This window comes from Gordionus sp. m RMFG-2023, chromosome 5 (assembly GCF_954871325.1).
Source record: "Gordionus sp. m RMFG-2023 chromosome 5, tfGorSpeb1-WG-v2, whole genome shotgun sequence".
NCBI classification, from domain to species: Eukaryota; Metazoa; Nematomorpha; class Gordioida; order Chordodea; family Parachordodidae; genus Gordionus; species Gordionus sp. m RMFG-2023.
The window spans coordinates 27,419,548-27,491,636 of NC_088779.1; the positions used below are offsets into that span (position 1 = coordinate 27,419,548).

A 72,089-nucleotide genomic window follows, 5' to 3' on the forward strand; every position below is an offset into this window, starting at 1 on the left:
TGGGCTCGTGAATATGTATGGTGGCCTGATATGGGTAAGGATATTGAAAAAATTACAAGAAAATGTGTTCCATGTAATACATGTGCAAATAAGCCCCGCAAAGAGTTAGGGCAAATATGGCCTAGATCAAAGAAACCGTGGGAACGTATTCATATAGATTTTTTTTGATTTGGATAAAGGATCATATTTTTTTAGTGGTGGATTCATATTCAAAGTGGATAGAATATGCAGAGGTACATGGTTATACAACTAAAATTGTTAATAATAAATTAAGTGAATTATTTGTAAGATTTGGTTTGCCGGACAAAATAGTGTCTGATGGAGGTCCAGCCTTCATAAGTGAAAATTTTAAACAATTCTGTGATGTATTAAAAATACAACACATACTTACTCCACCTTATCATCCTAGCTCGAATGGGCAAGCTGAAAAGATGGTAGCTATTGTAAAAAATTGGATAAAAAAGGCTAAACAAAAAAAAAAGTGATATTTGGTTAGAGCAATTATTTTACTATAATTCAAAAAATAAGGAGGGAGTTACTTCTGTAGAGTTATTATTTTTGAATAGGAGAACAAGATTTCTTTTGGATTTTTTAACACCAAATGGAAGTAATAAAATATTACCTTGTGAAAAGGCCATTATAAAATTTCCGGTGGGAAAATTAATATGGGGTCGTATTTTTGATAATAAAGATCAGAAATAAGAGAAAGGTATTGTACTTGAAAATTTTGGATTAAGAATGAGTAAGGTTAAATTTTGTGACGGAAATAATGGGATACGTCATAACGACCATATGAAAGTAAGGAATTAATAGTGAATATATTGATTGTTAATTTTTATTTATTATGAATACCATATAAATGTATATATTGGTTATAAATCATTAATATTTAAAAAAATACTCTATTAAATTAGATATATTTATTATAAATTATTAATTATTGGGAGAATATTAGTGATTATAGTTCCAATAAATGCTTAATTATTGAGAAAAATTAAGTTTAAATGGGAATTTAATTAGTGATTTATATATATTGTGTATATATGTATATAAATTATGAAAATTTCTTAAATGTTCTCCATTAATTCTAAATTATTAATTATTGGGAAAATATGAGTAGATATAGTTTTAATAAATGCTTAATTATTGAAATTTATATAATGTTTTCCATTAATTATGGAATTATGTTTTTAAATATGTGATTTAAAATTAATTTCGAAAAAAATATGAGTGAATATATAAAAAAATACTTAAAATACAAACTTTTAAATATAATTAAATTCATATTTTTTAAATTAACATGTGCAAAAATGAGTTAAATAAAAGAAAAATTTTCCAGTGGGAATAGTGAATTTAGTGAGATAAAAATTTATTACTATAATCTTTGATAAAACAGTTAATAATAGAAAATAAAAAAAAACTTAAATAAGATAATTGATCTCCAATGGTGTGAAGAGAAATAAATATGAGTGTATATATATTTATTTTTGTTTAAAAAAAAAGTAGTGTTCATAATTGGTTTAAAGGACCAAATGTGAAAGAAAAGAAAATATTAAAATATGTTAACAAAATAAGCAGAGTTGTACATTTACTCAAAATAAAAAGATAAAATTTGAAGATCTTTTATTTTTAAAAATTGCGATCAACGATCTTCAAAGATCTTCATGATATTTATTTTTTTACCCCTTTATCCAATGTTTTTCAATTTTATTAATATAATATTTCTTTTATGTTTTATACCTCTCCTCCTGCCTTGATGAAAGAAAAAAATAAATTTTTTTAAAAAAAAAATATTGACACAGCATGTTTCTAAAATTTTTGATGGCTTTATTATTAGATTGCAAAATATTAAAAAAAGAGTGCCTACAAGAATATTATTTTTGATTGATATAAGAGTTTTTAATATTATCATTGAAAAGTGAAATAATTTTTATTTATTTGAATTGTAAAAAAATATTTAAAAATTTCTTGAAAAGCTTCCTTTTCTTCCGAAATTTTTTTAAAAAAAATATAAATATATGAATAATTATAAAAAATTAATTTTTGCTGGCTTGCTTGTAAAATTTTTTTAATCAGGTTCGAGCCGGGAAACATTTTTTAAAAATTTTGGGTTGGGCTTGAAAAATTAGGCCCTATGCAGATCACTATAATACATTATTATAATATATTTTCCTCTCGCTAATTAATTAGTAATTACTATGTTTAAGATAACACATTTGCATTTTATATATCTAGTAATAAATTTTTATTTCATTTTTTTTTATATTTTTAAATCAAAATATAAATATTTTTTTTTTGTGAGTTTTAAAAATAATTTCCGTTATTGAAAAAAAGGAATCAAAAAAACAGACCGGTCTATGGGTTTAGGAAACTTTCTTAGAAAGTGTGTCAGCATACCCTGGCTTAATAAATTAGTATCGCTGTGCCAATTCCCCTTACTACTAGTTCAGAATGAGGTGCTAACTTTCTTTTAATTTCATCGCTATTTTTTAATATTGATTTTTAAAATAATTTTAGAAATGTATCTATTGGACATATATATTTGATAACATTAGTTCCTAAATTTGATTGAGATAATTAGAATACTTTTGGATATTTGTATTATTTAAGGGGGGGGGGGGGATGTGCCTATTCTAAAGTCAAAATATAGTATAATTTATAATATCAATTTATACTTTTTATCTTTTATTAATTAATAAAGTTTAATAATTATTATTAAGGATAATTTATCTTAATGAGGGTCTGAACCCCAATGATGACTTGGAAAATTTAATAAATGATCTAAGAATATCATTTGGGCTGATTTGTGTGCGTTGTTGTGCCCATACAATTCAATTAGGGGTTAATGATTTTATAAAAAAATTTATTAAGGAGGACCTAGATGAAATAAGATCGATTCTTAAATTATTTAAATCACAAAAATATAAAAATTTATATACACTAGAAAAAGTTAATAAACCAGTGTTGGACACTGTCACTAGGTGGAATAGCTATAGAATGCTAAAAAATCTGAATGATAATATAATTTTTTACATTAAAATGGGGCAAATATATTCTGAAACATTTATTAATTCGCGACTGTGGGATAGAATTCAAACATATCTCACAGTATTATCGCCGGCTAATACATGTACAATAAAATTACAAGAAAAATCTTGTGCCATAGGGGATTTTTTTAAACTCTGGCTGGAATGCAAATTAGATTTAGAGGAAATCAATAACGAATTCTTTAATGATTTGATAAAATGTTTGGATAACCGTCAGAAATATTTATTCGATAATAATGTATTTAGAAGTGGGATCTACATGGATCCCAGATTTAATTATCAAAATGGAATCTATCCATCTGAATACGATAAATTACAGGCTAGGGTAAATTTATAATATTTGACTTTAAATTAAATATAAAAAAATTTATTTTAGGACCATCTGATGTCTACGTGGAGACAAATTCAAATCTTTAATAAGCCAAAAGACAATCAATCTCTGATTGGCTCTCCTGTTATTCCTATCAGTTCTAAAAAAACAAGGCTGGATTTATATTTGGAGCGAGAAAGCGCGAATGCTCCAATATACCAAAATATTGAAAGTATCGATATGAAGACCAAAATAAATGGTTTAATATATGGCCAAAAATTGCCATCTGATCAAAATATTTTGCAGTATTGGCAATCCAAAAAATATAAAGATCCTGAATTATATACCCTCTCTCGAGTAGTTCTAGCTGCTCCTTGTTCTCAAGTGTCGGTTGAAAGATCCTTCAGAGCCCTAGGATTGATCGTAACGCCTTTACGAACCAGATTGGACAAATCTACTTTAAACGATATTTTATTAATCAAGCTTAATAAAAATTTATTAAACAACGTTATATTTTGATTTTTATTTATATAAAATATTTATTTGAATATTTGTAATTAAAAATTTTATATCATGTCTTATTTTTTATTTGAATAAATAAAAAAAATTATTTTAATAAAATTTTATTTTTACAAGGTGAAGGGATACTAATTTTAAAATGACAATTAATTTAAACACAAAATAAAATATTTATATATATAGGATGTAAGGCTTAACCAAAACTTTTGAAATACTAAAAAAATCAAAATTAATTTTACTTTAGACACATACTTGTTTTAAGTAGGCCTACAAAAAAACAAATTGAATCGAATAATACTATTATTCGTATTCGATTCGAAAATACGAATCGAATAATTGCGTTATTAGTATTCGTACGAATAATAAAATCATTATTCGTTTCGATTCGTCGAATATTCGACTCGATTCGAAAATTTTGCTAAAGCTTATAAAAAAAATATATAATTTTTTGCAAAAAAAATTATAAACAGATATAATGTTTCAAGATGACACTTATAAGGAAACTAATTTTCATTAGCATATAACAATTTACAGAAAATAAACGAAATAAAACCTAGTGATTTCATATAACGTTATCCAAACAAATTGACCAAAAACGTCCGATTTTTAGAATTAGAAATGCTTATAAAAAATATTTAAATTATTTCTTCAATCTAATATTCAAATTTTATTAAAATTTTTTAAAAATGTACAATAATCTCATTTTATAAACATCAAAATATAATACACAAAAATATAATTATAGTATATACGAATTTGATAAACACTTTGGCTCGGCATGCTATTAATAATATGACCTAACCTAAACCTCGCCAATTCGCTGATAGATGTCCAAACTTTTGTGCCATCTATATAATTGACTGGATTTGCCGTTTTTAAAATATTTTTAAAAGAAATAGAAAGATTTAAAAATGCTTTGAGTTAGAGTATATAAAGTAAAAAAAATTAATTATCAAATAAGAGGTAAATTATTCATAAATTTTGAAGTATTTCTCTTAGAAGAAAAAATTCGTTGGTAAACTATTTTAAAAAATAACTAATGACAAATATATCATATCATTCTGATTTTATTGGTGGTTTTTATGACATTTCCTAGACATCTTGGGAAAGTGTTAATTTTGTTTTACTTTTATTTTTAAAATCGCAACTTGCTTTTATATCGTTTTAAATAGTAAAAGCATGACTTTTACTTAATATTAAAGTTTTGTTAATTGGTTGGTTGTATAAAACCAGACCCGGGGGTTGGGTCTAAAAAATCGACCAAAATCAGCTCTAAGCACAGACCCGGGGTTCAGACCCTCATTAAGATAAATTATCCTTAATAATAATTATTAAACTTTATTAATTAATAAAAGATAAAAAGTATAAATTGATATTATAAATTATACTATATTTTGACTTAAGAATAGGCACACCCCCCCCCCCCCCTTAAATAATACGAATATCCAAAAGTATTCTAATTATCTCAATCAAATTTAGGAACTAATGTTATCAAATATATATGTCCAATAGATACATTTCTAAAATTATTTAAAAAATCAATATTAAAAAATAGCGATGAAATTAAAAGAAAGTTAGCACCTCATTCTGAACTAGTAGTAAGGGGAATTGGCATAGCGATACTAATTTATTAAGCCAGGGTATGCTGACACACTTTCTAAGAAAGTTTCCTAAACCCATAGACCGGTCTGTTTTTTTGATTCCTTTTTTTCAATAACGGAAATTATTTTTAAAACTCACAAAAAAAAAATATTTATATTTTGATTTAAAAATATAAAAAAAAATGAAATAAAAATTTATTACTGGATATATAAAATGCAAATGTGTTATCTTAAACATAGTAATTACTTATTAATTAGCGAGAGGAAAATATATTATAATAATGTATTATAGTGATCTGCATAGGGCCTAATTTTTCAAGCCCAACCCAAAATTTTTAAAAAATGTTTTCCGGCTCGAACCCGATTAAAAAAATTTTACCAGCACAGCCAGCAAAAATTAATTTTTTATAATTATTCATATATTTATATTTATTTTAAAAAATTTCCAAGGCACTACCCGACCTGGCCGGAATTTTTAAAAATTTTTTTTAGAACCCACAAAGCCCAAACCCAATTTTTTTAAAATATGGGTTTAGCACATCTTTACTATTATATTATATGCAACACTACCTACACTCTCATTGGAAACAGTTATAATTTTATTTTTTTTAAAAAATTTCGAAAGAAAAGGAAGCTTTTCAATAAATTTTTAAATATTTTTTAAAAATTATTTCACTAACTCTTATATCAATCAAAATAAATATTCTTGTAGGCACTCTTTTTTTAATATTTTGCAATCTAATAATAAAGCCATCAAAAATTTTAGAAACATGCTGTGTCAATATTTTTTTTTAAAAAAATTTATTTTTTTCTTTCATCAAGGCAGGAGGAGAGGTATAATAAAATTGAAAAACATCTGGATAAAGGGGTAAAAAAATAAATATCATGAAGATCTTTGAAGATCGTTACACAAAATTTTTAAAAAATAAAAGATCTTCAAATTTTACGATCTTCAAAGATCTATATCTTTTAAGATCGTTGCTCAAATTTTTTTATAAATAAAAGATCTTCAAATTTTACGATCTTCAAAGATCTTGCTCAAATTTTTGAGCTAGATCTCGCTCAAAAATCTTCAAAGAAGATCTTTTGTACAACTCTGAAAATAAGTGTATATATGTCACAAAATTTATTTTACAAATGTTAACAGAATATAGTATATATGTCACTAAATTGTATTTACAAATGTTAACAAAATATTATATACATGTCACAAAATTATATTTACATATTATTATTAAATTTTACAACATTATATTTACATAATTATATTAAATTATAACAAAGTAATAGCGTAGATCACAAATTTATTATAATATGTAGTATAGTATAATTATGTTAACAAAATCATTTTTTTTATAATACAAATGTAAATGAAAATTCAAATTTCATTTGAGACCAAAATATTGAGTAATTATGTTGGGAAAGAAGTTATATTTAGATTCATATATTTTGATTATAATATTTTGAAAATATATTTATCATATATGTTACATATAACCCGGATGTGTTGGAAGATAAGAAAATGATTGAAATATGGGAGAAATGTTGACCAAGAGCTATGACACAAATGAAAGGCTTGAAGATTATGAAGGAAGGATATCAAATAAATGAAGATTTGGAGATTATGAAAATGAAGCGAATATACGAAATTATATTTAGGGATAATGGAACACGTGGCCTATGAAGGGTGGGCGTGTTGTAGTTTTGTATTATTTTGTACATATATATTATAAAATGTCAATCAAAAAGAATATATTTTATTTATTAGTTATTTTATCGAGAATTGATATTCAAACACTTGGTATTTTTTTTGTTTACTTTTTTACTTTTGACTTTTGATAAATATATTATACGAGATGAATTTTTATGTTTTATTGGAAAAAAACAAAAACTTTTATGAGATGGAAATTATTAAATTTGATGTTTTACGTTGAAAATAGACTATTGGAAATTTTGTGATTTGAATAAAAATAAAGAAAATAGAAATAATAAAGAAATATTTTAAGACTAAAGGGATAAAACAAATTAAAAAAGAAAGAAATGAGAATAATGTATTTAAAGTAAATAAATTTTAAAAGTAAAAAAAAATTTATACTAATATATTTATTTATTAAAAGTTAAACTTAAAATAATACAATTCATTAATAAATTAAATTAGTCACACGAAATATTTGATAAAATGCAGAATTTTTTTTTAGCTTTACCCCCAAACCAATGCATTGTATTTACACAGTTTCAACAGTATATCATAATATTTCACTATAAAAAACATAAATATTTTTTTTAAATTAGTAATAATATCAAATATTAATCAATTTAAATTGTTTCAACAAAATAAAACATAATTTCTATTATAGATTAAAGCAATATCCAATGTAAATAAAAAATAATTTATAATAAAACAAAAAAATTGAATCAAAGACATAGCAAAGATTTTTCCAATGAAGAGGGAAAGTACTATTAGAAAGTACTGGAGGCTTTTAGAACCACCTATTGCAGGATATTGAGTCGATATTAAAAAATTTATTGTTTTGCTTATTTTCATCTTTCATTATAACTTGTTTACATATTTATGAGAGAAAGGGATAGGGTCTGTGTATGCGTGGAGGGGGGGGGGGAGTTATTAACTAAAAATAATATTTTCGAGAACAGGCAGGGGTGCCTTTTAGCTGGATATAAAATTGTTTGATTATAATAAAAAAATTACATAAACGTGATTAGTTTATGATTGTGAGATATTGTCACACCTCTCCCACGCGGAAAGTAGGACATATAGTCAAATTAAATAAGTTGTCTTACCATTATAAAATCAAGGATATGCAGTGGTGTCGCTAGGGGGCGCAGGGGCTCGAGCCCCCTGAAAAATTTGAATAGGCCCCTGAAGCAAAATTTTTTTTTAATGGCTCCTTAATATTCACTTGAACTAAAATAAATTTTTTTGATTGCCCACTGAATGATTTCTTTTATAATTCCATAAAGTAATATATAGATTTAATTTTATTATTTAGAAATTAATAAGACTATTTAAATTTTTATTTATTTTAATTATTAGATTAGATTAATACATATATATTATATTTTCACTATGTCAGCTTGCAATCAAATTCTGTATTAAAAATAGAATATTAATATCACTAACTAAATATTAATTTAGCTTTAACAGTTGAAGTTTAATTGACTTTTATTATTTAAATTATTATATAACCCTAATTAAATATATATAATCATATATAATTTGAAAATTAACAAATTTAATATTGTAATTAGCAGAGTTCAAAATGACTAATCAACTGTATATTTATTTTTAAATTTTATTATCATGCCTATTCATAAAAATAATTTCAAAGTCCAAATAAGTATAAGAGATTTCTTTATAAAAAGTAAGTAGACATATATTTTATAATATACTATATACAGGTGTTTATAAAGTATTAGATATAATGCCACTTTTATAGACGTATTTGACAGTTATATAATATATTACAGTTAATATTATAATAAATTTTACTAATAAATGGTTTTGATAATAAATATAGTAACAAATTGCATTTAAGTATTTAACGCCATCTATTTAGTTATAAATAGTTTTAATAATAAAACATTTTATTATTCATCCTGCGTAATAAATTTGATATCTTTTATTCTCTTTTTTTACGTGTTTTTAGCAGGGATGAGAACCCGGCAAAATATCTGCCCTGGTTGTTTAAGGTTAAAAAATAGATGAGTTCGGTTCGGGTTCGGTTCAGAAAAATATTTTTGAATCCGGGTTCAGCTTGGGTTTAAAAACTTTTGAATTGATAAAAAAAATATTCTATATTTAAAAATCATAATTAAAAAACTAGACATAAATTAGATATAAAAAACAAATTTTAATTTTATTTATAAGCAAAATAAAGTTAAAAATACAAAGCATAGTCATGTATAGATTTAAAAAATTTTATTTAGGCGTATTTCTTTAAATTAACAATATCCATTATAATAATTTTTTTAACTTGTTCGCTTTCATTTTCCTCTAATTAATAATCTTAGTTAAAAATTTATAATAAATGGCGTAAATGATTTTAATTGTTTAAACTTTGGAATCTTTGACAATAAATTTTAAAAAATTTAAAAATGGAGTAAATGAATTAAGTTGTTTAAAATTTATTAACACTTCACTTAATTGAAATTTGAAAATATTATAAAATGTCAAGTAAATTATTAATATTTGTATTTACAATTATACAAATATCTTATATTAATTTAAACAATAATACACAAACCCGGTTGAACCCGGGTTCAAAGAAAATTCAAGGGTTCGGTTCGGGGTTTTGAAAATTTAATAAACGTTGTTCAGATTCGGTTCGGATTCAGATTTTTTTCCCAAAAAGTCGGGCTGCAAATTAACCTCTATTACTTGTGTTGCTATGTAATTTAAGATTATTACTACAAAGGCTGAGAGCATATGTTGCATATTTTATGTTAAACATGGATTATTATTTTATTATAATGGTTATTATATAGCGCAAATTTTTGTATGTCGCATTCATCTAATTTACACAATTTATATTAACTTTACGTAATAGTTTCATTGAATTATTTAATAGTTTTTTTTGTAAATAAAGGATAAATTTATTATAGTTTTTCAGTTATATTGTAGTTAAATATTTTTAATATTTAATAAGTTTTAAATCTTTTTGTTTAATCTTACTCTAATCCCATAGATAAACAATAATGGTCAACTGTGTAGTCGTTAATATATAATTTAAAATGCAAGATATTTTGGAAATTTAATATCTCACAATAATTTTAGATTAATTATCTAGCTTCCATAATGTCATCTAAAAGGAAGCTCTACCCACCATATAGTTTTATGATTTGGATTGGTCGTTTATACTCTCTTCTTCAAAAATTGTTGATTTGGTTTAGGCTTATAAATTTTTCCTTATTAGTCCATTCTATAAAACATTGTCTAAAATGGTAACAGAGAGTTATATAAGTTTGATAACCTTTTGTCAATGTAAGTTGCTAAGAATTATATTATTGTATTATGTGGTTTTTAAAAATCATTATCAATTGAGACATATGTATGAATTAAATAATCTTTTTTATCACTTGTAATTCTTTAGACGCATTTTTTCTATATCAGCAATCGAAAATATTTTATACTGTAATAAATAGATTTTGTATTAAAAAATATTATTTTTAAAAATGTTTTATGTTTTAATTATTTATATTCCAGCTTATTTTGTTTGCATAATATAATAAATGACAAAATATGAAATTCAGAATAATTGTTCAGAGTTAACAAATTTCAAAAAAGTATAATATATTAATATAAAACCCAGCCGAAGGCCGGGCAAAAGCGGGCCTAAGGCCAGCAAATAAGGGGAATGGGGGGTGAAGCATCCCATAAATTTGTTTTTAGTTGAGCCCCCTGAGATTGTAAAGGCTAGCGATGCCCCTATATGCTTAAAACTAGATTATAATTTTAAACAAACCTTTGGGGAAAAATCAAATTAATACAATGTAAAAAATATCTAAAAGGGTTTAAAGTAATATCGTTAATTTACAATCATATGATACATAAGTATAATTAATTTCATATATAAATGTTGTAATTAAAAATATATATTGTAAACATGAATCTAAAAATTTGACTTTGATTTTATTATAAATTAAAAATTTTAAATTTGGAAAAGTTTCGTCATTCATTCATACCTTTTACAGCTGAAATCGATATAGTGTTGTTATGAATGAAAAGCTTTACTAATGGAAAAAGGGAAAACTATTGTTCAGCGCACGAAAGAAATTTCAAGTTCTAATATTCGAACAAAGTTGCTATCTGCTCTTGAGCCTAATAAGAATAATCCCTATTGTGTTCCCAGGTTTGAATTATAATAAAATATGTTTATTTATGTTTTAGAATTTTATTTATATCTATTTAAATTATTAAGCAGTTTATCCAATAAAAACTCCTTATTATGTTTTCAGATTTTATTCATGATATATTTTTGTTATAAATTTTATTCAACATCTAAATCATTCTTGAATTATATTTTGTAATAATATTTCTTTTTATTTATTTTGGTATTAATGTTTAGTTTAATAATTAACTTTCTATTTTTACCTGTATTTGATTGTTTTTTTTAAAATTATATAAATAATTTAATTTGATGGTAACATAATTGTTGTTTAAACTGGGTTTTAAGGCAACTTAGAAGGATTAAATACCACCTGTTAATTTAATTTAATCAATACTACTGTTATCTGATACCAAATTAGTTTAAATTACTTTTTCTTATTGCTATTCACTAAATAACTTTCTTATTTTAATGTTTATAGTTCACCCAAAAATTAAGTCCTTGCTCACAATTTTAAAAAATATAAAGAATTTACTTTGTAAATTAATATATATATACATATATTAATTAGCAAAAACCTTTAGAGGTACCATTTGCATGGACAGGGCTGGATTGTTTTTTTTCCAAAAAATTTTCAGCATGGTCCGAGTTTTATATTATTAGGGATATATTTAAAAAAATTAAAATACTGCTCAAGCTGTATACCGTGGCCAGTCTTTGGGTCAGGCATACAGGTCACTATTAATTATAATAAAATATAAATATTATTGGCAGATTAAATAAAAAAATATAATCAAGTGTGCCATTTGGCAACTCTTTTCTCATTTTTCTGAAAATGAAAATGTTTTTTAGCAATAGAATTTAAAACTGAGATGTAAGATGCTATGTAAATCAATATTTATATTACCTTTTTCTTGTGTATGTTTTAAAATTTACATAATTTTTCCTTATAAACATTGGTACCAAGTTTTTCTGCCTTATTATCTGATACCTTAAAACAATGAAGTGGGAGGGGCAATTACCCCCCCCCCCTCCCCATCCCCCACCCAAAATAAATGATTTTCAATCCCCTTATACTTGAAAATGAATATATTTAATTATTTAAACTAAATAATATAAAAAGTATTGTTCAGAAAAACAGTGATTTCTAAATATTAGACCAAATATGGATTTTTTAAATTGAAAATCATACATTAAGACCAAAATATCTACAAGGAGACCTTGACACTCATTTTTGTCTACACTTAAACGTCGATTAATATTAATTAACTTTTTTTAAAATAGTATATTAAAATAAAAATTTTTTTTTAAAAATTAATTTAAAAATATTGTATTACAAATGAAATTTATTAAAATATGATATATAACTGAGAAAAAAATCAATACAAATTAGCTAAAAAACATTTTGACGATTTAAAATACAAAATGGTTATTGTTTATTTGTTTTTTAACCGATGATATTAGGTTCAATAAGGTTGGAGACAGCCTCCCCCACCCCGATATTTATTTTGTCATCATCACAGCTCAGGTTTAAAAACGAGGTATGTAAATTTCCCGGAAAAGCATAATTACCGGAGCGGAAATTTTACGGGAAAGTGTGGGGATAAAACGGAAAACAATGGGAAAATAGGACATATACCAGTATCAAAGATTTGTATTTGCATTTTTTTTTACAAATTTCCTGGCTCGGTGAAATTTTGAAAAATTAGGACCAGACCGGTTAGCTTTTTTTAAAAATGACTCATCCGGTTATCTTTTTCAATGACAATTAAGACTCTTATATCTACTCTAGGGCTATTTATTCCTAAAACAATCGTTAAATCAATTGTGTATCTGTATTGTTAATTTGTAATTGTTTTTGTATATGTATTGCTAATTTATAATTGCAATATATCCGATGACATATAATAATACCTAGACTGACGATGCATTGCATTTGAAAGCGTCGTTGAATGTAACACACATAGTAATTATTCTCATGTTAAAAACTACTATTAAATCGATAACTTCCTTATTATCTCGATGATCAGGCAATTCTTTAATAAAGTTTGCGCCAGACATAGGAATAAATTGGCCTCTTGTTTAAAATTTTTAAAAAAGATATGGGTAATCAAAATGGTAGCTCCAGCTGTTTTCAATGATGTACACTTTTAATGAATGCATCATCAGTCTAGGTATTATTATGTGTCATTGATCATATCATAAATAAATTGTTTAATTTTTATATGTGAATATGCTATATTATTTATAGATTTTATATTTAAGTTAGACAGATATTAAAATGCAAAGAATTATCATATTGTAATTTATTTTCAAATATTATTAGTCAAAATCAAAATATTAGCTTTTGAAATTCCAAAAAAAAATATATATATATCAAAATTTTAATGCTCAAGGAACCTATTAAAATTTTACGATCAGAGATTTGCAAGACCCATCCTGATATTTTTACGTATAAATTTACAGATAATTTTCTATGCACGAATTACCCGGCCCTTTAAATTTTTTTGCCGGTCCCGGAACGTTGATGTTTTAATTTTTTATCGAAGAAATTTTCTAACTCAAACCCGGTGATAGGTTTAGACTTGTATATATATATTAAATAATGGATTTATATCATAAATAAATAGCTTGTTTTTTATTTTCGTGAATTGACTATTTTATTTAAAGATTTAATATTTTTGTTAGACAATCCTCTTAAAAATATAAAGATTTGATGAGCACAATTGTAATTTATTATTATTTTTTAAAAATGATACTTATCAAAATATTGGCTTTGAAATTCCAAAAAAATAATATATCAAAATATTGGCTTTGAAATTCCAAAAATATATATATCAAAATTTAATGCGGGGTTGATCCAAACGTGCCATTTTATTAACCCATGTTAAAAACTACTATTAAATTGATAACTTGCTTCCTTATTATCTCGATGATCAGACAATTCTTTAACAAAGTTTGCGTCAGACATAGGAATAAATTGTTCTCTCGTTTAAAATTTTTAATAATGATATGGGTAATGGCTTCCCCAGCTGTTTTCTTTGATGTACACTTTTAATGAATGCATTTTCTGTCTAGGGTATCATTATATGTCATTGGGTTGGTCTTAACAAATTTTACGAAAAATCAGAGATTTGTGAAGTTTGGCCAGTTTATTTTTTTTAATGTATGAATTGCCTAACCGACTGGTTAAATTTTTGGCCAGATCCTGTCCGACCCGTTATAATTTTTGGAAAAAATCCGGCCCATGGACCGAGTTTAACGGGTCCGATTTTGCAGATTAACCGGTTAAATGAGAATATATGAAGACGGCTCGATTCGAGCTGAATTTTAAAAACTGCTAACTCAATATTTTATCCAGAAAAAATATTATTCAAGCCTAAAGATTTTGCTCATAAGATGGCACAAAGATCTGGACATCTATTAGCGAAATCTGGAAATATTTCTTTGGCTAAAATATTGAGTTAGCTTTTTTTTAAAAATAGCCTCAAAATGAGCCGTTTAACAACACTAATATTTAGATAATTTTTTTGAGGAAAATATTGATTTATTCATGACTTATTTTTTTTATTAATTAAATATTTTTGTGTCTATGACGGCAAAGGCGCGAAATGCCATAAACAATACTGCGAGTGTCAAAAAAATATGGGAAAAAATTTTTTTTTCCCGGTCGAAAAAAAAGAAAAAACAATCGATTGAAATAGATATTAAAATAAAAGTGAATGTAAAGAAGAAAAAGAAAATATAGAAATATTATAAAGTTAGATGATTAATTTATTTTAAAAACCTATTTTTATAAAAAAAAATTCTGCGATATGACAAAATAGAATTTTTAATTTTCCTACTAAAAAAAAATAAATAAATTTAGTCGATTATTTGATTGATTGATTGATTGATTTAAGGGAAATGAGTGGGAAGAAATTTTATTTGGCATGATTTCATAAGACATAGCCAGGATTTTGCCAAAGGGAGGGGTGGGGTACCCATAAATTTTATAATTTGGTTTTATATAGTCGTTATTTTATAAAAATATTAACTTTTTACTTAGATTATACTTAAAAATTCTCGTTTCTCTATATAGATGCATACATTTTTTTGTGGAGAGGAGAGGGGGGGGGGTTGCATTTTTTATTGGGGCTTAAACTCAGGGTTATGGACCCGAGTATGGTATTTTAAACTCAATTTTAACGGAAATTTTGTTAACAATGACTTAATCGAAAACTCAAAATTGAGGTCCGAACCCGTCCCGGATCCCCCGGGGCTTGATGGGTTGCCATAAATCGGTCTATGTTTGGTCTGTAATTTCAAAATACCCAACCAAACAATTTTAAATCTCTTTAAAATGATATTTACGAGAACAGGCAAATTTTCTAAGGGGTAGGGTGAAAGGATTTTCCTTTGCCCCTTCCCTAAAGTTGCGCCTATCGCTGATTTTAAGACAAAAATAAATAAATATTCTATTCTTTTAGCTTTTGAGTTTGCCATCAAAAATATTTATTCCCCCCCCCCCCCCCCTTTTAATCTCTTTATTCTTTTTTCTTCTATGTCTTTATTTTTTTTCCCTCTTCCATTCATATATCGTGAATTTTATTGCTTTATTTGCATATATAAATTAGCTTTTATAAAAAGTCAGAGTGATTTTTTGAACTCTTAAGATTTATTATTTTTTCTTATTACTCATTTTTTTCTTCTTCTAATTTTACTTTTTATATAAACTCCGTCTAGTATGGTGGGGGGTTTTATTTCATTTCGTACTAAAAATTGCATAATAATAATCATGAATTTTTATTTTTTTTAAAAAAGGATATGTACTTTGATAGTGAATCATTTGAAGATCCTCAAAGCGCTGGAAGTAGATGGAGAGGCCCTGACAGGCGTGATAATAGCTATTAAATTACAGGTTAATATTTAAAAAAAAATTTAGAATTTTTTTAAAAAAAATCATCTTCTCGATTATTTTCCGCTGTTTAGAAGCCGAGCCAATATCCAATATTCAGCTGATAATTGACCGAAACCCGACATAAACCGACTCGTACTTTTATATCCGGATTATGGGCGAGCCTATTTTAAAGAAAATCTTTACCATCTTCAATAGTGGTTGTTAAAAGGCCCGATTTTTAAAAGGGGTTAACCCAAGATTTTAGCCGAAAACATAGCGCAAGCCTGGAGATTCCACTCATGGATGGCAGAAAAGTTTTGGACATTTATTAGTGAAATCCCGAGGCTTATACATTATATTCTTTTGGTTAAATCGAGCCATTTAAACAAAATTAATTCTTAAAAAAAAACATTTATATAAACTCAATGACTGGAATGACCGGGTTGATACAAATGAATGTAATAACTGCACTATCAGGAACTTTAAATTGATCGTCGTATTTTGATGACGCGAACAAGATTAAGTTCCCCTTTAAGGGATGGTCGAATTCTCAAGACCCATATTTTATTTTCCTGGGGAATTCCGCTGACTCTATTCCCACGTACGAGGAATAAAAAGCGTTCACGGCCAATTTTTTTTTCGTTTTTAATAATTTTGTGATAAATATACGATTGGGACTTTTTAAAAAATATATTGGCAAGTTTTAATTCATCCATCCATCCCATTATTAATAATAATTTTTTTTTAATAAACGTTTACATATCACTACAATTATATAAATAATAGTATTATTCATTATGAAAATATGTATGAACAAATAATTACCTATTTTCTAGCGATTGTTACTTTTTTTTTAAAATTTTTAAGTGGGAATTTTTTCTTAATATTATTATGCGTGTACCTAACCCGATGCCACTTTTTCGAGGCCCATCCCATTATCGCCGAAATTAAATTGATGCCTGCCGATTACCGATGATCCGTATGACTGATCTCATTTTGTTGGTTATACATTCATAATATATTTTTAAATTTTATAAATTATCATTTTAAGGCTCATTTATTCAGTTATATTTATCATTGTATGATACTTTTTTTTTCTCTGATAGATCGCAACCCCTAAAGACTATAATTTCGAAGGGACCATTCCTTCTCTTCCGGGATGGACGTTAGATCTACTCTTATCCTTATAAAAAAATATAATTGTACCATCAGAATTGTCGTTTAAATTTTTAAAAGAAAGCTTAAAAAAAATTAATTTAAAGAAACCGAACAAAGAAAAAATAATGTAAATTAATTTTAATAAATTTGAAATGTAAAGAGTAAAGAAGAAAAAATCGACTGAAGCCTTTTAGCATGATCTATTACTTTTTAGCGATTTTTTTTTCAATAGTATCTTTTATCCAACTCAATTAGATTAAAAAAGAACATTATGTTTTTGTAAAAAAAAGTCATTATGATAACGATGCTATGTAACTAAAAATGGCTAAATATATCATATAACAATAAAAAAAAATATTTTTTTTGACAAAATATAAAATATCGAATAGATAAATAGCATTTAAAAAAATTAAAATACGGCCGGGACCGAGTTTATGGTCAGGCCTCCAGGTCTCTGATTTGAATTAATGAATAAATTAATATATAAAAAGGTCTAGAAAAAAAATTGCCGATAATATCTATAAGTTAATTTTGTAAAGAGGGGGCGGGAACATTTGATTGAAAAAAAACAATTATAAGAAAATGACGAAAAATAAAGTTTTATTTAATAACCTAACGGCTATCTAAGTGGAATGAGTAAATAATGGCAAAGATTACATCGATAATTTTTTTTTATTGGGATATGCATAAAATTATTGGCTAATGCTAATATAGTTTTAAATCAATTCTTATCTTAACTTTATATAATATATATATATACATATAATTAAAGTTTAAACTTATATATATATATATATATATACATATAATTAAAGTTTAAACTTTATATATATATATATATATACATATAATTAAAGTTTAAACTTTATTCATTTTTCCATAATTTCATTAGCCATTCAATCGATATTCATGTCTGAAACTCTGATTACTTTGCCTGAGAATGCATTATATAAGAATGGGGTAAAAGTGTCACCCAGATAAACATGCCTACAAAATGATTTTTTTAAAATATGTGTTTCCTCTTTCTCAAAAGATGGAAGCAATTTCTAAACCTTAATCCTCAAGAAAAATTGATAATCCCTTAAGGACTGGGATGTCTCATATATTAAAAGCTCTGTCATTTGATGGAAAGTTGATATGCCTTCAGTGCTCTAAACGAAGCGGCCAACTACATGCCTCTGATTTTTTTTAAAACCCTGCACCTATTTTCGGCGCCCTTAACGTTCGCAGAATCCCCCACATATTTTCCAGATATACCTTTTTGGTGACTCTTTCCATTCCTACCTCTTGATCTACTTCCGGAGAAATAGATAATTGGGTGCGTTGAAAACCCAATCAATCAAATACCTGGCAAGATGCACCATACCACTTTAGTTGATATAGAAACGAACGGTTCTTTTTTTGATTTAAATCCAACTTTTTTTTAAAAAAAAATTTAAATCAGATTTTTTTATTTTAAAAAAGTAGAATTTTAGGTGAGCAAATATTTATAATTAGATATTTATCCTTAACTTACAATTAGTGATTGTTAAAAATAAAAAAAATTATACCATTTGACCTAATATACATTTTATGCATTACCGTTGTTACGATTTTCTTTGCTTTATAATTTTTTTATTAAAATATTACCAAAATTATAATATTTTAATTTATGAACCCAATCACTAGTGTTGTTAAACCGCAACTCAATATTTCATCCACAAAAAAAATATTATGCAAGCCTTAAGATTTTACTCATTGAAGGAACAAGGGTTTAGACATATATTATCGAAATATCTAGGCTTAGACAATATTTTTTCTGGCTAAAATATTGAGGTAGCCGTTTAACAACACTACCACTCACCCTTGCAAAAAATTAAAATTTCTGTCGTAATATATAATTCTTGCAAAAATTTTGAGTTTATATACTTGGTTAATTAGTATTTTTTTTATAAGTAAAATCAATTTTTTTTTAGGTATAGATTATTATTTTTTTATTATTATTATATGGCTGGTCATAAAACGAAGATGGTTTCCAAAGTTCATTCCCTACTATTTTTTGTATTCCACTCCCGAATTATTGATGTTTTCGAAAAATCAAATAATACTAAAAAATAGAGTATAGATAGATACGAAATCGGATATTAAACAATTTTTATTTTTAAAAAATATATATACAATATTAAAATAAATAATAAAAATTATTTATTCAAAAAAGAAAAAAATTTAATGATTGAACCAAAAAAATGCAGTTTAAATTAAATAGATTTTTATTTCCGCACCATGAATAAATTATACTTGTATATTCCGCAAAAAATCGAATTACTAGTGTGCCAGTCTTCCTTCCTTCATTCTTTCTTTATTTGTCATCGATAATGATTGATACGATGATTATCGGCTACCGATAATCGGTACATTTATGCCCTCATAAGGCGAAATTAAGCTGATCACCTTCTCAACACAAATTAATTTGTTAAGATCTATAAAAAAGAAAAAAATACATATATTTTTTGGATCATTTTGCTTAGTTATAGGTCACGCCTAAGGGAGGATATATCTTTTTATTTTCAACTATTTTAAGTATATATTCTAGCCAAGCACTTTCGCATATAAAAAAAAATTAATATTATATAATATATCCTTTTTTCACAACTGAATTTATCGATTGTTAAGTTTGCTCTTTATCTCAAATACTAAGAAATAAATATAATATAAATTATAATTTTTCATATAACACGAGAATTGAAATAAAAATAAAATATTATTCATTATAAAATAAAATATGATGAAAATTTGATAAAAAAAAATCATTATTTTATTAATCCATCAAATTATTACATAAATATTTAATTAGATATAGTTACAATAAGTATCCATAAATAATATTAATTAATATTATATAATTCATGTCAAAAAAAATATATAATCTGAAACCATTATTATTATCTCTTTTCTTTTTTTTTAGTCGAACCGAACCAGATTATGGTTTAACTGAAGGAGATTAATTTTAATCACGTGACCTGTCATTTGACAAGCTAGTTAGTAATAAAAATCGGAGACTTCCGTATATTTTTAAAAAATTATGCCCGGGCCGGGTCTGGCTTAAATTTTTTTTCGAAATAAAATATCAGCGTTAGGCCAAATATTTTAAATCTCCATTTTAGTGCTCTTGTTTACATAATAATCATGATTAATTTAAAATAAAATATCAGGGTTAGGGCAAATATTTTAAATCTGCATTAGTGCGCACAAAATATTTTAAATCTCCATTTTAGTGCGCACAAAATATTTTAAATCTCCATTTTAGTGCGCACAAAATATTTTAAATCTCCATTTTAGTGCGCACAAAATATTTTAAATCTCCATTTTAGTGCGCACAAAATATTTTAAATCTCCATTTTAGTGCGCACAAATTGAGTATTTCAAACGCTGCTTTGCAGGCGTAAATAATGCATTTCAAATGAACTCTTGCAAATTGGTAAAATTACCGTTTGTCGTTAGCAACCATTTAAAAAAAACGCAAATAGGTTTGCTTTTTCATTTACTTTTTATATTTTTCGCTTTGTAATATTATATAAAATGTACTATAAATAACTTACTCATGTCCTAAAAAGGAATATTTAGAAATTGAAGAAATAAGAAGGCAGACGATAATATAATTTTCAAAGACAAATTCTTCATTTTTTTAGAACTTATTTAAAATTTGAATCGACGGATATTAATAAAAAGGCAACCTCAATTTAAACAAGGGAAGCGTTACGTTTTTTTTAATTAAAAAATTACGGCAAAGCGTAAACGCTCAATTTGTGTGCATACTATCATTAGAACAATATATCACATTCATTCAATTATCATGTTTCCTATTACTATTTTTAGTAAATATTTATAGTTTAAAATATTATTCAAATTAATTATTCGACTAATCATTATTATAAATCGATCAAATTATTAAAAGCAACAAAGATATAACTCAATAATCAAAATATAAAGAATACTTTTTAAAAGGGAAAATTATATTTTATATGTGTATCATTTTATCTCTCATTTTCTCTGTCCCAAATTCAGGCAATTAAGTATGTTGCCAGGGAGAGAGCGAAGATTATATAGATTTACAGGAGCAAAAGGAAAAATAAGGGAATTACCATCCACCTGTCGAAGAGATAGTGTAGTGATTTCAAACTCACTTAGAAAAAGTCATTATATATGGATTTCATCTATTCGTTGAAAAAAAACGATCTTTAAAATGCCGATTAGGTATATATTTATTTTTAAAAAACCAAAGTCGTAGAAAAATAATTTATACACCCTATCAGGGTTGGGCCGCGCAAATGGTACGGCTTATTCAAGTCTCAACTTGAAGATTGATCGAATATTTTTGGATAAAAATATGGCTACCCTGTTTTATAGTCGACTAAAGTTAAGTAGTTTAAACAACACTAAGACCCTTAGCCCATCCTCCTTTATGAAATTTAACCCGAGAACTTAAAGCTAACCCACAAAAAAAAGTTCGATTTTATAAAATGTATATTCAGGCTCGTAACTAGAAGGGAGCTTCAGTTGAGGGAATACCAAAGAAGGTTATCTGGAAATCTAAGTCATGGGACCGAAATTTTTATTTTTCAGATAGGATAGGGGGGGGGGTATATATATTATCGATAATATGTTAATTTTTGAACATGCCATAATTGCGAGGTTTGACATTAACCAGACCTCGCAGAACACAAAATATGCAAATGCTGTTATTTATTTCTAATTATAATAGCATGACCTCCCAGATTTGACAGGGAAATTAATTAAATATGATTAAAAAAACGGTTAATATATATATTAATATCACCTTACCCATATCCCCCAAATCTTTAATCAATTTTTAAACCTTTTTGTTTTGCTTTTAAGTATAGTTCACCTAATTTAAATTCCTTCAAATGAATATTCTTATTTAAGTTATTATCCTCCATTTTTCGAACCTTGAAACCGAACCCTCTGTTTTCGGAGAGGCTAAAATCTCGGTTAAATCATTTTAGAGGCGGCTCAAATGGAACGATTTAACATCACTAGACTGGACAGCACTCTAAATTCCTAATATTTTTACACCATTTTTGGTTTCTTTTCGAGAATTTGTCATTCCCACAAAAGGAAGAATATTTATTTGTAAAAACTATAGCCCCACCCCCCTCCTACCCTTCCATATTCATATTAAAATTTTTATTTTCCCATTACCCTCCTCCCGGATGATAGTAATTTATATTATTCGTTATGATCTTTTATTATAATTAAAAAAAACTAATAAGATTTAAAATTAAAGGAAAGGAAATACAATCATCAGAATATTTAAAAAAATATATACCTGTTTATATATGATTATTTTTATTATCTTCTTCTGATAATTAAAACCCTTTGTTAAATAACAAAAAAATAAATATTTAAACTGACATTTAATTTTGTTACTTAGAAGAAAAAAAAATATAGTATAAAATTCAATTCGAAATAACGGGCAAGAATGTCCTGGACAAAATGACCCACTGGCAACACTGGTCAAAAGAATACCGGATAAAAATCCACCAATTTTTAAAAAAATTTTGTAAAAGGGTAAATATAAAAATGTTAGCCTTTTAAAGGCGATTAATTTTTTTTTTTGAAAATTGGGGTATTTTTACTCGGATCTTTTTGCCCCGGACAATTGTTCTCATCGCCTAAGCATAGAAGGAAAATGACCATTAAATCGTAGAATTCGCCTGATCAAGTATTATATCTCGAAGAAGTAGATATTGTCTTGACAAGGCATACCCATAAATGCTAAGTTTATTTATAAAATAATGAATATAATGTTTATACTCGTATTCGCATTGCCGGACATTCCCCATTTTATCTCGATTTAATTGGCCAATAAAAAAATTGACATTTTTGTTTTTTTAAAACTCCCCATTCCCCGGGGAGGAATATAATTTTAAGAATTATTGTTTCTTAAAAAAAAAGAGAGTTTAATTAGATTTTCGAAGGAATTCGAAAATAATCATTTTTACAAAAACTATAAATTTTTTTTTTGGTAAAAATAATTTAAAATAATGGTGAATGTAATTTGTTGAACGCTTTTTTTTGGTGCCTATTTCTAATATTTAGCCAAGCTCGTTCATAATTTTTACGCGTTATAAAAAGGTTCGCCCCGATTTCAGCGTCTTTAGAAGGCCATCTCAATTAGCCCCATCCGATTTTTAATATATATATAAAACAAGAATCTCCTCGAGGGAATAGATGGAAAATCATATTAAATATTATCGATGATCCTCCAACCAACCCCCATTTTTTATAAACATTTTTTAGCAATAAATAAATATATATTTCTCGATATTATATTATATCGCATATAAAACTGATAACATTGTCCGGGTTTATCGCGCGTTTTGGTACGACCAGATCCATGTAAGGAAGCATGTGCAAAAAAAAATCCGTCGCGTGAGTCATATTCGCGCCAAATAGTTGCCTAAAATTTTTTTTAGAGTCGAATCAAAACTGGACTTGGATTAAATGGCCAATTGGCCCCTCTAACCTAGGCTTACTTATTTTTTAATAATATTTTATGTTTTCTCCTTCCACCCATGTTCATTATCGAATTTCGATATCGAAAATTTATGTTATTCAATTATATAATATATAAACCTCTTTATTTTTTTAATGCGATAAAATTTTTTCTTTTATTTTATGAAGTCACATTACTAAGTTTTCCTTCAATTTTTAAAATTATTACTAAGATTTTTAAATATGGATAAAACGTGACAATGTTCTTAAAATTGGAAGATAAAAAAAAAGAAGAAAATATTTATTTATTATAATTAAATTATAGTTTTTTTGTTTTTTTGAAAAAAGAAAGCCTAATAAGAAATTCCGTGACCTTGAGTAAAAGCTAGAAATTAGGAATGGAAAGATTGCATGCACGGAGAGATGGGATTGAAATGAATAGAAAGAATAATTTTTAAAAAAAAATCGAAATAAATAATAAAAATAGGATAAATTTAAACGTTTCGAGAGCTAACTAACTAAGCATTTTATATTTTGGCACTTTAGCTAGTCCAAATGTTATTAATATTTTTCTTTTTTTTGTGGCAAAAATATAAAATAAAATATTCATATTTTTTTTATTTTTAATAATGAAAAAGTAGCAAATAGTTTTGTTGTTTCGAGATTTTAATCTATAATTTCCTATTTTCCAAGGTTAAATTCGCACTTTGATATGTTATCATATTTTTAGTTTTAATTAACGAAAACGCACCTTTTTATACTCATCGATTAACCTTTTCTAATTTTCCTTTTTCATTTTTTTTAAAATTAAATTCCTTTTTTTTTCTTTTTCTTTAATTCATTCTTTTTCATTTCTTTTTTTATTCCTTCACTTATTTTTATTAATTTTTGAAAAACTCAAACCTAAGAAACCATGATTTTTTATTTTCTTAATTTTTTCCACCAGTTTCCAGTTTTTTTAAAATAAAAATTTAATTCGACTAAAAATATTTAAAAAAAAGTATTTTTTTATTAAGAATTTTTCAAATAATCCCTTTTTTTTTATCACAAAATCTTGTGATATTTTGTTTGTTTAGAATTTTAAATTTTTTAAAATCTCTATAAAAACGATATTAAGAAATAAAGTCCAAAATTTTGGTGACAATAAAATGTTTGACATTTAATTATTTTATTTTTATTTTTCGCGATAAAATTTTAAATGTCAAAAAATTTTTTTTTTGACTTTTTTAAATTTTAATTGAGATTTAAATATATTTAAACCTTCTTTTATTTCAAAGAAATATTCATTTATTTTTTAAAAAAAAAGATAAATAAAGTAATGCTATAAGAAATTTTTTTATATTTTTATCGCGTGATTACAGGGTTTTAAACGGGTGCTGAGATCGGACGAAATAAATACTCGATGTCCCTTGAATACCGATATACAGCTGTCGCTCAAATTCTCGTTCGAAGTTTTTATAACCATTTTATATGCGCTTGAAATATATATTTTTTTTCTAAATTCCTAAAAATTTCTTTAAAGTTGACCACTTGACGAAATTGCCATTCGTATACTGGGTTTATATGGCCTAATGGCATAACCTAGATAGGGCATCATTCTCTAAACCCCCCTAAGCCCGGAACTACCCCTAGACAAGAGTTAAAATTTCGCTGAAAAATAGAGTAAGGATTCTCTTTCGACTTGGATCATATTTTATATCATCGTCTCATTCTAGCCCTCATTTTATATACCGAACTGGATTTAATTTTTTTTTAAAATAAGTAATAATCGATATGCTGTTTTCTTTGTGCAGGCAATGTCTAACTAAGGTAAGCTATAAGGATGACCATGTCTAATAGATACTGACTATATATGTTGACTAATAATGTATACCCTTTTGAGGTACCTTCCTGATATTTAATAATGCCACCCAGATGAGTGATGGATATATTGACTGTATGTTGATTAAAAGAGTACTCCCCCCCCCCCCCCCGAGATACCTCATAAATACATTAATAACTCAATTAATTCTTACCCCGCTCTATTAAAATGAAAAGCCCAATTCTTAATAAATAATTGTAACCAAAACCAGAGGCCTGCAAAAAAAATCAATCTAAAACCTTTCAATAAAATTTGTAGAAAGAAAGGTCTTCTAGGAAAATCCCTCAATCCTTTGGCAATAAAATAAAAAGAATTGTTTCTCGGCTTTTATGATTGATGTTTAGTCAATCTACGTCACCGTAAATGTTCTATGTTTATAATACTTCTCGATTCTTTCTAAATATTATAATCTTTTTAAATGGATTTTGGTTCTAAAATGTAAAATTAGTTTCAACAAGAAATAGTTAAATATCTTATTTTTTTATTCTCGTCATTAATTTTAATTTTAACAAAAACAAAACAAACTCTTTTACATCAAAAATAAATGGAAGAAGTAAAATGCCGGATATGTCCCAATATGCTAGGATAGATGTAGTAAGATGTTGAATTGTGTTTGTCCCGATATTCGAGGAAAGATGTGCTAATTTGTCAATTTTATTTAATACTTCTTCTGCGCCATTTATTATTAACTTTTCACCCATTTTTTGGGATAAATGATAAAAAGTATTCGCACTACGTGAAAAGAAACGCAAATACGTTGCAAATAATGCTCCAGCGCCGCAAGAAATACAGGAACAAGACCATCATGGGTTACAAGCGGCTAGCGTCGGCATTCATCAATTTATCTCAAGTAAATTAAACCGGGAACAAACATAATATGATATTTACAGCGAATTATTAATAGATTTAAACCGGAAGTCGGCGCGGAATAATTTGCCGATCTATTTTTTTGGGGGCTGGGGCTCGATAACTTGGGGAAAATACAACCCTAGACCCTAGAATTAATTAAATTTACGCCTTTTTCACTTTAATATAATATTATTACGGGCCGGGCCAGATTTACAAAATTCAATTTCTGGATTATCTAGGGTTCAGGATTAAAAAAATGGATATTGATTATTTGCAATTTAAATTTGAAACTGAAAATATTTGGTCAAAAAAGAAATAAGATAGAAAGAGAAAGGAAAAAAAAGAAAACAATTAAATATAATGACGATTGAAATTTGGATATTCTAAAGGTTTGATACTGTTGAACTTAATATATTTTATTAAAATATAAGGTAGGTATTGCTTATTATTTCAGAACTAAAGCTATTATAGAACTAAAAATTATTCATTATTATAATAATAAATATAAATAAGTAATTATATGTAAATATTTCCCTTTGACATCGTTAAAAAATAATTGCTTAAATTTTAAAATCTTTTATAAAAAATTTTTTATAAGTAAGATTTTTTTAAAATCTTAATTTATACAATTCCGCAACTAATGCAGTGAAGAATTAGATATTTATACTATTTAAAAAAAAGGCGACAAATCTCCTGCCAAATAAATCATTAGTTATTCTTAGATTATCAAATCGTAAATCGAAGCCTTACTTAAACATTCCTTCGTTTACTATAATTGTCTTCATGATTTTAAGGGAACCCTCTTTTTTTGGAAGAAATGAAATGTTACACGCCAATCATTTAATAAATTATTATATCATATGAACAAATATAATCATATGGCTGGAGAACTAGAACATCAGTATTCAATCTTTAATAGGCAAATACGACATAATTAGTTGGTGTCTTTGGAAATTTTTTAAATATTTTTTTTCATCATTCCATTTTTTTTGGAACTCTTCAAGTTACTTTTTTAAAATAAATAAAGGTTTCGGACCAAAAACCTTTCTCTGGCGATGTACCACTTTACCCCGTCGTCGGGTGGTCCAAAGTGACTCCGACCAAAAAAGACGTTAACAATTTCCTCGGAGACGACCGTCAAACTCCGCTTGCCATCATAGGGGTGCAGCGGGTCAGCAGCGAGAATCTTCTGTATTCCATCAGCCAAGACGTTATCGCCAACGATAACTATGCCAATGGCGTTGACGAGGAATTGTTTTTAGGAGTTGAAATCAGTTTAGTCATAATAATACATTTTTATTTAAACTTTATCAGCACTTCATATTTTATCTTCAAAATTAATTATCGCTAAATTTTTTCCCCTCTCTTTTCATTCATCAAAACAAAGTCGAAGAAAAGAGCGACTTGAGTGGGTTAGAATATTCCACCACCGACCAAGGAGGCAGCGAGCTTGAAGACGAAAATATTAATTACGAAAATTCGGCCCCTTCCAAGAATCATCTTAAGAATATGAACGTTAATGACATATTTAGAAAGCATCAGGTATTGTATATGTAGTATTTGACATTTAAAGCTTAAATAATATGATTCTAATTTCTTTCACTTCCAAGTTATATTTATTAATTTTTTGTAGCAAATTCCGCGGAATATAAAAAAGAAGCTGGTTTGGTTGCTGAAAAAACTAAAAGTCTCCGAAGATGTAAAAAAAAACATAACTATTAAATAACAATAAGTGAGATAATTTGAAGAGATTTATTTTTTATTCTTACACGTCTATTAATAATATCCTTCCAAACATCGTAATTTAAATCATCATATTTATTAGGCGAAGTTTAAGGAAAAATTAATCAATTTAAGGGGGGAGTAGAAGGGATTAATAAATTCCATAATTGATAAATAAATGATAAAAATACTGATAACATTTTTTTTAAGGAATTGAAAGTTCTGGATCCCTCGTTGATTGTAGATGACCCTTCCGGTTCTAGCACCTACAATAATGTCCTGACAAATAATATCAGGGAAGGCAGGTAGATTTATATTTTACTTTTTCAATTTCAATTATTTATTTTTTAAAAAAATAACCCCTTTTCCCTTTTACAATAATATGGTTCTTTATTTCATATTTATTGGTTGGATATACAAAATAACTTGGAAGAATTTTATTTTTGTATTTTCTTATGAGTTCGCTTGAAGCGTCTCCCGCCATTCTTCTTCCAAATAATGATTTTGGAATTTAAATTTTAGGAAAGAATTCGATATCAAAGACCTGGAAAAGCGGCTGATGAATATGATATTGCGCAAAGGGGTACATCATAATAGGCGTGGTTCTTCTAGACTCATCGAAATGGATCAGCGGATTATCACGCGGAAGAATGGGGAGTTATTTTCCAATGGGTGAGATATATTTATTAATAATTCTTAACCTTTAACCAATTTTTTTTTAGTGGTGAATCGAAAAAAAAAGAGTTAATGGCAGAAGATATCGATGAATTCGACGATTATTATAATGAGTACCAACTCGAAGCAGACGATTTTAACGTGGACGACCTTTTGTTGACCTCATCGGGATCGTCCGATTCTTCCTTCACGTCCGCCTCAGGTTCTTCGGGTGCATCTGCCCGTCGCTTTTCGTCTTCGGCTTGTTATTCCGACTTTCGACGCATGGACAATTTTAGCATTCATTCATTGCCACCACAAAGGCCCCTGCTGCTCCCGTTTTTTTCTTCCCCCTCTAATACCAACAATATATCCACAACCAAAACCTTGTTAAATAACGGGTCTTCTAGTAATACCGTCACCAAAATCAAATCTCGCTTTAATGGTCACGATAATTTAGATACAAATCATAATCACCATAATAATGACGATACCAACAATTACGACCGTGTTCCTTTGAATGATAATTATGGCCACTCCCATACCGATCCCAATCTAATAAATGGCAACCATAAATACAAAGACAAAGAAATGCTGAACGATAATGATAAACATCATCGACGTAGCAATATCGTCAATGTTAATAGCAAAAATAATCTTAAATTCTTGTTAGCCGCTTTGCAGATAGCCAAAACACGTGACTTGGACGTAGACAGACTTAAGAATCAGCACAACAAGATGACCAATAATGATTCGCCCCAAGATGTCAGGCTGGATATCATCAAGAAAACTCTCACTGATAAATCGATTAAACTAAAGTCGGAAAATCAATCTAATCCACCATTATTTGAAACCGTCAAAGGTGCCTCCAATTTTAAAACTAATATAATTAATGATATCAATGCCGACGCTGGAATGACCGACTCAAAAACTGCAGGAACCATGACGCTCAATGACAAAATCAAGTTAGCAGCTAAGGTAGCCAAGAAAAAAACGGAGTTTAAGTCACGGGGTAAAGGTACTAGCACTCAAATAAGTGAGGCCTGTGATAGCATGCTCAAAGTTGTCTTCAATGACCATAGAGTTCGAGGCGCCAAAGATAGTTCTGGTATAACAGATCACATCGACGAAATACCTTTAGACACAAAAGATGTCGGTATTAAAGGTAGAAAGCTTTCAATCAAACGTCGAAAAGACAAATTTTTGAATTTGAGCAAAGGATCGGCTGCTTTAGCTCAATCCTTTTCTTGCCCATTTAACAAGGACTCCTACAGTGACGATAATAAGGAAGACATTGACGATTCAAATCGATCCGCTAACAAACGCGCAACTTATAAATTTTTGGATCGCAATAAAAGTTTAACCGGCAAATCAAAAAAGGAGCAGGAAAATGAAAATCCCTCGTTCCTGACTCCGGAATCTGATGTAAGCCAAAAGGAAACAGTAACCGATACTGATATATCCGATTATCGCCGACTAAATAATTACAACAACATTAACAAAAAGATCTCTGATAGATGCAAAAAAATATTATCCGATCCAGAAAGAGAGGCGTCCAAGGATAAGACAACGCATGAACAAACTAAGACGGACAAAAAGACAAACCGGTTTGCCATAAAAAAGTATTCCTCCGCACCGCCTAAAAAGTCCTTGATAAATACATCCTCTTCCAAACGATTAACTCCAATAAGCGCATCTCATCACCTTAATCATCTTGTCGCCGGTATGAGCAGATGTTCCACTAACGCTTCCTTCAACGAAAATACTTTAACAAAATCCACGCTAACCGTTGAAATGTTCGAGGAACAGCTTTTGGGCAGGAATAAAGATTTAATATCGGATCATTCCAAGGTCTGGATTGTGCTTGACAAAGACATCGCTTGCTCAAAATTACTTCACGAAAAGTACCTTCTCAATAACATGTGTTCTTTCCAACTTTCATTCCCTTGCGATATCAAGCCTTTCTTCAATTTCCTTATCTCTAAGGTTTACGACAACATGCATAGTTGCCGAACCCAAGTGCCAAAAATAGCCGTTTCTGCCTTGAATCCTGCAGCCGTTCATCACCATAACAACAATTACAACGAGGAATATAAGAATATGCCAACATACACTGTAGTATGTTTAGGAAATGACCGCACTTTTCATTCGTTCATTAGATATTTTACCGAGTGCTTCCGGGGTAAGGACGGAGAAATACAGAACAAATTGGCCTTCGCCTTGGTGCCCTTATATCGTAAATCAAAATAAATCATATTTAGTTTATAAATAAAGATTTATTATTTTGTTTAAAGAAGGTATTTTAAATGGGTATGCTGTAAAGTGGTAAATTTGTTTATACCCCCCCCCCCCCCCCCTCCACCCTACCACAACCATCTCTTAGAAACAGCAATATTATATACCTATTCGCTCGGGATTATAATTTTTTAAACCTTTTATAGACCATGTTAGTTTGTTCATATTTGCTTCTCCCAAAGAAAGAAGGAAAAAAAAAAGAGAAAGAATTTCAAATATATAAAATAAAATAATTTTTATCAGCTCCAGACACATCATTCGAAAATTATTGCTCATTCTCGTCGATTTGCGATATGATGTGTCGGCTCGACGGCAAATACTCGGAATACTTTGGTGATGACAAATGGCACACCTTTTTTCGCTCGGAAATCAATATCGAGTCATCTGAAAAGACGCAAGAAAAATCCGACGATAATAATTTCGGTAAAGATTTTTATGATGATGGCTGATATCCCTCTTATGGGTCGCCCAGTTTTAATCGTAATATTTTGACCAATCGTTTTTTAATAGTCTTAAAGTTTGAGGTCCCAATGAACCAATAGTATCGGAGGCTATCGGAAACAAATGAGATGTTGTTTAAGTTGTTATATTGATTTTTGAATTTTCTTCTTCTTCTTAGGATTCAGTTAGAGATATCGAAAAAGGATTTCACAACGATCTACGCAAATGTAAGAAGTAGGGGAAAAAATCAGGAATTATTAAATATTTCGTCTTGACTATAATTTTTATTTTTTGTTTTTACTAATGCTATAAACGCTACTTCAAAAAAAATAACGCTTTACTAGTTACAGTAAAAGAAGACGCGTTATTCGCTATTCAAAAGAAAGTAACGCGTTTTGTGTCACTTAAAAAAAATGCTAAATATTATATATAAAATTTTTAAAAATATTTTTTCCCCCCATAGATATAAAAAATAAAATTATACAAAAATAAGAGTATATTATAAGATAAGTGTTTTTTTTGTTTGTAATAATTTATTTTATCTTTTAAAAACAATTGATCTTCACAATTTTGATCAGATAGTCAGCTGACTCAGAGAATGGGGAGGGGTATATTTAATAAATTAAAATTTTAATTGGATTTATTAAAAATATTTTAAAAAATGATCTTATATTTTCAAATTTTTTATAAATGAATCATCGTCAAAAATCTTCATTCAGATCTTCATCGAATTTTGTATTTATTTTTATTTCTACAAGAATTTCGACTGAGTATATATTTTTAACTTTCATATGTTTTTTCTAAAGATTTGGTAACTGGACATCGAGGTTGAAAAATTTGAATTAGGACACAAATCATTTAATTGATTCAATTACTAAATAGATTAACATTCCTTTGACTGTGATAAAATTATTCAAAACAACAACATAAAATTTGATAAATAAAAAAAAACGAAGACCTTTTGATGGGTTGATCTGAATTTATAAACTCGGCCTTAATTATTTGATAAATATATTTTAAAACAAAAATATAATATATTTGTAAAATTTTACGCTACCGTGACTCGAATATTAAAGAAAGACGTTACTCGTTATTTGAAAAAAGTAACGAATGAATTTCCTTTTCCTCAAAAAAAGTAACGGCGTTACTTTAATCAACGTCACTTCATGTCACTAGGAAATGCTTTTGGTTTTTTTAAAGAAATGTATTTCTGTATCTACTTTAGGCTTTTAATTTTCTACTTTTTGATTGGCAAAAATTTTTTCTATTTTATTGGCATAGGAAAATAAATTTTATTACATTTATAAATAAAAAGTCTCGCTAAATAATTTCAGGTATGTATAGAGGCGCACGCAAAAATCCTATTTTTCCCTCATGATTTAAATATTTATATATAATTTTTTTGTTTTATTTTTTACAAAAGAAATGGAAATAGTTTTCAATCGCATTTTCGATTACCTAAACGATTTGAGTCGCCGAATCTATGTTCCTCTGGGAGAAATCATGTTAAACTTTAACCAAAATCAGTAAGTTTTTTTTCTCTTCAAATTATTATTTTATTAAATAGTTAATATGTTTTAAAAATTATCAATTTTCTTGTTAAATAAAAAAAATAATTTTTTTTTTTCGTTTCATTTTATTTTTCCTCCAATAAGCTTTCACGAATTGGCGGAATCGACGCAAATATTCGTTCCCTTCTTAAACGTATATTTTTTAATGTTTTTTCAAAATAAATAAATATCTTTATAAGTGCACACAAATCGAGGCTTTTACGTTTTGCCGTAATTTTTTTAATAAAAAAAAACGTAACGCGTCTCTTGTTTTAAATTGAGGTTGCCTTTTTTATTAATATCCGTCTTATCAAAAATTTTAAATAAGATTTTTGAAAAAAAAGTATTTGTCTTTGAAAATTATATTATCGTCTGCCTTCTTATTTCTTATAAGTTCTAAATATTCCTTTTTAGGTTATAAGTAAGTTATTTATATTACATTTGTATATAATATTACAAAGCGAAGAATAAAAAAAAAAGTAAATGAACAAGCAAACCTATTTGCGTTTTTTTAAATGGTTGCTAACGCAATACTGTAATTTTACCAATATGCACAAAAGCATTTAAAATGCCTTATTTGCGCTTGCAACGCAGCATTTGAAATGCTCAATTTGTGCGCACTAATTTCTCGGGTTTTACCTTTCTCGGTCCCGATTTGTAGATTTTCCCACGTTTAAATGTTAATAACTGGGACGCGAGAGGGGTCTTTAACATATGATTAAGTAATAGCCATTTATACCGTTTCTTAAAAAAAAACCTGAACTGACTCTTAATCGAAAACTCAAAAAGGTTTGGATACTTTATAAATGCGATTTCTATATTTGTATATATTTATTTTTTAAAAAAAAATTAACTTATAAGACGAAGGTTTTTATGATGAAATATTTTGTTAACGAAGGAATACTTTATATTAAGTAGAGGTAGGTTCAGCCCTGCCCGCAGGCTGGCCAAAAGAAATTTCGAACCGGGTCGGGCTTGTAGAAAATTAATTCTTCACGGTGCTCGAGCCCGTCATTGTTCATTGTTCATTTTCTTTCTTTTTTTTAAGAACTTGAAAAGGTAGCGATTTACTTATTTTATATATTTTTATTGATCATTAGCATTACTATAATATATTAAATTTTGTGTAAATAAAATTTCTTTTTTAAATAAATAATATTCTGATGAAAAAAAAAGGATGTCAAAATGGTCTTCAACGATAGGATTAACGCTTCCGTGGTCAAATCTCTCATATCAAAGTCCAAAAAATGTTCGCAAAAGGACCCAACCCAATCTTTTAATATCGACAATAACCCTATCATGTCGTTATCGAGTAATTGCCCTACCCTTAATACTTTTCTCGTGTAGATGTTACACAAATTAGGAAGAAAGAATAGAGGAAAAAGAGAGGATATGATATTTCTAAATATTTTTGAATATAATTAATCTCTCAACTAGTTTTGTTAAACGGCCCGAATAAGATTTTAGATAAAATGATATCGTGTAAGCCCGAAGATTTTGCTGATAGACGGCAAAAAGGTTTAAACCTATGTTTGAAAAATTTCGAGGCTTATACATAATATTATTTTGGCTAAAATCTTAATCGGGTCGTTTTTAAAAAATCGACCTAAAATTGGGTCATTTAACAACACTACTCTCAACTCAAATACTTTGACTATCAATGTTTCTTAAATATATTTTTTTTTGGATCACTTCTTCCTAGTGGACGACGAAATGAGTTTCAACAATTATAGTTCCTCAACTGGAAGCTACCTAGAAGATCACCCTAAGAAGAATACTCAATTTTCCCCTCCAACAAATCGTAATAATAATAAGTAATGCTTGTACGTTATTATTAAATATTTATTTCGTTTTTAAATTCTACAGGAGAGAGCAAAAGGTTGACGAATATTTTATGTGATTATTAATTTTTATGTTCTTTCAGCATGAGATACAGGAAGCGAAGATTAGCCTCCTATTGTGAATGGGGTCTAAGGAGATTTTTTTTAACTCTTGAGAGTGATAATCTGATGGGCCATGCCTATTATTATAATTCATAATTTCTAAGGTTTTTTAAGGGGGTTTATATAAGTTAATAAATGATGGAGGCTAAATAATTTTAGCTGGGTAGTATTTGGAATAGCCCAGTAGGGAGAGATTGAGACAGATTGCAGGAATTAAGAAAACGAATATTAAGGGGAATATAATAAATAGATTTGTGAATCGAAATATGAAGAAAGGATTGCAAATAACTAAAAAAGAAATATTTTTATAAGGAAGCTGAATGAACGTATACTAAATCTAGCTTACAAATTGGACATATGCTTATATTTAAAATTATAACTAGTAGTTATATAAATTGGGGATGATATTTGAATCATTTTTACTAACTAGAAATTAAAAAATGTTTTTTTTACCAAAGGCCAAAACTGACATGTGTCAATATTCAGCCTTTAGAATTAACCTTTCACCAACCCAATTACATCCACATGGATTATTGGTATTATTCTCACGAAAATCCATCTTCAAGTAATACAAATTTCGACGCTAACCAAAATCCCAAAACAAAACCAAAACTTAATAATTCTTGCAATAATCCCGAAAGTAATTTCAACAAAAAATTTGAAAGACAATTCGACAAATTAGAAGAACGATTAGACAACGTTATCCACCACAAAACAAATATTCGGAACAAAGACTTGAATAGCAAAATCCCTAAAAATCCAGAAATTATTCACGATAAAGCTTGTCCCGATTCGTTAGAAAATATTAATATGGGGATGATGGAGCGGAAGGAACGTTTACACAAGCGGAGCATTAAAGCTGGTTCCCGCTTTCAGTACATGAGGGTTAGTCGGGAATCGGCCCCGACATCTAACAACTTGCTAACCTTACGTTGCGGTATCAAAGAAAAGAAACAAACATGTAAATTATTAGCATAATATATTAGCAATCATTTATATTAATCATAAAAATCTAACCCTATTTGTCTCGATCTCTAGTAATAAAATTCATTATTCCAATTAATTGAGCTAGATTTTTAAAAAAATAAATTCTTCAGTCTGTGCCATTTTGATCTCCTCGGCTAATTCAATGCTATGAGATAAGTAGGAAGCTTAACTCGTAAAATCTAGTTTTTTTTCTATTTCCCAAATTCTCAACAATTAAATTTAGTATATTAAATCAACCAATAAAATTTGTTAAAAAAACATGATGGGTCATTCCATGACAAATCAACCACAATTCGACTCACCCCCTTCGATTTTTTTTAAAAATTTGGTAATCCAAGAAAGGTTAATTTAACTAAATAGCCTAAATTTTAGTCTACTAACATTTATATTTTCGGAAGGGTTCAGTGGTAAAAATGACATATTTTTACCATTATGCTCCTTCATTCAATTATATCTTAAAAACTAAATTTATAAATAACAAATTTAAAGATTATACTTAAAAAAAAATTTTTTTAAAATGATTTTTCCAATTTCTGGCCATTTTATTTAATATATAAGAACTAAAACATATTTTTTGAAAATATTACGACCTTCATTTTTTTTATAAAATATTTTAATAGACATTACTAAATCCTTCCTTTATATTTATGAAAAAAAATTGGCCTGGGAGGCGGCCAGCTTTCTCAAAATCGATAAAAATGATGAAAAGTGTATAAATATTTTCACGAAAGGGGGTGTCTTTGTATAAAATTATACATTAATCAGTTTTTAATGGTTTTTTTGAACTGATTTATTGTTATTTTCATTTACAAGATGAATAAACCTTTAAATTATACCAAATAGTTAAAAATAATAATCATTAAAAACTAATTTATAACATCCCTTTCTTGAAAATATTTCTTCACTGTCTAATTATTTTTTTTGGGTTTAAGAATGAAGCTTGCCGTGTTCCAGACCGATTTTTTTTATAAATATAAAGGAAGAGTTTAGTAATGTCTACTAAATCTTTTATAAAAATTGAAGGTCATATTATTTCCAAAAATTGTTTTTAGTTCTTAAATATTAAATAAAATGGGAGAAAATTGAAAAAATCAAAAAAATTTTTTTTTATCTTAAATGTAGAATCTTTGAACGTGATTTTGATATTAAATTTGTTATTTAGAATTATGTAGTTTTGTAATTAAGTGAAAGAAGATAATGGTAAAAATACCTTATTTTTGGCACTTTGAACCCGAATATCTCCAAAAATATAAATGTTTTACAAGGCTAAAATTTTGAAAAATTGAAGAGGGTCGGCCAAAAATTTCATTTTTACCTGTAATGGACCCGACACTTTTTAAAATACGAACATGGTGTCACCGCGATATTATTATTGGGACACTATATAACGCCGCGAAAAGACACTCTCGTTACTACTGAATGTTTAAGAATTACATATTTATCATGTAAACCTTTTACGAATATGACCTCATAAAGAATATTATTATTGTAAATACAATAATTTACGACTAACTTATATATATATTTATATTTACAAAGTCAAAAATTTGGGCAAGAAAAGCAAGATAAATGAAAACTCGGATATACTATCCCAAAACAACGTGCAAAGATTAGTAGTTTGCTCCACCAAGAGTTTGACCCATCCTTTGAAAGGTTTTTCTTTATATTATCTTCTTTTATATCAGTAATGAGGGCTTAGGCAATCAAAAACATTTTTTTTTGTCGGTTCCTTTTAATTTGGGATTCCAAAGGAAAATTTAATCTTCCTAAGAAAAAGTTCTGGTCCTTTGAAGAAGAGACGTTAAACGTTACCAGAGGGATATTGAAGTTTAATGATTGTCTATAATCGATTGTTTTACATTTATTACGTTGAATTGTTCATATATTCTTTGTCAAAAAGTAACATATTTTTATTACTACTAATATTTAAAGTAATCGTTGACGGGGTTGAATGGAACGGGGTGAAGTTTTTTCAGGTCTCTTCACAGTGGCAAACTCACATCAAGTATTTTCCCCTTTTGCTCTCACCTGCTCAACCTATACCTTCCAACACCTAAGGGAAATTCAAAGAAACCTAATAAATTACCATATTTTATTTTTTATAAAACACCATAAAATGTAAATTTTTAAAAAGCGAAACAAATATTAATAATTTCGAGTCGCAATAATTTGATAATCCCTTTTTCGTCTTTATTTTTTATTTTAAAAATATTTTTTTTTGCATTGTGTCATCAAAACAAGTTCTCAATTTACATAAATCAGTATTGTTATTGTCCAATATTATTTTTAATCAATTATATATATATATTAAGTATGATTATGACAAGTCATTTATGACATGTATAAATAAAGCTGCTTTTGCCTCTTGGAGAGTGATAATGTAATAAATTACAAAAACAAATTTAGTATCTTAATTCGTTATTGTTTTACAGGAGTAAAAGTTTTTAAATAAATTACCCTTTTCTATATTCATTTTTTTTTCTTCACTTTTTGAGAGAAAATCTTTCTAATGCTCACCGTTTCCTGTAATAGAGTTACAACTTTTTAAACTGTTGGTGGCCATATTTAATTTAAAAGTATTTACGCTGAATATATATTAATGTTCGGTTTTCCATCCATCGATCAAAAAAAAATTGGTTATATATAGACTAATCCCTCAACAGGCCTTTGGGGTAATTCAATAGAAATATGGAAATATTTTGATACCACAAAATATTTATCTTTTTATACGTCATATTGTCCAGATTTTATTTTTTTTAAACTACGAAACTTATTGTTGTCCCTTATTAATTTTTTTTTTAAATAAAATTTTGTAATTTATAAAAGTTATTTTTTTTAACGATTATTATTTATCTTCATTAAGAAATTATAATGTATAGAATAATATAGATATTAAAAAATAAATAATGATATGTATTTATACTAAAGTGTTTCCATAAAAAAACAATTTTTCATTTTAATAGATATCAATTGCATTATACTATTTTTCTAAACGCCAGGAGAACAAAAAGGGACTGGGTTAATAACATTTAAATTTAAATATTTGAAGTCCAAATTAATATGTTATAATTTCAAAATTTTTTTTTCACTTTATAGAAAAAAATATCTCTATTGAATATAATCTTCATTGACATATCTAATCTTCATTGATTCTTTCTTTATTTCTTTCTTTCTTTCTTCTTTCTTTCTTTCTTTGAGTAGCCTTGAAATTCTCAGTATATTTATATTGTAGACTTACGGCTATAAGTTGTCATATTTCTGCCAGAATTTCCTCTCTTAGATTAGTTAATGATTTGCGAATTTAGATATCTTGCCTTATTTGACCCATTTGAATATAAAAAACTTAAAAATTGTACAAAAAATAATAAGCGGATGATTAATTTAAAAAATAAATAAGCAGACGATTATTAATTTAAAAAATAATAAGCAGACGATTATTGATTTAAAAAATAAATATGTATATGATTATTAATTTAAGTGAATGATAGTATTTATGTATAAGGTGACAATCTATAAACGTTAATAATTTCCTTTTAAATGCTAAAAATTAAGCTTAATATTATATATTTATATTAATTAAGATTTAAAATTTTATCAATATTATTTATCAAAGAATTTAGAAGACTACATTATGAATGTAAACAATATACAATATCGAAAGCATTAAAAAAAAACACATAATGAATAATCGTAATATATCGATATAAAACGTAATATAATATATAAATCACTAGTATATAAAAATAATTTTTCTATTATAATAAAATTTTGTATTCTGATTTGGCATTTTTATTCCATGGAATCATTTTTATTTATTAATTCATTTATAGGGCATAGGTCGCGGGAGTAGTGGGTGTTGTGTATATGGTTATTTTGAAAATTAAAATATAAGCTAAATCAAGAGTGTGCTGGCTGATATCAATGTAGCGGGGTGAACATTGTAATATTTATTATGATTTTATTTTTTTAAATTATTTATTTAGCTGATAAAAATTTCTTAAAAGTTACTTAAAGGCTATGACTTAAAAAAAAACCTCATAATTTCTAAACTTTCACAACTTTATAAAATTATGAAACATCTCTAAAATCTTCCTTTTTTTCAAAAAATGTTTGGAAATTTTGAAATTTATAATTCCTTACCATATTATTTTGATATTTTCCAATTATTTAAATGAGACCTTCAGCTCAAAATTTCTAATTGCGCGAGAAATTTGATAAAAAAATTTATTTTTCAGGAGAAAATATAAAAATTGCGGGTTGGCATTATGTCTTAATGCAAATAGCATGACTAAATTTTTGGATTTCGGCTAATATTTACGGCCTTTATATTGCTATTAATTCCTAAGTCATTTGTGCTAACCTCAAAAAAGAAAAGGAGTTATAAACGAGAAGCGAGTAGACCTATGCGACGCCGCCTCTCCACGTCAACAAAACTCCATGCGTATAGCTGCCGATCAAGTTGTGCCACGCAAGCTCGCCACCGAAAATTTAGGGCGGCGGAGCATGTAATATATTAATATGTTATTTAAGTATATGGGCACCCTTTTATAATGTAGATATTCCAAAGGTCACCTTCCACAGGATACAAACAAAAATAATTTAATCTTAAAAGGATCCTAAATGGGCCAGCATACCAAATACAGTAGAGCCTAATTATTTTACAATTCCCTATCACCCTAATACCATGGTCTTCCAGTAGATGGGATTACACATGAACCTATATTTGGTGCGATCTAACGAAAATGCCTCAGCAATCAATTCGGCAGAAATTTTGATAATAAAGAAAAATTCAGAAATCGCTAACGTAATTTTTATCCCACTTTTCACCAATACTCCTGGTGTTTTTGGTTAAGGAATTCCATAAATTTAGCACAATATGAGGGAGAAAATTAAGCCAAATAAGTGGCGATCGTAATGAAGCCTTCTGTTTTAAACAAGTCATTACGATGGCTATTCATCAAAGTAATTGCATTGATATTCCCGGTTCCATATAACAATAAAAGTAAACCGATCTCCTATTTGTTTTTTTGTTTAAATTTAATTAAATTTTTATCCAGTTGTTTGTTTTAAATTTTTGTATAGAGTATATTCGATATTCTCTTTCCTTCCTTTCTCTTTTAATTTACCCCTTCCATCTATTTTCTTTTCCCTTCTACTTTCTCTTTTACTTTCTTTTTCTTACTTCCTTTCTCTTTTCCTTTCTCTTTTAATTTCACTTATTTTTCCTCTCTTCTTTTTCCTTTCATTACCCTCTTACTTTCTTTCCCTCCCTTTTTCCTTTTTAATTTCCTTTCCATATTCCTTTTTCTTTCTCTTTTCTTTCGTTCCCCTTCTAATTCCTTTTATTAATTTTCCCTTTCTTTTCTTTTCCTTTCCCTTCTCCTTTCTCTTTTCCTAGCATGCCCTTTTAATTTCTTTTATAACCTTACTCTTTCTTTTCCTTTCCCTTTCATTACCCCCTTTTTCCCCCTTTTATTTCTCATTCCTTTATCTTAATTTCTTTTTCAAATTCTTTTTTCTTTCTCCTTTCCTTCCTTTACCTTTTAATTTCTTCTATTACCTTCCTCTTTCAACTCTTTTCCTTTCCCTTTCATTACCTCTTTTCTTTTCATTTTTTTCCCTTTCCCATTTTCTTTCGATTCCTTATTTCCATTTTAATTTCTTTTGCATATTCTTTCTCCTTTCCTTCCTTTCCCTTTTAATTCTTATTACCTTCCTCTTTCTTCTCTTTTCCATTTCATGACCACTTTTCTTTTTTTTCATTTTTTTTCCTTTCCCCTTTTCTTTCGCATTCCTCTTTTCCTTTTTAATTTCTTTTCCATATTCTTTTTTCTTTCTCTTTTCCTTCCTTTGATTTTAAATTTTATTACCTTCCCCTTTTTTCTCTTTTTCTTCATATTTCCTTTTTATTTCCCTTTATCTTCTTTTCCTCTCCCCTTTTCTTTACTTCTCGTTTTTTCTCTCTAGCCCTTAAAAATTGTGAATCTTGCTTATATATTCTAAAAATTATAAAGGCAATATTGAAAATAATATTAATAGATACTTGGAAGTAAACACTCATATTCACAATGAGTACTTATTTTCCTCATTTTTAGCGACTTACTAAAAAATCTCTAATTTAAATACAAGAATCTACTTCTTTAGCATCTATTAATATTAATTTTAAAGCAAGATTCCCATTTTTATATTTTTTAGCCATTTTATTTTATCGATTTAGAACGGAACTTTCTGCCCTTCTTTTCACTCGGCTTTTATTTTTTTTCCCTTATACCTTTTCTTTCCCTTTCACCTTTTCTCTCTCTTTTACCTATTCTTTCCATATCTACTTTTCCCTTTTCTTTCCTTATCTTCCTCTTTTCCTTTTCATCTACCTTTTCATTCCTTTCTCATCTCTCCCTTTTTTTCCTTTTCTTTTACATTTTCTTTCCCTTCTCCTTCCCAATTCCTTTTTCTTTTACCTTTCTCTTCCGTTCCCCCATTATTTTTGTTGGTTATGTGCAGCAAAAATTTAATACGAATAACCCAAAGTAATTAAGTAATAATTTTTTATTAATGATCCTCTTTATTAAAATAAATGTAAGATTAAAAAAAAAGAATTAATTTACATTACGATTCGTTCCCCTTTTATAGGGAAGCTCCTAATTGCAAAAAACAATAATAGAAAAAGTGTTATAAATACATTTCTTTAAAATTATAAATCCCAAAATCATGCCGAAAAATCTTAATTATAAAAATAAAAATAACTCACAAATCGCAATACATAATGATTATACAATTAAATTTTATAAATCTAAAAATATAAAATATAATTTAATAATTCCTACAAACGATGATTTTACATATATTTATATTCAATTACGACACCTTCCACCTATAACCAATCCTTGAGACCAAAATATCTCTTGATATACATGCTTCTCCACAAAGATGGTAATGAGAGTGAAGCGGTTCCTGAATCAGGAGCCTCTACCTTTCTTTGTCTCCGCACTTCTGTATTCGGGGCTTGCCTTTTCAGTCTTCGATACTGCTCCCTGGGACACCATCGTCAAATGTGTCAACTCCACATTCATATCATACGTTTATATCCCTGGCCTCTCATCATGCTTCTTCATTACGACATCGCTTCCCTACTTTGACAACCTTCATATAGCTCTTGTTCTGATTCATCGGACCTTTTGTAACTATAGTAATTTTAATACTTAAAATTTTATAAAAATATTAAATAATTATAAAATGAACCCACTAGGTTTATAGACTGGCTGGCCCAAATATTAGAATCATATCATTTTCCCAACTTATAGTCTATCAAATTTAGAATCCCTAGAGTAATTTATAGAGAGGATTACACTCTTTTCTCTCTCCTAGCTTTCTCGCTCTCTGATGAGAAACCATATCAAATAGTATTCCATTATTTGTTTTACAAACAATGAAAAATGTTTATTCCTCTGAATTCCAAATTATAAAATTTGTTACCAACGACAACGTTGACTACTACAATGACACCCATTACAACAATCACCTCCACTTCTACAAGGACCTCCTTGTTGCTGACACACAACATCTGGATTATTATCATCCCAAATAATTTCCCTTTCAATTTTTTAAAGTTTTAATTTATAAACATGAACATATAATATTATATGGCCTATTTACTTGAAGATTTATTATTTGACAACGAGACCGAATTTTAAACCTTAGATATATATGTACCTAAAAATATATTATTAACTTCTTCCTCACTTTTACATATTTTTTGCTATTTATTTTTTTGAAAATTTGTATACATAAATAATTATGAATATACAAAATAATGCATTAATGTAATATGACCATTTATATTTTAAAATTTTAACATAAATAAATAAACAAAGAATTATGGCCTTTTTTTTCATAAGCCATTAAAACAAAATTTTGTTCTATTTTCACTTTCATTGATTTTCTTAGCTATAAAACCCTCAATTTTCATTTTGCAGGAATTTTTCTAGATATTTGTGAAGGCCATAATTTTATCAAATGGCTAGGATTAATATAGAAAACTATAAGGGGTCTAACCACTTCTGGCCTTTCCCCCTTGTCTAATTGTCTGGATCTTAGCTTAAAACTGATTTACATATTATAAGCAATAATATAATATGACGCAAATGCCTAGATTTATGGACAGTTATATCTTTAATTCTGTAGTGGAATAAAATATAAAAAGATTCAACCTATTTTGTTTAACATAGTTCCTCGGGTGGTAATAATCTAGGCTCCCATCTGATTCGAGGTTATCAATGGAATTTATATGGGATATAAAATTCATTAGAATAAGTATGAAAATTGTGAAGTTAAGGTTATAAGAACACTTCATCGTATATTTTTCTTAAACTTTAATACAAAGTTAATTATTAAAATCAATTCTAGAAGGTGTATTATATATGTGTCATCCTAATTTTTTAAAAAAATACAAAGTTTCTACGAAATTTATAGAAAAATTATGATAAGAATAACGGCATTGAACTAAAAAAATGTTTAAAATAACGTAGAAATTTTTATTTTCGAAAAATTATAAAATTGACCCTGAATTCATAGTTAGCGCGAATTAGCGGCGAAATATACAAAATATGATAAATTTAAATATTCTTCCCAGCAACTCGCAAACTGTAAATTCTAGAGTAAATATTTATTAAACGTGTCTAATATATTATTTTCCTTATAATCAATTTGATTAAATCTTCTAAAAAATCATTGGAGGGTATTTTCCATTTAATTTTTTGTCACTTTTGTGTTGGAAATTTTACTTATAAAATAAGTTTATTTATTTTTTTTAATATTCACTAGTATATAGAATGATTAGGAATGAAAATTTTATCCTTTTGATGATATATCCAAATTTTATTTTTTATACCCCCTTCCTTCAGACCTAAGTCCAACCGGCCGTCACTAGCCTTTACAATCTCAGGGGCTCGAAAAACTTTTTAAAATTATTTTCAAAATTACTTCTTTTTCTTGGGGGGTATTAATTTTTTTAGAATAATTTTAGGTCAAACCCATTAAAACAAAAAATGGATACTATTAAAGTCATTATTATTTTATTAGCATTTATTTAAATGTTAATATTTTGCATTAAAACTTTTTCTATCTCCCAAAGACCTAGACCGGTCCACTTATGGTTATTAATTATCATTAAAATGGATATTAAACCTCCCTCCACTTCCAAACCATCTCCAACTCATTAAGACCATAAATTACTATTATTTGAGTTAAAATGTATTATAATTACCATTTATTTGATATACTCTTTTATAAATTTTTTTTAAAAATTTTCGGGCCGGGTCAGGCTTAAATTTTTAAAGTATGATATAACATTTTTGTCAAATAAATGAATACTTTTTTACAATAGACAAAAAAAAATAATTAAATTTTTTTATATTTAAATAAATTATTTAGCAATTCAAAATTCACGAAATGCTTTTATATTTTTTCAAAAATTCTTGCTGGGGGGGGACATCTCTTCTTCTCATCCCCTACTGGTTACATAACTATAAGGAGTTAGCTAACGAGTTTAAACGCAATATTAATGTTAAATTAGGAATTAAATTATTTATGAAAAATCAGATTTTCCTTATGAATATCAGTTCGTACCCTGTCTTAATAAACTGAGTTTGATATCATTTAGGAGAGGCGCTGAATTTAAAAAAGACTGAGCATAACACCAAGAATTAAAATTGATGATGTTTAGAAGGTAAAAATCTTCGTCAACACTTTGGAATATAATAATAAAATAAAGTTAGGAAATATTGATTCAAAAAATAAGTTTAATGACACATTTATAATGCAGCACTGATAACTACTTATATTCATAAACGTAACATACATCCTCATAATGCGGGAAGGTTCAAGTGAATTTTTTATAAATAAAGCTCTTCTCTTCTCTTCTCTTCTCTTCTCTTCTCTTCTCTTCTCTTCTCTTCTCTTCTCTTCTCTTCTCTTCTCTTCTCTTCTCTTCTCTTCTCTTCTCTTCTCTTCTCTTCTCTTCTCTTCTCTTCTCTTCTCTTCTCTTCTCTTCTCTTCTTCTTCTCTTCTCTTCTCTTCTCTTCTCTTCTCTTCTCTTCTCTTCTCTTCTCTTCTTCTTCTTCTTTCTTTTTCTTTTATTTTCTTCTCCTTTCCTTTCCTCTCTTCTCTTTTATCATTAAAACATTTTATAATCATTATAAATCCTTAAAAAAAAACTAAAAGCTCAACAAATTTACTGATATCATTAAAAAATCTATCAATTGTTAAAATATATTTTGATATTATGATGAATTTACATTTGACCTTTTATTTTCTTTTTTTGCAGGTAAAATATATTATAATTTATAAATTTATTTTTATTATAGTAAACATATTTGTTAATTATAAAAAAATTTAAAGAAAGTTGAGAGACTAAATAAAAATAAAATCATGTAATATAATAAAATAAAATAATATCATGTAATAAAATAAAATAATTTCTGAATTTTTACTTGCGTTTTAATTTATACCTTATACGATGTGAATAATATTTTAATGAATATCATATGAAGTATTTTAACCATCCCAAATTAAGATAGAATTTTTTTATTAAGAACTAAAAACCTTGTTAGTTTGGACAAAATAAAACAAAATTAATATGTAAAACTAAGGTAACGGATACCTTTGGCCCTATGTACAGGAGAAATGTAAGTTAATTCCCTTAAATTTCCCCTAAAATTGTCATATCATGTTAATGTAAAAGCCCAAAATATATTTATTTACAAGTTGTATCAAAATTTGGAGGCCAATTTTTGTGGTTAATTTATTCTATTGTTGTTAATTAGCGCGATTTTTAGCCGGAATGCTCACACCTTGAGATTTCAGTAATAGATGTTCAAATCTGTCCCCTCTAAGCTAAATCCTCAGGCTTGCTTAATATTTTTATGAATAAAATATTGAGTTACTAAAAGTCGCCTAATATCGAACTGTTTAGCTACACTATTTGATTCCTATCAGATAATGGCAATAATTGTATTAATTTTGAATTAATCATTTTTTTTAAATTGAAGTTTAACAAAATTTCTGCAATATCTCATATTAAATTTTATCTTGGAGAGCTTGGAAAGAGAGGGCATCCTAAACTCTATATAATTTTTTATTACTCAGCCTTCGATTTGATTTAAAAGATATTTTTTAAAAATATTTATACTTACATTTATTATTTTTATTTTGATTCTTTGGAGACCGGGGATGTTAAGTTATAATAAATGAGTAATAAAATCAAAAATAATTTTAAATAATAACTCCCCCCCCCCCACCTCTCCCCCTCACTTACTTTTATATTTATTAAAAGTCAACCTAAAAAATATTTTATAATTTATTTTTGAAATGTAAAAATAAAAAGTAAATAAAATGTTTTTAATTTCAAAGGGAAAATATTTTTTTTAATAGAAAAATAACAAATTTATATAAACAACTTAAATAATAAATAAAATAAAAATAATTCATAGTAGTGTTGTACTATAAATATTGCATATTCAATCAAAATCCTATTTAAAAATTTTTTTTTTTAAAAAATATTAACTTTTTTACCTTATTGAAATCTATTTAATAATTATTAAAATATTTTTAAAAAAATCTTTTTACTTAAATTTTTATTCTAAATGAATAAATTCATCATTTTCTTACAATTAGTGGCCTGTACCTTCAGCATCCTTGATGGTGGTATGATAATATATTTATAAATATATAATATGTTTAAGTAAATTCAAAGTTGATATAAAGGTGCATTAAGAATCAATTAGATATGATAGCTTAATATATAAAACTGTTTATTTATTATTATATTTGTAATAGCTAGAATTATCAGAATTAGCAATCATTAAATTTTTTTTATATAAATTAAATCGTTGATACTATAATTTTTTTTCTCCTTCAATAGTACTAATATAAATTAATTTTTAGTTATTTTTATAGTTGATATTTTTTTGATAAGTTCTCTTTTAAACATTTAACACTCATCGTTGATGTTTATTACCTGTTAGAAAATTATTATGCGAAACTAACATGATAAAGAATTCAAATTATTTGGAAATTTCTTAACACATAATATTAAAAATTATAACTAAATAATCAAACAATATTTATTCCTATAATTAAAAATTTATTTAATAAATACGATTTTTAAAAAAAATAATAAAAATTCTACTTTTCAAATATCTATTAAAATAAAATATATTGAGTTTTTATATTGGTACGATAGTTAACTGTAATTTACTCCTTTGTCATAGAGAGCATTAAAATAATTTCTAAATTATATATTTATTATGTGATGATATACACGTGGATATCCATATTATATATTATTTATATAATTTTTTTCTATGAATAAAAAAATACACATAATGTTTTTAATTTTTTTTTGAAATATAATATATTGTATATGGTAAATCTAGTGCTTCTCCTTCTTTAAAAATTTAATCCCCCCCCCCCCCAAAAAAAAAATAAAATAAAATAAAAATAAACAAAATAGTAGTTTAATTATAATTGCTCTAATTGGGTACTAATTTTTTAAAATTGTTTGTTCTCTCATTAAAAAACTTATTATAACCAACACTTTGATTAATTTTAACTTAAAAAATAAAAGAATAGAAAAACTTATAAAATTTATAAATGTGATAAAATACAATCAAACAGCATTTAAAATTTTTTTACATCGTCTCTTTTAAATTAATAATCAACGGTTTTCCTGAGGTCAGTAATTGGTCAGGTTGTGTAAATCCCAGACCCTGGGTCTGGGTCCAAAAGACCAAACCAGCTCTGAGCATGAACCCTTAGCACAGACCATGTGATTTCCCTATTTCTATTATCCTCTATTTTTAATAAGCAATTAAATTGTAAAAGGTCATTTTTGGGAATTAAAAAATGAACAATTACATTAATATATTACACATTTTGTTTCTAAAATATAATATAATGTTTCATGATATAAAATATGCAAAACTAAGATCGTAAAAAAAATATAAATTTTTTAGTAATATCAATATTTTAGACTAATAACACTCAATATTAAAAATTACAATATAATCAAACAATTTATTACTATTAGAATCAAATTTATTGAGTTTTTATAAGGGTTTGATGGTTAACTGTAATTTACATTGTGCAATAGAGGGTATTTAATCAATCATTAAATTATGTGTTATGTCTTAAGTTATACACTTGGATATCCATATTATATTGTGATTATATTATTTTTATTTATTTTTTCTAATTAGCCTTCATTTTATAAATATCATAATAAGCCATGACTATCGTAGGGGTGGATTAGTGGGTTATGATTTAGGCTTGGAAACAGAAGGTCCCAGGTTCGATCCTGTTAAGGAACGTAAAAATTTTCCGGTTTTTCTTCGAGGATTGATGTGTAAAGACATATGGTAGGATGATTTCGGAGCTTAGAGATGACACCCCTTTACCAACAGGCTTGGTCAGTCAGAGGCTAAGGATACTTGTCCAATAAAATGATGGACACAAATGAAAATATGAATATGAAAGCTAGGGCGTTCCCTGTAAGCGACGCGCAGGGTGTAGACCTCCATCCTGTGAAAAGTAAAATAAAAGTCAAAGAAAAAAAGACAAGATTAGCAAGTTTGAATATTGGGGCACTTAAAGGTAAGACGAGAAAATTAAGTTGAACAAGAGAAAAGTTGATATAGGCGTGCATACAAGAGAAATGGAAAGGTCGGAAGACTTTAATGATTGGAGATGGGTTTAAATTGTACTTATATGGAATTGTTAGCAATAGGTCTCAAATAAATCCTCAAAATAAGATAAAACTTGAACTATGCATCAAATGGGGTAAATTAAAAACAATGACAGATGTCTTTGCAATCAATGCAAGCATTGAAACAATAAATTCCTCACAAGTTAGTGAAAAAATGTTGACAGACTTTTAAAGATTAATAGACACTGCCAAATCGACACTAGGCTTGACAAGGGGAGGCCAAATCATACAAACAACTATGGTTGTGGAATGAAGAGGTACAAACCATTATAAAGGAGAAAAAAGTCCTATAGAAAATATGGTATTAATTCAAAAACCCAGATGACAAGACAAATTAAATCCATGAGAATAGCTACAAAGGCGGTGCTAGGGCCAGAGCTATGGTATAGGATGACATGTATGAAACAGCGAGAAAAAAATTCTAGGGATATAAACGAGCTCTGAAAGTAATCAAATATAAAGATGGAAAATTGATAATTAAGGAAAAACAAATAATGAATAGATGGAAAGAATATTTTCAGGAGCTACTCAACTTTAATAACCACATAATAAATCTAGATGGACACTCCCTATGTCAACCTTGTTACAACCAATAACAGAACAAGAAATAATCACATGCCTCAAGCATATAAAACAACAAATCTAGGGATCCAGATGATATTTTAATAGAAAGCCTTAAAGCACTAGAAGATGATGGAATACATCTCCTCACACATCTGTAAAATAAAATAATTGGAAAAGAAGAGATCCCTCAAAAATGGAGGTAGAGCTCTTTAATTCCTATCTTTAAAAATAAAGGGGACCACACAATTGTCAATTATAGGGGAATAAAACTAATGTCACACTGTCTTAAACTCTACGGAAAAATAATAGAAAAAAGGTTAAGAGACATAATCCAAATAGGAGAGACTCAGTTTGGCTTTATGCCTGGAACAAATGATGCTATTCACGAGGCATATGAGTGAAAAATACATAGAAAAGAACAAAAAGCTATAAATGGTTTTTCTCGATCTAGAAAAGGCCTTCGACAGAATACCAACAAAACTGATGGGCGCTACGCCATAAAAAGTTCCCGAAAAATATAAAAGAAATACAGGATATGTATATGGGCCATACAACAGTGGTCCGTAACATAACTGGTACTTCAACAGGCTTCACAATAGCTGAGGGAGTTCATCAAGGGTCTGCTCTCAGCCCACTTTTATTCATAACAGTATTAGATGTATTAGCACAGTCTATACCATAAACAGTCCCGTGGAATATGATATTTGCAGATGATACTGTGATACTTCCGAATCCAAAAATGTAATGATTGAAAGACTAGTGAGCTGGATAAATATCCTAGAAAAGCACGGACCAAATGTAAATAGAGAAAAGACGAGTATGCCTATAGGAGAAAATGAAACAGATAGCATTGATATAAATGAGTGGCAGATATCGGCGATTGAAAGCTAAATATTTATACTCTATTATACAAACAAACGGCACAATAGAGAAAGAGATAAAAAGTAAAATTAAACAAGGGTGGTTAAAATGGAGATCTCTTTGACAAAAGAATCCCACACAAATTGAAGTGAAAAATTTACAGTAATATAGTACCAAATATTATATATAGTTCAGAAACATGGCCAAACAAAGAATCAGATGAGAGAAGTCTACAAACTATGGAGATGATAATGCTTATGATTGCTGTGGTAACAAGAAAGGATAAGGTGTAAAGTACAAAAATACTAGAAAGTTTAAAGGTAGTGCCCATTAAGAGTAAGATAATGGTAAAGAGACTTAGGTGGTATTGGCATTCAATGAGAAGGCCTATTAAATACATAAGAAATAAGATTGAGAGTTTGGAAGTGATGGGTTAACGTAAAAGAGGAAGGCCAAAACTTTAATTGGGCCATAAAGAGCCAATATGAAGAAGTATAAATTAGATAAACGATATAATATGAATAACATAAAGTGGAGAGAGATATTAAAGGAGCTTTCCACCAGAAAAAGTGAAAGCTAAAAGGCAAAAAAAAAATAAAATAATTATTTTTTTAATATATTTATATATATTATAATTAGTTTTGGACTCATTCTTTAATAATTTAAATCTACCCACAAAAATAGTAGTTATATTATAATTGCGATCATTGAGGACCTATTTGTTGTTTGTTCTCTCATTAAAAGACATATTTTAATAAACCATATTTTTATTAATTACAGTTTAAAAAATGAATGATTGGAGAAATATTTCAAATTTATAAATATTATAAAATACAATCAAACAGCATTTATATATTTCCAAATCATGTCGTTTTTAAATTATTCTTGACAGTGCTATCAGCTTAATCACAGTTTTGCTTTGGGATTATAAATATTGCCGGCTCAGGGGCTTGAGTTGACGATGAAAGAATAGGTAGATTATCTTCTAAAAACTAGATGAAGTTCAAATAACTGAGATTCATCAATAGGATTATTAAAATAGGATTGGATAGGATCTAGATTTTTATTAGGTGAGGGCATACTATTAAGCTCTGTTTTAAGTAATATTGGTATCTATTTCACTATATTTCAAAATCAAATCTTGATCCTAGGTCATTTTATTTTTCAAATATAATCATTTTAGACAAATGAATTAATTTAGAACTTAAACAGGATATTAAGCGATTATGCCATCTAATAAAATTTATCTCTGATATATATACATTCACCATGATCATAAAAACTATATACAAAAATATCTATTTGAAAAATGTACTAGAAATCAAGTATTAAAAATTTTTTACGTAGTTTGACAGTTTCTTTTTCCCTTCCCTTTCCATCTCTTTATCATTAAAATATTTTATATTCTTTTTTTAAGAAATAATATATAATTATCAAAAAAAGGAAAAATTTGAGCTCAACAAATTTACAGATATTATTTAATAAAAAATTCTAGCAATTTTTAAAAAATATTTTGATATTATCTAAAAATGTTTGCGAATTATAAACATTTAGCTTTTAATTTTATATTTTTCTAGTTAAAATTAAATTCTTATATAAAAATTTATATTTATTGTAGTAAATATATTTGTTTAGTTTTAAAAAAAATTTAAAGAAAGTTGAGCGTACTAAGTAAAAAAAAATCTTGTAATATAATAAAATAAAATGAGTTTTTGTTTGCATTTTAATTTATACCTAATATGATAATGAATTATAATATTTTAATGAATATCATAAGGAGTATTTTAAATAAACCTTCTCATTTTTAATTCGATAGAATTTTTTTATTATGAACTGAGCACCTTGTATAGTATGAACAAAATTAATTAGTAAAACTAAGATATACCATAAATATGCCAATGACCCTATGTACACCCCCAGGTTTTGTTCATTCCCGCAAATTTTCCCTAAAATATTTATGCTACTTATTTTATATTATATAAAAATGAATCTAAAAATATTTTTTTAATTTATTTTTGAAATTCATACGATAAAAAGCAAATAAAATTTTAGGGAAATATATTTTTTTTCTAATGAAAAAAAAAACAATTTTTTTAAACAATTTTGAATATTAAAGAGTATTTAATTATAAATATAGGGTATTCAATCTAAATACTATTTAAAAAAATTCCTAAAAATCTTGACATTTTACATGATTGAAATCTATTCATTAATTAAAAAATTATTTCAAAATAAATTATATTCCATAAATTTTTATTACATTAATTTTTTTTTAAATGAATAAATTTATTATCTTTACTATTAGCGCCCCTTAGTGCAGAAGGTAAGTATGATATTTTTATAAATATATCTATCAATATTGTTAAGGCAAATTCAACGTTGATTTTGAGTATTAAGATATCAATCAGATTAGATAGCTTAATATATAAAACTGCATAATTTATTATTTTTTTAATAGCTAGAATTATTAGAATTAGTATTCCTTAACTTATTTCTAAATAAATTATCGTTGATGCTAGCGTGAATTAAGTCATATTATCATTCTATTTTTTTCCTATTATTACTAAAATAAATTTATTTTTTTCGCTAGCATTTTTAGCTTAGAGAGTTTTTTTCATTGTTGATATTTTCAAATAGTTTTCTTTTAGAAAATATTATATAAACATACATTTATAAATCATAAAAAGATTTAGATCTTATTGAAAATATCGTTAACGGTTTGTAGATTGCGAATCGTTCGCTTTATTAATTTTTTAGCGTTAGGTGATATGATTGTTTTTGTCTCTAGTCGTGGAACAGATTTTATTGTTAAATGGAACACTATACATCAAGGCGAGATCTGATATGAATTTATAGCTTACTAATAGGATTTGAATTTTTAAATTACAAATAAGGGCTTTATAATCATTCCAAACTGCCTTAAAAACAGGAAAAATGCTAAACACTTATTGTGCATCAGGTACCATTTTAATATTTAGCAAAATAATTTAGACGCTATTTTATATAGACTATGATTTTTGAAATTATACATCGTGCCAGTAAATGCTTTAAAGTGTAATTCTAAAAGGTGATTCATGGATATAACGTTGGTTATAGTACTTATTTTGTTGATTTTACTTTGTTTATCAAAATAATTTGAAATTTTTACATCTCTAATAAAAGTAGGTTATAATTTGATTTCCCTATTTCTATTAGGATCCTCTGTTCTTAATAACCAATTAAATATGAGAAGATATTAATTTTAGAATTAAAAATGAATAATTACTTTAATATATTATACATTTTGTCTCTAAAATATTATAATGTTTCATGATAGAAAAATGCAAAACTAACATTATGGAAATATTCAAATTTTTAGAAATGTGAAATATTTTGGACTCAACAATGTTTACAATTATATTAAATAATAAAACAATGTTTATTCCTATTTGTTATATTTAAAAAATAATTTAATAGAATAAATATAATTTTAACAAAAATAGTAAAAATTCTACTCTTCAAATATGGCTTAAAATCAAATTTTTAAGTTTTTATATATTAAGTTATGTATTATGGCGTGTATTAATCACGTGGATATCCATATTAAATTTTATCATATTTTCTTCAATTTTCTTCCATTTAGCGTTAGGTAAATGTTTTAAATATTATAATTTTTTTTATTCGTTAATGAATAGTTACTCAATTAATTTTTATAGAAATTAGCCAGAATATCATATTTTCTCAATATTATATTGCAACATTTTAATGAATTGAAGAATACACTTGATATTTATAATTTGGTTTTATTTTGAAATATATTTATATATATTATACTTTAGTTGATTTAACAATCCTTCTTTAATTGATTAATCTCCCCACAAAATGGTAGTTATGTTATAATACAATCTTTGGGATCCAATTTGTTATTTGTTCTCTCATTAAAAGACATATTTTAATAAACTATGCATATATTAATTTTAGTTTAAAAAATAAATGGAGAAACTTTTTAAATTTATAAATATAATAAATACAATCAAACAGCATTTAAAAATTTCCAGATCTTGTCGTTTTTAAATTATGCCTCACAGTGCGATGAGCTCAATCAGAGTTTTGCTTTGGAGTCATAAATATTGCCGGCGCAGCAGAGTGAGTTGGTGATGAAACATCAAATAGCGGTTTTTCTGAAAACTAGATGAAGCTCAAATAACTTAGATTCATAATTAGGATAATTAAAATAGTATTAGATAGCAAATTTTAATTAGGAGAGAGAATATAAGCTGAGTTCTAAGTAATATTGGGATCTATTTTACAATATTTGAAAATAGATCTGAGGTCATTTTATTTTTTATATATACTCATTTTGGACAAATGAATTAATTTAGAACTCAAACAAGATATTAAGCGATTATCCCATCTGTTCAAATAGGCATTATACCACCCTATTAAAATGTGCCTGACTTTTATTGAATGATAAAAAATATAGGCTCCCGTTTTATAGATGCTCAAGAAAAATTATAAGTAATATTTTTTAAAACTGAGGATGGTATTATAGAAATAAGTATAATAGCTTTCTTATAATATTTAATTATATTTTTTATAAACAGTCAGAGATCTAAATAATTTAAGAATTATTTTTTAAAACTGCTTATCCTAACATTAACAGAGATTAAAACAGCAAATAAGCTTTAATTTTATGCAAAAAAATCGACTTTTTCTAATTATCTAATTAAATTATTAATAAAATGTTACTGAAGCTATTAGCCAAAAATAGGCATGAATAATGTTGCCCAACTAACTTAAATTATAATTATATTGATTTTATAATTCTAATTTTAATAAATATGAAAGTTGAATAATGCCTAAAATGGTTTTAAATAAAAATTTGACTTACATCTTGTAAATTTTAATTATCCCTTTAATTTATTAAAGATTCTAAAATCCCATTAATTCCATATTCCAATATGATTAAAATTTAATTTTACTTTATATGTAAATAATTATTAATTTGATTAATGAAGCTTATTATATATAATATTCTTGTTTGTTAATAATGAATAAAGCTCAATCTATACTTGATGAGAGTAAGTATAATAATATTTTTATATATTTATTTCCTACTTTTTTTAAAAAAAAGGTCAATTGGCATATACTTAAAATGAATTATTACTTATTCGTTATTCAATTGAATTTGATAAATACTAATAAAAAAATTATTACGAATAAGGGAAATATATTATTTGTTCAATTTATCTTTTTTATATTATTGAAAATTTTTGTATATATTTTACATTATTCGTAAACATTAAAACTTAGTTTTAAATATTTAAAATTATTATTTAACATGTTCCTATAGGGACATTTTATTTTTTACTTAATTTCTACATTTATAAATCACTTTTTAAATTTTAATTATCTAATTTTTCCAGAGTTCGAAATCAAATTTTTTTGATCAAAAATATGTGAAGATTTTTTTAATGAAGAAAGATTTTTGATTATATTCTACTATTCTACCTCAAAATATGTTTAGTAAAAAATATAATATGATTGAAAAAAAGTTTTAAATTTTATATCATGTTTTTCTCATTTTTTAAAAATATTTTCAAAGAATTTAACTAATTGAATATTCGACTAAAATCGAACAATGTTTTTATTATTCTTACAAATTCAATGTTATTCAATTCCAGAATACGAATAATTGAAATATTCGATTCAATTATTTATAGTTATAATTGACACTAATGGAAGATTTATTCTTATATATTATAGGTGAAAAATTATATATTTAAAACGGTATGAGTCAGTTGGCAGGATTTCTTTTATTGGTTAAAATAAAACTTCCACTATATATATGAAGTGACCAATTTATATTATAATTTTTATAAAATAAAATGGCAGCATATATTTCGGAAAACCGACCACATGACAAATAACTCTTAATCAAAATATAAAAGTTGGAATACTTTATTCTTTCTTTTATATTTAAAATGAAGGAAGGTCATTTATAAAAACGAAAATGGGAACTACAGGTTCCAAAAATTAGAGGAATATAAAAATTTTAGCTTATTTATATTAGAAAATATTTTCCCTTAGGTTCTGATGTAATATTTTTGATTTAGCAGCCTATATATTTTTTTTCATTAGTAATAGATAATTTTATAATTTATTTATAATTGGACTGGCTCTTAATCTACATATATTATATTTTGCGTATTTTGTTTTATGATTAATATATTTCAAGAGGAAGAAAAATGTATTGTATTTTTTCTCACACACCTCTTCCCCCATTGGACCTTTACTCTAGTTTTGTTATTACAATTACACTATATAATACACGTCACATCCTTGTATTTTTATTCTACTACTTTTTTAAATTTACACTATTTTTAAAATGAACAGAATGCTAAATTTAATTTAAAATAGAGAAGAGATTTGGCTTTATCCTTTAGAATTTATTTTTATTTATTGATGAATTGAATTTCTATCCTCATAAAAAATGATTACAAAATACAAATGATTAAAATGTATTGAAGACAAAACTTTTTTTTTACAATATTATTATACTATAATTTAATTTTCCCTAAGAGGTATAAAGGATTAATTTATTTTGGAAATGAATTTGGCATAAATAAGATATTTATTTGCATACATAATTTATTTGCATACATAATTTATTTGCATAATTTATTTCAGTGATATTTGATACGAATATTTAATAAATCTAAGGTCTTTCATATTTGAATCTCATGTTAATCCGGATAGCTTTTGCTGATAACCATTTGGTTATTTTTGCTAATTGCGCTAATCAGAAATAAATAATTTTAAAAAATTTTGATTTTTTGACCAATTTTTTTGATCAAATTCCTCTTGTTTTAGGTCCAAGAATTTGGTAAAACCTTTATAATCTTTTTTTTTGCTGCGAGAATATGTTGTTTTAAATTAAATTTTTAATTGCCTAATGATTTTATATTAGTCGTTAACATTATAATTATCTTCTTAGATTTTAATTTTTTTAAATGAGATATCTTTTTCCCCTAAACGTTCCTCTTAATGTCTAGCCCATTTATGGAAATAATAATTTAGAAAGGGCAATTGAATGATGAAGGAAATGTGATAATTGGAGAATGTTATTTTTAAGACAGATGCTGCTAATTTTATCTTTAATTTATTATTTTTTTGTGGTTAATAATCCAAGTTAATCCAAATTGAATAGATTATTCTATTGTCTTAAAAATGAAAATAATTGCCAATTTAAGAACCAATTATAAATATATTTCATATAAAAAGAATATTAAAAATATATAACCCCTCCCAACACCTTTTCCATCACTTTATGACGACACTCATTTGATAACGCGGTATTTAATAACGCAACACTTTATCATGATTTCTTTGATAACTGTATTTTATTTATTTGTTAAATTTTGATATATCTGAGTAATTTACTTTATCGTTCGGTTCAATTTCACTACTTATGGTTTTATGTATTAATTTATATTCTGTTTAAAAGTCAAAGCAAGAGCTGAAAATATTATCACCAGCCACACTTTCCAGTAAGATAGTGAGGTATTGCACAACTGACAAATGCTATTTCCACCTATAAATAAATAAATTATTTAGAACTAAAAGACATCTATAAGTCTAATGATGACTTACTATAGCAGGTTTTTATTAACCTTGCTTAACCAGAGTATTTGAAATGCATTTAAAACTTTGGCAGAAACTTTAAGAGGAATTTCTCCTCTGTGCTTATTTCCTTGAGAATACCTATATCTGAAGACGTTAGGAAAAATTTTATTTCCATAAATTACAAGACAACTAAACAATTTTGCAGCACCTCTCTATAATTTAAAATTATGGAACAAATACACTCTTTCGTTAAATGGCCCAATTAAAAAATTGTATAACGAGTATGTGGTTTAAAGTATATAATATTGTCTTACTGCTTATTGTTACAATTGGCTTAGATAAAGCAGTGAGAAATTTTTTATAAATGAATAAATTTATCATACCTTACTATTGGTGGCCTTTACCTTCAGTGTGTTTGATGGTGAGTATGGTAATATTTTTATAAATCAGTGACCTAGACATGAGGGGTGTTTTCATGTTTGGACCTCTCCCAGAGCAAAAATTTTTTTTTTAGATTATATGCTCAAAATACTTAAAAGTGACTTTTTATCAAATAAATACGATATTTATATTTTTCTGGTTTTGATGTTTGTGGAAGGATATTATATTACTATTGAAATTATTCTGGATAGTATTATAGTCATTAGATAATCTACTAAATTATAATAACATATTATCGATGCATTTAAATATATTTATTATATATTATTGAAGATATGGTTATGATTTTTAAAATAAACCAGGCCGAGACCGGGCAAACGGCCGAAGGCCTGTTTAAGGGGGTCTAGGGGCGAAGCTCGCAGGATTTTATATGTATGGACCCCCTCTAAGGAAAATTCCTAGCTACGCCACTGATCGATATTGTTAAGGCAAATTCAAAGTTAATTTTGGGTAATATGATATCAATCACATTAGTTAGCTAAAAACTGCATAATTTATTAATATCATATTTTTAATAGCTAAGAATTAGTATCCATTAACTTATTTCTAAATAAATTATCGCTGATGCTATAGTTTTTTTTAACCTTCAATAGTACTAATATAAATTTTTTTTTTACTAGAGTCTTTAGTTTATATAGTTTATAGTTGATATTTTTGTTATAAGTTCTATTTTAAAAAGTATTAAATTAACATTCATTTAAAAATCATAAAAAGATTTAGAAAACACTGTTATACCTTTAAGCAATTATAAATTATAAATCATTTGCTTTATTTATTTTTCAGTGTTAGGTAAACTGATTGTCTTGTCTCAAGATGTGGGCAGATTTAATAGTTCAAATAAAACACCATATATAAAAGCAAAATATGATAATAATTTTCACCTTACTAAATGTATGGCCCGATAAATTTGAAACTTTTATTTTAGATTAATTAAATTTCTGAAATGCGAATGAGGGCTTTATAATCAACTGCCTTTCAACAGCAAAACTGCTAATTACGAAACTAAATGACCAATGTGGCTAATTAATAGACTTTTGACTTTTGAAATTATATATCGCACTAGTAAAGGCTTTACAATGTAATAGATGGTGATTCTAAAATGTATAATGTTGGCTATAATACTCATTTTTCCATATTGCTTTGCTTAGCTAAATAATTTGAAATTTTTTATCTCTAATAAACACAAAACGAATATATTGTGATGTCACTATTTCGGATCCTTTGTTCTTAAGAACCAATTAAAATATTAAATTTTTGTGAATTAAAAATGAACAATTACTTGTTTCATGATAGAAAATATGCAAAATTAACATTGTTAAAAAATTCAAATTTTTAGAAATTTTTCGAAATATTTTAGGCTCATAACATACAATATTGAAATTAAATATTCAAACAATGTTTATTCCTATTTGTTATATTTAAAAAATTATTTAATAGAATAAATATAATTTTAAAAAAAAATAGTAAAAATCCTACTCTTCAAATATGGTTTAAAATAAAATTTATTGAGTTTTTATATAGTAGTTATGTTATAATTGCAATCAGTGGGGCCAATTGTTTTTTGTTCTCTCAGACATATTTTAATAAACTATACATTGATTAATTTTAGTTTAAAAAATAAATGAATAGTTAAACTTTTTAAATTTATAAATATAATAAAATACATAATCAAATCTAAATCCTAGGTCATATTATTTTTAAAATATAATCATTTTAGACAAATGAATTAATTTAGTACTCAAACAGGATATTAAGCGATTATCCCAACTGTCCAAACAGTCATTATGCTACCCTATTAAGATGGGCCTAACTTTTTAATACTGAATGATAAAAAATAAATTCTCCCGTGTTAAAGATACCCATGAAGGATTATATAAGTAATATTTAAAACTGAGGATGATTGTATGGAAATAAGTAAAGTTAACTTGATTAATTACTAAAAGCATTCAGCTTCTTATAATATTTAATTATATTTTTAATAAACATTGAGAGATATTATAAGAAGATTTAAGAAAAATCATTTTTAAAAATTACATATTTTCCAAGTATGCTGAAATGCCTTAAAATTAGAATTTTTAAATTAAGTTGAAAAAAACACATTAACGCTACATAGAATTCGATAAAAAAAAACCTAAAACGAAAAAAAATGAATCATAAAATTTCAAAAAAATAATTATTTACATTGTAGGTTTGGTTTATACTTCTTCTAAATGGATAATATAATTCCTAAACTTCTGATAAAATAAATAATTGTGTGTTTTTTTTTAAAATAAATTTAAAAACAAATATACTGTTAAAAAAATTGGTTATCTATTAATTTATAACCAAACGAAGCGTAGCTCGTCGTATTAGAAAAGAAATCTTGAAACTAAATTAAGATAAGCATTAAATTTTAATATTTACTCAATTCTTTATTAATATAGATGTAAAATATGACAATTTAATACATTGTTAAAACACAATATTTATTAATTTTCTTTTAAAATTTATAATTTTTCAAAATAAAATTATTTATGGATATTAACTTTTTTAAAAGACCATTTATGACATTTTTTCCAATATGAATTATATTATATTTATGTTATTCTTATTTAAAATTTGTAATATTCAAGATAAAATTTATTTTTTGAATAGATCATTTTGGATTAGTTCCCTAATAATGTTTAAATTTTCTAAAAACGAATAGGAGAATAAAACAACCATAAAAATAACTTAAATTTTAAGAATTTTATATTTTAAATTTCCATAAAAAAATATTTGAAACAATCTATAAATATAATTTATAAAAATCTGAAGAAAGTGTAATTAATTGGGAGCTTTATTTTATGAAAAAAAGAGGAGAAACAATACAAGTTAAGCGTGTAATATAGTCACCGTTTATTATTGTTGCCATGCACCGAAACGAGTTAATAAATTATATTTTTTAACATGCAAAAATATTTATTAGATAAGAGTTTGGTGTTCAATAAAATGGAAATTAAATTTTAAAAATTAGAAATTATTTTATAACTAAAATTTTATTAATATTTTTAAAGATAAAAATTAAATTTATTATCAAATTTTCCTAATTTATTTGATACTCTTTAAATTTAAAGATGCGTAATACAAATCTCATAATAAATGCGATAATCACATTTTTTCTTCAAGTAGTAGACATCCAGACTATAGAATTATAATGTGAACTGTAAAATTAAAAATTCTAGAGCAAAAAATTATATTTAATTTTAAACATAAACTTTATACGCATGTTTATAAAATTCGATAAAACCAAATTACATTTCAATAAAAAAATGATGAAAACTCTATTGTCAAATTCTTATTTAAAAGAACATTTATTAAAATAAATTTTCTTTACATTAAACTTATAATTTATATATTAAAAGTTAGTGGAATATCTATAAATTATTTAAAAAATTCTAAATAAATTTATTTGCCTAAAATAATTTTGTTCATCAATGGCATTGTTTTTAATAAAGAAATGTTTTGTATATTCATTTACACTATTAAAATATCCAATCCTGAATTGATACAGTTTTAAATTGGAAAAAGATAATATTAATGATATATTTATTTTTTATGTATATTGATTTTAATTATTTATATATGTGTTAAAAAATCTTTTTTGTATTTTTTTAGTCTTAACATTTTTTAATATATAAGATGAATTTTTTATTCTATTTAATTTAAGATTATATATTACGTTAAATAAAAGAATATCAAATTTAATCTAAAATCAGATAGAGATACTTCTAAAATAGGATTTTGATACATTTATTTTCTATAAAAGAGTATCTAGATAAAGATACTTAGGGATGTAAATTTCCCGGGAAACTATATTTTGGGGAAATTTCCCGGGAAATTTGGGGAAAAAACGGGAAATAATGGGAAAATAGGGAAAAAACGGGAAACTATCTTTTTTATAATACTTTACAGGTCAATATTGATTTTTTTTTATGTTTTATTGAAAATATATAGATTATAAACATTATAATTAAACAAATATAAATTATTTTAACTAATTTGCAATTACTGAAAATGTTTTATTTGAAATATTATATATAGACTAAATAATATTTAAAAAATTAATTTTGAATAGTTAATTATCTTCGTTTGAAGATGAAAATGATTCCAGATCAGAGCTTGAAATTCTGGAATCCAGCAATTTGTCATTTTCTGAAATTTCCTTTCCCATAAAATGTAGATTGGCTCTTATATAAACTAATTTGCGAACTTTGTCATTTTTTATTCTATTTCTAGATTTAGAATGAATATTTCCAAAGGAGGACCATATTCTTTCGGATGCTGCACTTGTTGGTGGTATAGATAAAATTCGTATGGCTAGGGTCGATATGTATTGATTGCAACATAGACTTAATAAAATATTGAATAACACAATTTTAAGATTAGAAAAAGAGTTAAGTTATTGTTTACAGAAATATAAAAGTATTTAACCTTTCCACCAACTCACTGGATCTGTAAATGATGCGCCTTGCCAAAGACTTGCTATATTAAAAAAATCTTCCCTTGCACGATATTTGGATAGGCTTCCTATTACTCTTGCAATATCTAAATCTAGATATCCAGAAAATCGGTTAATAATATCCAACCCCTTTGCAACTTCATTGTCTCTTAAATTAAATCCGCAAAACCTTGGGTCAAAAATATATGAGCAGCATAATGAATGTCCCGACAACAAAAAATTTTTCGGCTTTTGATAAACTGCTCTATTTCTAAAATCTCGCATTGACATAATTCAAAAACAAAACACAATTATAATTTATGATATGAACCACGAGGAAAAAATGATTTTATAAAATCTAATAAAAATCGTATTTATTTTATCATAAGATCATTTTCAAAATTGGGCTGTTAATATTATAAAAATCATGTTGATTTAGGCAAAAAAAACCTATTATAAAAATTGGGGAAACTATAGGGGAAATATGGGAAATTTCCCCTGTCTTACATCCCTAAAGATACTACATTTATCTAGATGCCTTTTTCTTTTATGCTTTTAAAATATTATTTGATAGATAGATGGTGTAAATATTTGGAATAGATTATTTTAAAAAAAAAATATAAAAATCAATTTTTTATCATTTTTTAATTATATATTCAAAAATATATTTTTCAGAATCATAATATAGTTATTTTCAACAAAATAAATAATATTTTTTTTTCAAATTTGTATAATAGTGGTTGTTGAAACAAGTAAATATAAATTTATATTTTCCAAATCGGCTTCATGAGATATGGCCATCTTTTAAAAACGCAAAAATTAGTCTCTTCATTCATATAAGTCCTCAACATAATATATTCATTCAGGTGAAATTTAATATTAAAACAAGTTGTAGAAAAGATACGAAGGAAAAGAAATAATCATACGAATGAAAAAATTACAAACCAATAAAATCATTTTCATTTTATATTTTAAATATTTAATCTTTTTTATCATAAATTTCACTATTTTTTATATCTAAAATATAAAAATTGTTTTAATTTTGAATTGATAAAAAGTTAAACAATTAATAAGTTTTAGGAATATATTCAAAATGAAATCCTTGTTTAATTATCTAACAATCATTAAAAAAGATGGTCGAAAAGGGAAAATTGCTGAATAAAATTTATTTAATTTGTATTTTATTGTTAAAAAAACAATTTTGAAAACGATTAGCCTGATTCTTAGATACATCCATTTAGTATAAGATTTTCGTCTTTTTTAAAAAACTAGACCTCATTTTATTATGATTTTTATAAAATTTTTCAAAAAAAAGAAAAAAATCTATAAGCTCGATAAATTTACTGACATCATTTAATTAAAAATTTATCATTTGTTAAAAAATATTTTGAAAATATTATGAATTTACATTTATCCTTTTATTTTCTTTTTTATTAAAAAAATTAATCTTATATTATATAAATATATTTTTATTGTAGTAAAGATATTTGTTGAGTTTCAAAAAAATTCTAAAAAAGTTGAATGTACTTAATAAAAATAAAATGATATAATATAATAAAATAATACATTTTCTGATTTTTGTTTGCGTTTTTATTTATACCTTTATATGTAACGAATAATAATATTTTATTGAATATCATAAAGAGTTTTTTAAATTAACTTCCAATTTAATTTTATAGAATCGTCCCTTTTAAATTAATAATCAACAGTTTTCCTGAGGTCAGTAGTAGGCCAATTGTGTAAATCCCAAACCCTGGATTTGGGTCCAAAAAATTGACCTAACCAGCTCTGAGCACGAACCCTTAGCACAGACCATGTGATTTCCCTATTTCTATTATCCTCTGTTTTTAATAAGCAATTAAAATTGTAAAAGGTCATTTTTGGGAATTAAAAAATGAACAATTACATTAATATATTACACATTTTTTTCTAAAATATTATATAATATTTCATGATATAAAATATGCAAAACTAAGATCGTAAAAAAAATATAAATTTTTTAGTAATATCAATATTTTAGACTAATAACACTCAATATTAAAAATTACAATATAATCAAACAATTTATTACTATTAGAATCAAATTTATTGAGTTTTTATAAGGGTTTGATGGTTAACTGTAATTTACATTGTGCAATAGAGGGTATTTATTCAATATTAAATTATGTGTTATGTCTTAAGTTATACACTTGGATATCCATATTATATTGTGATTTATATTATTTTTTTATTTATTTTTTCTATTTAGCCTTCATTTTATAAATATCATAATTAGCCGTAACTATCGTAGGGGTGGACTAATGGGTTATGATTTAGGCTTGGAAACAGAAGGTCCCAGGTTCGATACTGTTAAGGAACGTAAAAATTTTCCGGTTTTTCTTCGAGGATTGATGTGTAAAGACATATGGTAGGATGATTTCGGAGCTTAGAGATGACACCCCTTTACCAACAGGCTTGGTCAGCCGGGTGCTAAGGATACTTGTCCAATAAACAAAAATGATGGACATAAATGAAAATATGAATATAAAAGCTAGGGCGTTCCCTCTAAGCGACGCGCAGGGTGTAGACCTCCATTCTGTGAAAAGTAAAATAAAAGTCAAAGAAAAGAAGACAAGATTAGCAAGTTTGCATATTGGGACACTTAAAGGTAAGACGAGAAAATTGGCATCAATGTTGAACAAGAGAAAAGTTGATATAGGCGTGCATACAAGAGACAAAATGGAAAGGTCGGAAGACTTTGGAGATGGGTATAAATTGTACTATTATGGAATTGTTAGCAATAGGTCTCAAATAAATCCTCAAAATAAGATAAAACTTGAACTATGATCAAATGGGGTAAATTAAAAACAATGACAGATGTCTTTGCAATCAATGCAAGCATTGAAATAATAAATTTCTCACAAGTTAGTGAATAAATGTTGACAGACTTTTCCAGATTAATAGACACTGCCAAATCGACACTAGGCTTGACAAGGGGAAGCAATAAATCATATATAGAACTATGGTTGTGGAATGAAGAGGTAAAAACCATTATAATGGAGAAAAAAGCCCTATATAAAATATGGTACTAATTCAAAAACCCAGATGACAAGACAAATTAAATCCATGAGAATAGCTACAGGCGGTGCTAGGGCCAGAGCTATGGTATAGGATGACATGTATGAAACAGCGAGAAAAGAATTCTACGGATATAAATGAGCTCGATCAAATATAAAAATGGGAAATTGATAATTAAGGAAAAACAAATAATGAATAGATGGAAAAAATATTTTCAGGAGCTTCTCAACTTTAATAACCACATACTAAATCTAGATGAACACTCCCCATGTCAACCTTGTTACAACCAATAACAGAACAAGAAATAATCACATGCCTCAAGCATATAAAACAACAAATCTAGGGATCTAGATGATATTTCAATAGAAAGCCTTAGCACTAGTAGATGATGGAATACATCTCCTCACACATCTGTAAAATAAAAAAATTGGAAAAGAAGAGATCCCTTAAAAATGGAGGTAGAGCTCTTTAGTTCCGATCTTCAAAAATAAAGGGTAAAACTAATGTCACACTGTCTTAACCTCAAATAATAGAAAAAGGTTAAGAGACATAATCCAAATAGGAGAGACTCAGTTTAGCTTTATGCCTGGAAGATTAACAACTGATTCTATCCACGAGGTAAATGAGTGAAAAATACGTAGAAAAGAACAAAAAGCTATAAATGGTCTTTCTCGATCTAGAAAAGGCCTTCGACAGAATCCCAACAAAACTTATCTGGTGGGCGCTGCGCCATAAAATTCCAGAAAAATATATAAGAATAATACAGGATATGTATATGGGCCATACAATAGTGGTCCGTAACACAACTGGTATTTCAACAGGCTTCACAATAGCCGAGGGAGTTCATCAAGGGTAGGCTCTCAGCCCACTTCTCTTCATAACAGTATACCACAAACAGTCCCGTGGAATACAATATTTGCAGATGATATTGTGATACTTCCGAATCCAAAAATGAAATAAATGAAAGACTAGTGAGCTGGATAAATATCCTAGAAAAGCACGGACCAAAAGTAAATAGAGAAAAGACGAGTATACTTATAGGAGGAGAGGAAATAGGGAGCATTGATATAAATGAGTGGCAGATATCGGCAATTGAAAGTTACAAATATTTAGACTCTATTATACAAACAAACGGCACAATAGAGAGATAAAAAGTAAAATTAAACAAGGATGGTTAAATTGGAGAAATCTTTGACAAAAGAATCCCACACAAATTGAAGTGAAAAATTTACAATCATATAGTACCAACTATTTTATATAGTTCAGAAACATGGCCAACTAAAGAATCAGACGAGAGAAGTCTACAAACTATGGAGATGATAATGCTTAGGATGATTGCTGTGGTAACAAGAAAGGATAAGGTGTGAAGTACAAGAATCCTAGGAAGTTTAAAGGTAGTGCCCATTAAGAGTAAGATAATAGTAAACAGATTTAGGTGGTATGGGCATACAATGAGAAGGCTTATGAAATACATAAGAAATAAGGTTGAGAGTTTGTTAGTGATGGGTAAACGTAAAAGAGGAAGGCCAAAACTTCAATGGGGCCATAAAGTTAGAGCCAATATGAAGAAGTATAAATTAGATAAACGATATAATATGAATAACATAAAGTGGAGAGAGATATTAAAGGAGCTTACCACCAGAAAGTGAAAGCCAAAAGGGAAAAAAATATAATAAAATAATTATTTTTTTAAAATATTTATATATATTATAATTAGTTTTGGACTCATTCTTTAATAATTTAATCTCCCCACAAAAATAGTAGTTATATTATAATTGCAATCATTGGGGACCTATTTGTTGTTTGTTCTCTCATTAAAAGACATATTTTAATAAACCATATTTTTATTAATTTCAGTTTAAAAAATGAATAATTGGAGAAATATTTCAAATTTATAAATATTATAAAATACAATCAAACAGCATTTAAATATTTCCAGATCATGTCATTTTTAAATTATTCTTGACAGTGCTATCAGCCTAATCACAGTTTTGCTTTAAGATTATAAATATTGCCGGCTCAACTAAGTTATCTTCTAAAAACTAGATAAAGTTCAAATAACTGAGATTCATCAATAGGATTATTAAAATAGGATTAGATAGGGTCTAGATTTTTATTAGGTGAGGACATATTGCCTATTAAGCTGTGTTTTGAGTAATATTGGTATCTATTTCACTATATTTCAAAATCAAATCTTGATCCTAGGTCATTTTATTTTTCAAATATAATCATTTTAGACAATTGATTTAATTTAGAACTCAAACATGATATTAAGCGATATGCCATCTAATAAAATTTATCTCTGATGTATATATTCACCATAAGATCATAAAAACTATATACAAAATATCTATTTGAAAAATGTACTAGAAATCAAGTATTAAAAATCTTTTTGCGTAGTTTGACAAGTGTTCCTCTCTTCCTTCCCTTTCCATCTCTTTATCATTAAAATATTTTATATTCTTTTTTTAAAAAATAATATATAATTATCAAAAAAAAGAAAAAAATATATAAGTTCAACAAATTTAAAGATATTATTTAATAAAAAATTCTAGCAATTTTTAAAAAATATTTTGATATTATAATAAAATGTTGCGAATTATAAACATTTAGCTTTTAATTTTATATTTTTCTAGTTAAAATTAAATTCTTATATAAAAATTTATATTTATTGTAGTAAATATATTTGTTTAGTTTTAAAAAACAATTTAAAGAAAGTTGAGCGTACAAAATAAAAAAAAAATGAGTTTTGGATTGCATTTTAATTTATACCTAATATGATAATAATAAATATCTAAGGAATATTTTAAATAAACCTTCCCATTTTAAATTCGATAGAATTTTTTTATTATGAACTGAGCACCTTGTATAGTTTGAACAAAATTAATTAGTAAAAAGATAACTTACCATAAATATGCCAATGGCCCTATGTACACCCCCATGTTTGGTTCATTCCCGCAAATTTCCCCTAAAATATTTATACTACTTATTTTATATTATATAAAAATGAATCTAAAAATATTTTTATAATTTATTTTTGAAATTCATTCAATAAAAAGCAAATTAAATTTTAGGGAAATATATTTTTTTTCTAATGGAAAAAAAAACAAATTTTTATAAACATTTTTGAAGATTAAATAAAATAAAAATAATTCATAAGAGTATTTTAATTATAAATATAGGGTATTCAATCTAAATACTATTTAAAAAAAATATTCCTAAAAATCTTGACATTTTACTTGATTGAAAATTCATTAATTAAAAATTATTTCAAAATAAATTCTATTCCATAAATTTTTTTTACATAAATTTTTATTTAAATGAATAAATTTATTATCCTAACTTTTAGCGCCAGATGTCTATCAATAATGTTAAGGCAAATTCAACTTTGATTTTGAGTAATAAGATATCAATCAGATTAGATAGCTTAATATATAAAACTGCATAATTTATTATTATTTTTTTAATAACTAGAATTATTAGAATTAGTATCCCTTAACTTATTTCTAAATAAATTATCGTTTATCCTAGCGTGAATTAAGTCATATTAGCAGTCTATTTTTTTTCGCTAGCATTTTTAGCTTAGAGAGTTTTTTTCATTGTTGATATTTTCAGATAGTTTCCTTTTAGAAAATATTATATAAACATACATTTAGAAATCATAAAAAGATTTAGATCATATGGAAAATATCGTTAACGGTTTGTAGATTGAGAATCGTTCGCTTTATTAATTTTTTAGCGTTAGGTGATATGATTGTTCTTGTCTCTAGTCGTGGAACAGATTTTATAGTTAAATGAAACACTATACATCAAGGCCAGATCTGATATGAATTTGTAGCTTACTAATAGGATAAATAAGTTGAATTTTTAAATTACAAATAAGGGCTTTATAATCACTCCAAACTGTCTTAAAAACAGGAAAAATGCTAAACACTTATTGTGCATCAGGTACAATTCTAATATTTTGCAAAATCGATCAGGTACCATTCTAATATTTAGAAAAAAATTTAGGCGCTATTTTATATAGACTATGATTTTTGAAATTATACATCGTGCCAGTAAATGCTTTAAAGTGTAATTCTAAAAGGTGATTCATGCATATAACGTTGGTTATAGTACTTATTTTGTTGATCTTACATTGTTTATCAAATTAATTTGAAATTTTTTACATCTCTAATAAAAGTAGGTTATAATTTGATTTCCCTATTTCTATTAGGATCCTCTGTTCTTAATAACCAATTAAATATGAGAAGATATTAATTTTAGAATTAAAAATGAATAATTACTTTAATATATTATACATTTTGTCTCTAAAATATTATAATGTTTCATGATAGAAAAATGCAAAACTAACATTATGGAAATATTCAAATTTTTAGAAATGTGAAATATTTTGGACTCAACAATGTTTATAATTATATTAAATAATAAAACAATGTTTATTCCTATTTGTTATATTTAAAAAATAATTTAATAGAATAAATATAATTTTAACAAAAATAGTAAAAATTCTACTCTTCAAATATGGCTTAAAATCAAATTTTTAAGTTTTTATATATTAAGTTATGTATTATGGCGTGTGTTAATCACGTGGATATCCATATTAAATTTTATCATATTTTCTTCAATTTTCTTCCATTTAGCGTTAGGTAAATGTTTTAAATATTATAATTTTTTTTATTCGTTAATGAATAGTTTCTCAATTAATTTTTATAGAAATTAGTTATCATATTTTCTCAATATTATATCACAACATTATAATGAATTGAAGAATACACTTGATATTTATAATTTGGTTTTTTTTTGAAATATATTTATATATATTATAATTTAGTTGTTTTAGCAATCCTTCTTTAATTGATTAATGACCCCACAAAATGGTAGTTATGTTATAATTGCAATCTTTGGGATCCAATTTGTTATTTGTTCTCTCATTAAAAAACATATTTTAATAAACTATACATATATTAATTTTAGTTTTTAAAATGAATGGAGAAACTTTTAAAATTTATAAATATAATAAATACAATCAAACAGCATTTAAAAATTTCCAGATCTTGTCGTTTTTAAATTATGCCTCACAGTGCGATGAGCTCAATCAGAGTTTTGCTTTGGAGTCATAAATATTGCCGGCGCAGCAGGGTGAGATGGTGATGAAACATCAAATAGCGGTTTTTCTGAAAACTAGA

The 72,089-nt window shown here is 26.2% G+C and overlaps 1 protein-coding gene across 2 annotated transcripts; it reads left to right on the forward strand.

Moving 5' to 3' along the window:
• The first annotated feature begins 11,170 nt into the window (after window positions 1–11,170).
• LOC135929975 (uncharacterized) lies at window positions 11,171–38,291 on the forward strand. Of its 2 annotated transcripts, XM_065466732.1 has the most exons (18): window positions 11,171–11,344; window positions 16,124–16,220; window positions 25,214–25,303; window positions 26,438–26,563; window positions 27,590–27,836; window positions 27,950–28,104; window positions 28,196–28,261; window positions 28,495–28,589; window positions 28,807–28,956; window positions 29,007–31,174; window positions 31,477–31,656; window positions 33,098–33,200; window positions 33,330–33,378; window positions 34,401–34,536; window positions 34,927–35,038; window positions 35,626–36,128; window positions 37,694–37,807; window positions 38,087–38,291. In XM_065466732.1, the coding sequence occupies exons 1-18, from the start codon at window positions 11,229–11,231 to the stop codon at window positions 38,209–38,211; spliced, it is 4,632 nt and encodes a 1,543-aa protein (XP_065322804.1). In that variant the 5' UTR covers window positions 11,171–11,228; the 3' UTR covers window positions 38,212–38,291. The 2 variants fall into 2 exon arrangements, with proteins under 2 accessions (XP_065322804.1, XP_065322805.1); XM_065466733.1 differs by lacking the exons at window positions 11,171–11,344; window positions 16,124–16,220 and adding an exon at window positions 24,978–25,002 and having other exon boundaries at window positions 38,087–38,290.
• The last annotated feature ends 33,798 nt before the right edge of the window (window positions 38,292–72,089 follow it).

Excerpts from the sequence above, each read along its gene's own strand:
- LOC135929975 (XM_065466732.1), top strand. The coding sequence starts at position 11,229 with ATGGAAAAAGGGAAAACTATTGTTCAGCGCACGAAAGAAATTTCAAGT. Across the intron at positions 11,345-16,123 it reads AATCCCTATTGTGTTCCCAG|GATATGTACTTTGATAGTGA; the intron begins GTTTGAATTATA and ends TTTTTAAAAAAG. Across the intron at positions 35,039-35,625 it reads ACAAATCGTAATAATAATAA|GCCAAAACTGACATGTGTCA; the intron begins GTAATGCTTGTA and ends TTTTTACCAAAG.